At 45.5% G+C, this 65,000-nt stretch overlaps 4 protein-coding genes across 7 annotated transcripts in view; 3 read left to right on the top strand and 1 right to left on the bottom strand.

Moving 5' to 3' along the window:
* The window catches only part of dnah6 (dynein, axonemal, heavy chain 6), a gene marked incomplete at its 5' end in the record, with an annotated part of 137,910 nt that extends 127,587 nt beyond the window's left edge, over positions 1-10,323 (top strand). The window contains 5 exons of the mRNA XM_083649338.1: positions 3,270-3,455; positions 4,306-4,378; positions 6,094-6,242; positions 7,247-7,469; positions 10,131-10,323. Coding sequence (XP_083505464.1) covers positions 3,270-3,455; positions 4,306-4,378; positions 6,094-6,242; positions 7,247-7,469; positions 10,131-10,234 — 735 coding nt within the window. The 3' untranslated portion in view covers positions 10,235-10,323. The remainder of the gene's footprint in view (positions 1-3,269; positions 3,456-4,305; positions 4,379-6,093; positions 6,243-7,246; positions 7,470-10,130) is intronic.
* A 2,867-nt stretch (positions 10,324-13,190) lies between these two features.
* On the bottom strand, positions 13,191-20,693 carry smim22 (small integral membrane protein 22). Of its 3 annotated transcripts, none has more exons than XM_083649028.1 (4): positions 20,646-20,693; positions 18,533-18,704; positions 15,595-15,662; positions 13,191-13,976 (listed from the first exon to the last, which is right to left on the bottom strand). In XM_083649028.1, the coding sequence occupies exons 2-4, from the start codon at positions 18,660-18,662 to the stop codon at positions 13,929-13,931; spliced, it is 246 nt and encodes an 81-aa protein (XP_083505154.1). In that variant the 5' UTR covers positions 18,663-18,704; positions 20,646-20,693; the 3' UTR covers positions 13,191-13,928. The 3 variants fall into 3 exon arrangements, with proteins under 3 accessions (XP_083505154.1, XP_083505156.1, XP_083505155.1); XM_083649030.1 differs by having other exon boundaries at positions 18,533-18,676; positions 20,646-20,685; XM_083649029.1 differs by having other exon boundaries at positions 18,533-18,693; positions 20,646-20,675.
* A 1,021-nt stretch (positions 20,694-21,714) lies between these two features.
* On the top strand, positions 21,715-43,477 carry engase (endo-beta-N-acetylglucosaminidase). Of its 2 annotated transcripts, none has more exons than XM_083648579.1 (15): positions 21,715-21,890; positions 22,499-22,566; positions 24,960-25,161; positions 26,478-26,626; positions 28,924-29,078; positions 30,401-30,549; positions 32,119-32,290; positions 32,584-32,690; positions 35,919-36,030; positions 36,697-36,878; positions 36,997-37,139; positions 37,993-38,092; positions 39,797-39,908; positions 42,080-42,361; positions 43,291-43,477. In XM_083648579.1, the coding sequence occupies exons 1-15, from the start codon at positions 21,802-21,804 to the stop codon at positions 43,417-43,419; spliced, it is 2,151 nt and encodes a 716-aa protein (XP_083504705.1). In that variant the 5' UTR covers positions 21,715-21,801; the 3' UTR covers positions 43,420-43,477. The 2 variants fall into 2 exon arrangements, with proteins under 2 accessions (XP_083504705.1, XP_083504704.1); XM_083648578.1 differs by having other exon boundaries at positions 36,694-36,878.
* A 14,809-nt stretch (positions 43,478-58,286) lies between these two features.
* Positions 58,287-65,000, top strand: part of LOC310787453 (casein kinase I-like) — a 26,144-nt gene continuing 19,430 nt past the window's right edge. The window contains exon 1 of the mRNA XM_083648878.1: positions 58,287-58,752. Coding sequence (XP_083505004.1) covers positions 58,677-58,752 — 76 coding nt within the window. The 5' untranslated portion in view covers positions 58,287-58,676. The remainder of the gene's footprint in view (positions 58,753-65,000) is intronic.

Raw genomic sequence — 65,000 nt, 5'->3', positions numbered from 1 at the left:
ACTGGACAAGGCGGTTCCACAAATGAGCCATTACACCTCTCTGCTTAACACTTTGAGTGCCACGGCCCTTGGGCAAAAGGTGCTGTACTGTGCCACATAGGCCGCAATGCATTTTAAAACAGTCATATAATTTATTTAATAATTACTATGTAAACACTGAACACGCACAAATAACGATGAGACTCTCTTCTATCACCTGCAAAAAAAAGTTTATTGATCCCATTTTCCGTTCTTTAGTTATGAGCCGGAGAAGATAGCTTGATTTGACCAAAAACAGCCCTTTTTTTCTACGAGCTGAGATAATGACCCTTTTGTGAAAGGAAGCATTTCAAGCACATCATTGACTCATTGCTAATATTTTCTGATGTAATGCTGCAGCTGCCTGGGTCTGTTGTATGCTGTAGTGTCCTGCGTGCCCCACCTCCCCCCCTCCTCCTCCCCCCCCCGTTGTGGGAGGAGTATCTCTCTGCTCTGCTCGGCTCTGCTGTGAGTGCGTTTGCTCTGCGTGTGCTCAGCAGTGAAAAGTCCGCTAGATCCAGCTTTTTTACACCCGCGTGTATGTCACCATGCTTCCAGTTGAGAACTCCACGGCTGATCATGCGAATGGGCTGTTGCAGCGGACACGAGGTGCTCAATTGTGACAGCAGATTGGCTGCTGCAGGGGCACAGCTACGTTATGCTTCAATGAAGCAGCTGCATACGGACGGATGCGATGCGATTTCCTTTTCCCCAACGACTTCTTCCGTGTGTTCTATGGTTTTACTCCACTTTCTCTCATCTGGAGTGCGCTGTCGCCACCTAAGGGTTCTGTAAAATAGGTTAGACACATTCAATAGCTCTCATATTGTAAGAGGCGATGTAAGAGGCATAGATCGACACCCCCCCGTCAAAAAAACAATTTCGAGTTATTGACGCCATTTGGCGTCGCTGGCAGCCTACGGTAAATTTCTAATGACGCCATATGGCGTCGCTGGCACTCAATGTGTTAACAAGACATGACTCCCATCCCATATCCCCTTCAACAGCCACCTTCGCAGTGTATTTATGCACTCCAAGAAAGCCTCTCATAGCTCGACTCTGGATAGTATTACAGTCAGGAGCATCCTCAAACCCCCACACTCCTGTCAGACGCATCCTCAAAACCCCACACTCCTCCAACATCAAATCAAATAGAACCAACCATTGAATCATAAAGTTTAGAAAATGTTGAGAAGCCAAGGTCAGGACATGGTTTCATTTTAGTCATCACAGAGCCTAACGCTCTTCCTGCAGACTCTGCCAGTACTTTTCTTCCTTCTGAAAAGCTCATGTTTTCATTAAAAACAAAACCAAGATACTGTATTTACAAGAGGAAGTGTAAAGGCATTGAACCAAACTGAAATACATAATCACTCTGCTGTACACATTTTTTCCTAAAATGTATAGTCTGAGTTTTTTCACTGTTGATGGCAAGTCTCCATTTACTGCACCATGTGCTCATAATATTCAACATTCTTTGTAAATTAACCTCTTTCTCAGCAATCAAAACAATATCGTCTGCGTACAACAAAATACTAAAGTTCATATTGTCAGTATACCTAAGTTGGCCTGCTTGATTTCTTGAGCTAAATCATTAATAAAAAAAGTGAATAAAGTAGGGGAGAGCACGTCTCCTTGCTTCACTCCAAATGGAGTAGGAAACCAGCCAGTTCTAAAATGATTCAACTGCAGACAAGCAACAGGATCATTGTACAATGCTTTGATAGCATTATAAAATGTACCATCAATACCGGCAGAAATTTATTTATATTGCAAAAGATCTCTATGTATCCAATCAAAAGCTTTCTTGAAATCAACAAAACAAACAAATGTGTTTTTACCTTCTTGTAGTCTAGCTCTCACCACAGAGGAGATTGCATAAATATGATCGATACATGCCCTGTTTTTCCTAAAACCATTTTGCTCATCCACCAACATACATTCCCTTTTAAGCTCCAATTCCACGGAGCGATCCAGTCCGGTCAGAAAAGCCAAGCGCTCTGACCTCCCCCCCTCCCTTTCTGTCTCCAATATATTATTCCATACTATTATGCTTCTCAAACCTATCTAACTGCAGTTTAAATACTGCAAGCATGTAAATACGCTACACTATAGCAAGATCAAAGTGAAAAGAATGTTCTAAACGCATTGGCTAGAAAAATATAGCCTATCCCTATGTGGCCTATGTCATGATGAGATTAGATTGGTGAAAGTTTGTCCAGATTAGAATTATATAGTTTTCTCTCGCTACCTTTTCTTCTCCAGTGCTGCAGATGATGCACATAAATATAACCTACATTATGTAAAGTCATTGCATAAATGTGTTTTTATTGTAAAAGTAAATGTGAAGTAAGCCAAGTCTTATTGGAGCAGAGCGGACATCACAGTAGAACCGTGTTACGGCTGTCTCTCATCTAAATCACGTTATATCTGCGAGGGATATATACCACCTGGGTTACATATATGTTTCACATAGGGTTGTGTTTGGATTTCTATGTTTTATTTTGGCCAATATTGAAATGTTCGAGAATTGCATGTTGTGTGAACATAAACATTATTTCTATCTACCACTTTACGCAATTTAGGCTGATTTGGTTGATATTTATTCTCGAAATGTATTAGCCTCAATGCATGCTGGGAGATTTGAGGGAGAGAGGGGGGGAGAACAGCTTTTTTTCTATCTGTCTTTGTGCTGCGCGAGAGAGGGAGTGAGAGAGAGAGAAAGGGGGAGAGAACAGCCTCTGAATGACAGGGGCTCAAAACTACGATATAACAACTTTTTCCATTGGTCTTTGTGCCTGTCTGACGCGAGAGAGAGAGAGAGAGAGAGAGAGAGAGAGAGAGAGAGAGAGAGAGAGAGAGAGAGAGAGAGAGTTTGAGATGGCAGAGGAGATCTCCGCGCAATTACACACAGTAGCCTAATATAACCGGCGCACTGAAAAATATATTTATTTATTTATTGTATTATCTTTATTGTACCCCCTGTAAATTATTTCTCTTACAAGCACATAAGCACCTTATGCGACTGGTAACATGATGTAATACTGAATGTCAATAATGTATGTATGTTTTGTTTGTTTTTTCTTTCTTTTCTTTTCCTATGTCTGAGCCTGTTTGTTCTGTCTTGTTTGTGTGTTATTCAAAAAAAGTTGTAAATAAAATATTGAAAAATAAAAGAATAAAAAGAATAAAAAAAACATACTTAGTTGCTTACTTATGTATTCTCTCCTGGTTGTTGTTGTGTTCCCCAGGTGTCTCTGGGCACTCTGCAGAAAGCTGTAGCAGGTGTGGTGGTGATGTCAGAGGAAATGGAGAGAATCTACAGCAGCTTCCTGAACAACCAGGTGCCCCCCTGCTGGGCCAACCAAGCCTACCCCTCCCTAAAACCCCTGAGCTCCTGGGTCAGAGACCTCCACCTCAGGACTGCTTTCATACAGGTACTTTCAGGCCACACTCACTGAGTCACTTTGTGGTTCCATAAGCTCCAGGATGCCTGCAATGCACCATGTAACATGCGACATGTACAAAACATAAAGAAATTCAGTTACTTAGAAAATATATTTATTTATTTATTGTATTATCTTTATTGTACCCCCTGTAAATTATTTCAGGTGAGGCTATCTGAAAGCCCTAACTGTACTTTATGCCCCCTGGCAACCCCTGGTACCTTTATACACACGCTCTGGGAATGCTTGGCCGTTTCTTTATTTTGGAGAGAAGTTGTCAGAAAGATGTCCGTAGTGCTGGGTTAGGGTTAGGGTTAGGTAGGGTTAGGGTTAGGTAGGGTTAGGGTTAGGGTTAGGTTAGGTTTAGTCACTGGGAGGGTTAGGGTTAGGGTTAGTCACTGGGAGTCACTGTGGGTTAGGGTTAGGGTTAGGGTTAGTCACTGGGAGTCACTGTGGGTTAGGGTTAGGGTTAGGGTTAGTCACTGGGAGTCACTGTGAAAAATGGTAGCTCAGAGATGCAAGGCTCCTCATACTCTGACTTTTGAACAATGGGCATCTTCAGCTGTGGACCTGGCTCTCATGGAGACGTCGGTGGCCCGTATTCAAATTCATGGCACTAAAGTAGAGAATATTATGCTGTGGAATATATCTATTGAAGCCATGTGTCGGCGTCGCCATGATTTGTTTTTTCTGTACTGTGTGGTGGAGTCTGTTCACTTGAGAAGATATTGCAAGCTAATATCTTTGTATATATATATATATATACCGGTATATATATATATATATTTTTTTTAATATATATATATTTATATATTTATATTTCTCTCTCTTTCTCTCTCAGAGTTGGATCACACAAGGACAGCCCAAATCTTTCTGGATCTCGGGGTTCTTCTTCCCTCAAGGCTTTCTTACTGGTATAACATAACAGCATTGTTTATAACATTGTGGTTTTAGTGGAGCAGACTAAAAGAAAAGCCGTTCACGTCTGGAAAGAAACACAAAAATTGGCACAAATACTCCTTGGGTTCTTTTGATGAAAATCTATTAGCCACACAAAAATCCAGCCTGTAAATAGTGTTTTCAAGGCAAATTTGTGTAGGATTATCCAATATGAATGATCTTGCTATCAAACCATACGTATTTATGACCACAGAGACACCAGATTTATTCCACATACATTTTAAAATGGCTGCCATTTTTAAAAATGGCTGCCATTTCAGCCATTTTTACCATCGAATTTCACTGTCCAGGGCGATTTTGATTATTCTGGTGTCAAATGACATGGTTATACATCAGAATTCCTTTTTATATCTCCTACCATTTACTCTGCATATTTTTAGGCTGCCGGCCTAAATCTGGTGTAAGGTCACGTGAAAAATATTTAGCAAAACATTTATTTGAAATTATGTACAGAAAAATTACATTTTATTTGCATTTGGTTACTATTGAATACACATAAGCTAATAAATAAACAAATAAATAAATGAATGATGCTTCTCAAACAGCACTGCTAAGTAAGATACTTGTGATGTCACTCGAACAATTGCGATGTCATCAGTGATGTCACTCAAGTAATTGCGATGTCATGTTGTGTGAGTGATGTTATGATGTTATGTTATGATGTCATAATATCATGTTGTCACAATCTTATGATGTCAATGTCATCATTTTATGATGATGTCATAATGTCCAACAAACACTTCAGTCCCTTCATAAAGCAGCATACACACACATAGTCGTGACAGACCTGAAGGAATGGCTGCTCGACCAGCGCATGACGACACGACAGGCAGCTCTACGATGCCACTGAGGCAGGAGATCTCGACAAACTGAGGACTTTGCTGAAGAAAGACTGCTTCAGAAGGCGGATCAATGAGTGGAGCTTTGTCAGCTCCAACGGCAGACGGAGCACCTCTCTGGGGCTCGCAGCCTGGCAGGGTCATGCTGTCTGTGTGGCCTACCTGATAACCCACGGAGCCAAGGTAGACCTAGCTGATGATCTAAACCTCACGCCTCTCTACCGCGCAGTGTTCTACAGTCACCTGGAATGCGTCCGGATACTCCTGGAAGGTGGGGCCGACCCCAACAGAAGCATACATGGCTCATACACTCCGGTCTACTGTGCTGCCGCCCGCCACCACCTGGACTGCTTCCACCTGCTGCTCCAGGCCGCTGGCGTTGTGACCCGTGACGTGGCTTCTCGCCTGCTGGATGTGGTGCTGAGGCAGAGGTGCAGCGCAGCCTTTGCCCAGCTGCTCCTGGACCACGGCGCTGACACGGCCCTGGTAACCTGGGAGCAGGCACAGCTGGAGGAGAGGGTGGATACCGGGGCACTCAGCGTCTTTCTGGAGGCCAAGAGATGTCCTCTGTCCCACATCTGTCGCGCTGGGCAGACATCACCTGAACCAAGTCCAGTCCCTACCACTAACACAAGTGATGAAGGACTTCGTGCTCTACCAAAACTGACTTGAATTGACTGTCAGTTTATAACTGACAGTCATCGCCGACCCCTCCCATCCTGGTCATCATCTTTTCCAAAGACTTCCACTCGGCAAAAGGTTCTGGTTTATCAGGACCAGACATCTGTATATGTATAATGTTTTTAAAAGTGTGTCCTCCTGGTCTATAGGGGTGCTGCAGAATCATTCCAGACGTTACAATCTGCCCATAGATGAGCTCAGCTTCCACTTCAACATGGTGCGGGCATACAGGGACCAGGCAGCGGTGAGCGAGGCTCTCCGCACACTGCCCCACACCAAGCTGGACATGGACGAGGAGGTACTTGAAGGGCTGGAGGAGTAAAGTTAGCTGTTTTTATTTTTTTTATTTTTCTTGTCTGTTTTTATATGCAGAACTGTTTTTATATGCATTGTAAGGCGACCTTGGGTGTCTTGAAAGGCGCCTCCAAATAAAATGTATTATTATTATTATTATTATTATTATTATTATTATTATTATTATTATATTTATTATTATTATTACTAGTGCAGTGCCCGCTCCCTCCATGTACCACCCCGTGGGCGCTCCGGCTGTAGGGTTGCGCGCATGTAAACTTAAGGGCAAACATATTGTGCGCAACACACACACGCGTGTGTGCGTCAATAGAGCAGGTGAGGCCACGCAGCAGCCGAGCTGTGGGTGAGGCCGCGTAGCGGCCGAGCTCCGTATGCGAGCTGCGAGCTACGCGAAGGACAGACGGACAGAGAGAGAGACAGACACTACTGGAATTATGATTCACATGTAGCATTGCTTCACATACAGTACAACGAGCGAGCAGTGAGCGAGAGAGAAAGAAAGAGAGATGGAAGAGAGGATTGATAACTGCACTGTAAACCATAAAGCTTTTTATTTTATTTTATGTATTTATTTAATTAACAATGCATATTAATGAACATTTTCATGTAAATATGCCAGATTATAGCCAGAGGCTCGTTTCCATCTGTAGTCCCTTGGCAGGTTGATGTTATAAAACAGTGTTCATAAACTTCATAATCACAAAAGCCAACAGTACATACAAGTTACACAACATGAACTTCACAACCATAAAAAAGACAACAGATAACATGTCAAATGACAATATAATTATGTGCAATGTGGCGAGACAAAACCAGGGAATGGGGAGACCACACATTGAAGTGCTTTAGGTGCTAAGTGCTAGGTGTGCTCGTTTTATTGCACCTGGAATTTGATCTAGTTTTGCAAGGTATACAGAATCTGCATGTTTGTTGTTTGAAAGTTCTAATCTTAGCTTGTATGTATCTGTGACTGTCTGGTTGTTGTAGTTACCAGAGCCAGAGAATGGTGTGCTGGTGCACGGCATGTTCATGGAGGCCAGTGGCTGGGATGACGTCAGCATGGTGATGTCAGACGCTTTGCCTCGGGAGATGAACGCCAGGCTGCCCGTGGTGCACTTTGACCCCCAGCTCAACTATGTGCCTGAACCAGAGCTCTACCACGCCCCGCTGTACAAGACCTCAGCCAGGGCAGGCACTCTCTCCACCACCGGTACTGGAGACACACACCAACACGCACACACCTTGAGTTCTTTTTCTTTAGTCTTCTCTGCTAAATCTTATCGCTAAAGATCACAATTTAACCAGAAAAAAGTATTTTGAACTAGATGATTGCATTTTGTGAAATTTGATACACAGTTCGGTTTAACTCAGCAACCGTTTGTGTAGTCACTAGATGTGGTGGTGGCCTAATGGTGAGAAGATTCCCAGTTTGAAATCAGTAGGGATGTCACGATTCTCCAAATTCAATTAGACTTTTGATTTTAAGGGCACGATTTGATTTTCGATTTATGGAGCCTATTGAAAGAGCTCACCGCCCGGAGCTATCCCTATTGAAAGAGCTCACTGCCCGGAGCTATCCCTATTGAAAGGGCTCACCGCAGCGGAAAGCCGATCAGAGTGCCGACAGGCAGCGACCTATTGTGGTGAAGTTCTTGAACTTCAAGGACAGAGAACTGGCTGTTAGGCAGAGAAGAAGAGATCTTCATGGCACAGAGGTGACATCGCTAATCAGTGAGAGTAGTGATGAAGATCAAACTGTTATGCTGCTTATTTATGCTGCTGTGATTGTGCAGATATTCCTTCACCTATCCCATTCTCCCTTGACATTACCGAGTTATCTAATTCCTACCGAATTGCATGCAGCTGCTTTAAACTCCTGCAGGGCAGCTTACACACAATGAGCAGGTTGGGCTCCATTGCTTTACTCAGACAGGATAGGAGCATGGAAATAGAATTATGTTGCTGGATAAACATTGGTTCTTGCAGGGATGGAAGTTTTATAAGTAAGGGATAATCAATGACTAGGTGTGCGTTAATTTTTTTTAATGCACGACGTGGAGGCGAAGAACCACCCGACGCCGCAGGCGCCCTAGACCAGTGGTTCTCAACTGGTGTAGCCTCAGGACCCACTATTTTCCTTGTCATGAAGTCGCGACCCAAATTTCAGATTTTTTTTTAAACCACTCAAATTTATTGCACAAAAAATAGCGCATTAATTTAATACACAATGCCTTCATGCACTGTTATAAACCTCAAATGAAGAAAGAAGTGCAACTAGGGCTAAAAACCAATTGAAATAAGGCAGACTTGAATTACAGGCCTATATGTTTTTAAATTTAAACAAGTCAAACTGGTCATGCTCAGAAAGTCTTATTTGAACTGTATGAAATATGAAATAAAAGGCAGACTTATCTTGAATTACATGCCTATATGTTTTTAAACAAGTTAATAATAATGATAATAATAATAAAACAAGTTAACCTGGTCATGGTAATCCGGTTTCAATAGTCTGAATTTAACTAATATGAAATAAAAAGGAATCACAGGCAGGCTATATGGTTTTTAGTTAAACTGGTCATAAATTGTAATTAAACTGGGGCCATGCTAATCCAGTTTCAATCATCTGAATTGAACTAAAATTAAATATGAAATGAAAAGGCAGGCTTCTCTTGAATTACAGGCAGAGCATATGCTTCAGATTGTTAAACAAGTAAAACTGGTCGGGCTAATCCAGTTTCAATAATCTGAATTTAACTCAAATGAAATATGAAAAAAAAAAAAAAAATTGGCCAATGCCCAATCAAAACGGCCCCGCGACCCACCTTTGGGTCGCGACCCACCAGTTGAGAAACGCTGCCCTAGACGATAGACAGTTCATACAGTAGGTGCCTGTGCGCATGTGGTCATCTCTCAGTCAAGAGACTATTTTAGTCAAAGATCTCTGATGGTCTCTAGAGCATGTGACTTAGCGCATCACACATGAGTTCTCCGTCCATGACTGACTCCTTACCTCCTCATGAACGCACACCAATACTGAACGAACTAGTGTGTGAGTCTGATTGAGATGTGCCTACAGATTGTTGACTGCATTCTACTAGATCCTAACTATAATGGACGCATGTAATAGGAAAATGTTCTCTTAACAGTAGGGGTGTCACGATACACTCAGTTCACGATACGATACGTATCACGATACTGGGTTCACGATAACGATACGATACGATACGATTTTAACAATATTTTTTTAAACTTGAATAATGACAATATATGACTGGAAAAGTAGTATTTTATTTGAAATGCACAAATACAAAACATGCTGTTGTGGGAAATTGTTATTACAATAACAACTAGAAAAAACATGAGATTGGAGATGAGGCTTATCTTGAAATAGAATGAGTTACACCGTCACTTAGATTTACTTTGAACTAAAAGGTTTCTCAGCAGTATAAATTCTCATTATGCATCTTCAGTTTTTCTTCAAACTCAAACAACAAGACTTCTTAATCTATTTTTTATGCATCTTCAGTTTTTCCTGTCAAGTAAACTGTTTTGCCAGAAACTCAATTGAATGGTTTCTCTCCTGTATAACTTCTCATGTGTCTCTTCAGAGACTTGTTCAACTGAACTACTTTCCACACATTGAACTTCAACAAACAAAGACGTTTCTTAGTCTATTTTTTAAAGAAAAAAAAAAAAATTTTTTTTTTTTTTTTTTTTTTTTTTTGGGCGATATGAGATTTCATCTCAACGATACATATCGTGACGTTTTACTATCGCGAAATTTCGTGGGACGATATATTGTGACACCCCTACTTAACAGTCTATCATGTTTTGTCCTTTCTCCTCACCCGTCACTTCTGTCTCCCTCCAGGGCACTCAACTAACTTTGTGGTGACTGTGATGCTTCCATCTAAGCAGCCCTGTGACTACTGGATCTCCAAAGCCTCGGCTCTGCTGTGCCAGCTGAATGAGTAGTAACCTCTCACTTAGGACCAGCCATCCACTATGCACACCACTGTAACACACACCACTATGCACACCACTGTAACACACACCAGCCAGAGTAACACACACCACTATGCACACCACTGTAACACACACCACTATGCACACCACTGTAACACACACCAGTGTAACACTGTAACACACACCAGAGTAACACACACCACTATGCACACCACTGTAACACACACCAGAGTAACACACACCACTATGCACACCACTGTAACACACACCAGAGTAACACACACCACTATGCACACCACTGTAACACACACCAGAGTAACACACACCACTATGCACACCACTGTAACACACACCACTATGCACACCAGTGTAACACACACCAGAGTAACACACACCACTATGCACACCAGTGTAACGCACACCACTGTAACACACACCAGAGTAACACACACCACTATGCACACCACTGTAACACACACCAGAGTAACACACACCACTATGCACACCACTGTAACACACACCAGAGTAACACACACCACTATGCACACCACTGTAACACACACCAGTGTAACACACACCACTATGCACACCACTGTAACACACACCAGAGTAACACACACCACTATGCACACCACTGTAACACACACCAGAGTAACACACACCACTATGCACACCACTGTAACACACACCAGAGTAACACACACCACTATGCACACCACTGTAACACACACCAGTGTAACACACACCACTATGCACACCACTGTAACACACACCAGAGTAACACACACCACTATGCACAGTCAGGAGTTTGATACAAGAGGTACCGGTAGGTTTTTTTAGATGATTGAGATTTATGGTGATAGGCTATTTTTCCCATTGTGGAGATGCACAGTATGTAGATTTAATGGAAAGATTTGCAGACTGAACTTTGATTTGCTTGTTGAGGCACCAAAGTTATTTGTATTTGAATAAAAGTGGAAATGGACATAATCAATGTTGTTGTAGTTTTGATTACACAAATTCACGTAACACCACGGAACTTATACATTTAATTTGATACACTTAATAACAGCTGTTATCCACAAACAACTTGAGTGAGCAGACTGGGGGTGCTCGAGCCCCCCCTCCCCAGGATGTTTTCTGCTACCTTTCTTCCACTATGATTTCCTGTTAGCCTCTATGCCATCACAAGCTGTTAGCCTCTATACCATGGGCCATCACAAGCTGTTAGCCTCTATATACCATAGGCCATCACAAGCTGTTAGCCTCTATATACCATAGGCCATCACAAGCTGTTAGCCTCTATATACCATGGGCCATCACAAGCTGTTAGCCTCTATATACCATGGGCCATCACAAGCTGTTAGCCTCTATATACCATGGGCCATCACAAGCTGTTAGCCTCTATACCATAGGCCATCACAAGCTGTTAGCCTCTATACCATAGGCCATCACAAGCTGTTAGCCTCTATATACCATAGGCCATCACAAGCTGTTAGCCTCTATATACCATAGGCCATCACAAGCTGTTAGCCTCTATATACCATGGGCCATCACAAGCTGTTAGCCTCTATACCATGGGCCATCACAAGCTGTTAGCCTCTATATACCATAGGCCATCACAAGCTGTTAGCCTCTATACCATAGGCCATCACAAGCTGTTAGCCTCTATACCATAGGCCATCACAAGCTGTTAGCCTCTATACCATAGGCCATCACAAGCTGTTAGCCTCTATACCATAGGCCATCACAAGCTGTTAGCCTCTATACCATAGGCCATCACAAGCTGTTAGCCTCTATACCATAGGCCATCACAAGCTGTTAGCCTCTATACCATAGGCCATCACAAGCTGTTAGCCTCTATACCATGGGCCATCACAAGCTGTTAGCCTCTATACCATGGGCCATCACAAGCTGTTAGCTTCTATACCATAGGCCATCACAAGCTGTTAGCCTCTATACCATAGGCCATCACAAGCTGTTAGCCTCTATACCATGGGCCATCACAAGCTGTTAGCCTCTATACCATAGGCCATCACAAGCTGTTAGCCTCTATACCATAGGCCATCACAAGCTGTTAGCCTCTATACCATAGGCCATCACAAGCTGTTAGCCTCTATACCATAGGCCATCACAAGCTGTTAGCCTCTATACCATGGGCCATCACAAGCTGTTAGCCTCTATACCATAGGCCATCACAAGCTGTTAGCCTCTATATACCATAGGCCATCACAAGTGCATTGAGGCCACCTTCAACTCGGTGCCGTTTGGTCACAAAAAAACTTTTTGGGACATGCTTCTGGCAAAATTATGTAAATGAAAATAATAAGGTACTGCAATGGCATAATTGTCATGCGTGCATGAGAGTTTGCAGGAAGTATGCTGGAACATAGGCGAGGTAGCAAAATACGATTCTGGGGCTTGCTACAATTCAATTTTAAAATTTCACAAAAAATAGCCTACTGACCGCTTTACAAATTCTCCTCAAAGATGATTATTTTCCAGCACTTTATGATGACTATTACTTCATGAAGGGAAGGTTTTCTTTAGTGTTGTGGCACAGAGGCTGTCTCGTTACCTACAAAAGAATAGGCTAATTGATACTTCGATGCAAAAGGCTGGAATTCCCGGCTTCTCCGGGTGCTTAGAGCACACCAGCATGATCTGGCACCAAATCCAGTCAGCTAGGCGTGAGAAGAGAGATCTGGTATTCTTGGACCTGGCTAATGCTTTCAGGTCAGTACCACATAGTCTGGGAGGCTTTTGATTTCTTTAGAGTGACAGGTAGCATAAAGAGCTTAGTTAAAGCCTACTTCTTAGATATTCAACTCTGCTTTACCACAGCAGAGTACACTACAGCTTGGCAGGAGCTGGAGATAGGCATTATGGCAGGGTGTACAAAACCTTTTTCATAAGAAAAACACTCAATAAAATTTACATAAGTGAATACATGAGTGCACATAGGCAAGATTTACCTTTTTATTAAAGTAAGCAAAAAATTTACATGTTAAGAAGTTTTCACCAAGACAGAGAAAAGCGATATTAATCAAATTCACAGAGAAATAAAAACAATGCCAAGTTTAAAAGGGTCCAATCAGCCAGTTGAACTGTTTGGTTATCAAACGAAACAAGAGGACATGTATCAGATTTCCGCCAACAGGTGGCAAAAGTGGGTCGGGAAAAAAATAACCCAGGGTGAAAGTGCATTTTTCTGATTCCTTCGAGAGTTGATGACACAAGCGAAGCACTCGCTTTGGCACGTGGATTAAAAGGAGAACTTTGTTCAAAAACAATGCAGATTTATTTTGCACATGATCTCACACATGATCTCACACATATCATGATCTCACACATATCATATATCATATCACACATATCCAAAAACTGTCAACAGTTTTGCAGACATTCATTTAGTTTGACAGTTATTGAGAGTTGAGTTGATTTGAGTGAAGTTGTGGACCAGTGATGTGCATTGCACATCACTGGTCCACAACTTCACTCAAATCCACTGCCAGTAACTGTGAAAGACATTCAGTCAGATAGTTCAGTGAGTTACTAAATGAATGTCAGATAGTTCAGTTAGTTACTAAATGAATGTCTGCTAAACTGTTTACAGTTTTTATTTGTGAGATCATGTGCAAAATAAATGCATTGTTTTTCAGTGAAGTTCCCCTTAAGAGCTGCTTCTTTCAGAGTGATGCTGTCAGGGCTCCAAAGCCATGTTCTCTATCCCCACTTTGTGTCTTCGGGGCTGCAAAGAGGACAGAGGGTGAGGGAGCAGAGGAGACAGAGGACAGAGGGTGAGGGAGCAGAGGAGACAGAGGGTGAGGGAGCAGAGGAGACAGAGGGTGAGGGAGCAGAGGAGACAGAGGACAGAGGGTGAGGGAGCAGAAGAGACAGAGGGTGAGGGAGCAGAGGAGACAGAGGACAGAGGGTGAGGGAACATTGTGGCTGGTAGCTTTTTACAGGCTTCCCACACATTTTGATGGATGAAATTTCAAAACTTTTCCATGACTTTTCAAGGATCCAGTGTTTCCTCTACACATGGTTCAGGCCTGATGTTTCTTTTTTTTTCCACTAATAACATAAATGACTAATACTGTATGAATGAATAATGACATCACAGTCTAATCCTAATGTTACTATGATCCAAATCTGGCTTCAAACGGCCAAAATGTCGGTCTCCAGCGAGCGTCCCCCCCCCCCCCCCCCCCCCCCCCCCCACCCCAGCGAGCTCCCCCTGCAGTCGGTTTAGGTTTTGAAGTCCCTCCAGGCCGGGGAAAAATTCTAGGGGAAACACTGAAGGATCCATCATATCATTTCCATGTGATGTGAGGCGGTGACTCTGAATCAATACCAGAAATAATTACTACACTGGACTCATAGGACACACCTCTTAATTGGATTCTAGTGCTTGAGAGTCACTGCGTCACATTACATGGAAGCTATTGAAATAAAACACACATTTTCCATATAAATATTAATATAAAATACAAGAAGCACTAAAATCAACACATTTATTCTATGTTATGTCAACAGATACAGAAAATAAATGTGCTGTTATGGTACATACATGGAAGGTAATCCACAGATGATTACTGTAACAGTTTCATTAGACACAAAATTCCATTACTTTTCCAAAACTGTCAAGGATTTTCTAATTCCATGAATTTTCCAGGCATGGAAAATGAGATTTTGAAATTCGCCTTTCCAGATTTTCCACAACCGTGGGAAGCCTGTTTGTATTGCTACTCACAAAGCTCTCCAGGCAGGGAGAGCTTTCTCCATGACTAGCCAAGCTTCTCTGCAATGTCACGTTGCTGTAAAGCACAGTATCGGACCCGATCGGTAAGCGGCCAAAATGGGTTTACTCAGGAGGGTGGCTGGCATCTCTCTTAGGGATAAGGTGACATGCTCAGTCATCCTTGAGGGACTCGGAGTAGAGCCGCTGCTCCTTCATGTAGAAAGGAGCCAGTTGAGGTGATTCGGCCACCTGTGTTCCAGGCACGTCCAGCTGGGAGGAGACCTCGGGGCAGACCGAGGGCTACATGTAGGTGGAGAGATTATATCTCCATGCTGGCCTGAGAACGCCTCGGGATCCCCAAGTCAGAGCTGACTAATGTGGCCGGGGAAAGGGAAGTTTAGGGTCCCCTGCTGGAACTGCTAACTCCACGACCCAACCCCGGATAATCAGCTGAAGATGGATAGTTGGAGATTCCACAATTTTAGAGCCGTTATTGTAAAACTAAAAAAAATTGTGCTGTGGATGGACGTCGCTATCTCACAATTATTTTGGAGTGTGTGTGTGTGTGTGTGTGTGCATGAGACAGTGTGTGTGCGCGCGTGCATGTGTGCGTGCGTGTGTTTACCTCCTCATCACAGCAGCAGCAGCAGCAGCAGCGGATGAGGACCAGGACCAGCAGCAGCAGGACCATACCTGACCCAACACAGAGTACACAGAACAGGCATGAGAAACTGTTGAAGTGTGTGACTACTGTTAGGATGATGACATCATTCCTACTTTGATGTCGTCATTCCTACTATGATGTCATGATTCATAAGTGTCTTTCATGCCTTTCGCTGGTGATGTCATAACACAGGTGATGTCATATTCGGATCTATAAGGGCCTGTTCCTGCAGGTCCTCTCCAGTGATTCATAAGCTAAACTTAGATCACGTCAATCTCTGCAAACCGTTCCCAACCTCGAACAAGTGCAGACCTAGCTATCAAGTTCCACAACCTCCCTACTTCTCAAGACTTACCAAGTTTGCCTCGGCCATCAATTACCCGCAAATAGATCCACATGTCTTCCGACACCAACCCTGACAGTATGAATCACTCCAAAATGGATTTAGCGGGCAAATTTCTCCCCCCAATCAAGGAGGAAGGTCCCGAGAGGCCAGCTACCCGGCCGGCCACTTCAGCTGACCCACCAGGCGGTCAGCTGGATATCTCCACTCTTCCTGATATCTCCACTCATCCTATCACGTTCGGAGACTTGCAGGCATTTCAGCGAGACCAGTCCTCTATTCTGCGAGACTTTTTGGTTCTGGTTTCCAAGGCCGATGATCGGTACGACCTCCTGGTTAACATAATCCAGGCTCAGGCTTCCATTGCCGAGGATCGGTGCACCCTCCTGGCTAACCGGCTAGATCGTCTCGACGGACTAAATCCTCCTGAGGGTGTCATTCCACAGTCTTCCGCGGCGGAAGACTGTGGAATGACACCACAGTCACCACAGGAGGGGCGGAAGTTCCGCCCCTCCTGCCCCAGCCTCTGAGCGATCAGTCACCCCAACCCAAACACTGGAGGTTCCCAGTGCAGCCATGCCTCTTGCTCCCGCCGTGCCTGCTTCGCAGCAGCTGGTTGAGCCACAGCACGTGCCCCTGCTGGGTGCTGCTGAGTATGGAGACGATTTCCAGGAGAGGCTCGCAGGTTTCCTGCGGGCCGAGGGCATGACGGTGGAGGACTTCCGAAGGTCATTCCCTACTGCTCCCGTGCCTCCTATTCCTCCTACCCCAGCTTCCGAGTGCACTGTCGTTCCGGAGGTTTCCACCGCGGCCGTTACTGCTAGCCCTGCTTCTCGGCCGCCGCCAGCTCCTAAGCGCATATTCTGGGGGGGAGTTCGCGTCATCCCAGAGCAGGGGCAGCCACATTTGAGTCCCAGCAGCCATCTGTACCGTGATCTGACCGGCAGGGTTCGCATCACACCAGAGGAGAGGCAGCGCCGTTTGGACACCCGGAGCTGCCTGTACTGTGGTCGAGCCGGGCATTACCTCTCCTCCTGCTCCCGGCGTCCAGTAAGTGGTCCCACCGCTCGCCGGCCCGTGGGACTCTCAGTGGATCAAGACTCTACGTGTCCAGCCCCGAAATCTGTACGGTTGGGCAGCGTTCCCTGCAGGACCCAGGAGTGGCAGTGTGTCTCCAAGAGGGTTAAGGAGTTGGAGAGGACTGTCGATCGTCTCATTGAGAAGTTCAATCACTGCCTGCAGATCAGCTCCGTCCCCCCGCAGGGGGCCTCCGAGTCTGCTGGCCCTGAGGCACAACCTGTGGTCCTTCCCCTCGCCGAGTCAGAACCTGTACCTCAGCAGCAGCCAATTCCAGTTCTTGACCCACACGTAGGTTCCAGCTTGATGCTGGGAGGTCCCCGTAGTGTCATCAGCCCTCGGTCAAGAGCAAGAGCAAAGAAGAGGCGTTTAAAGGAGGAGACGGTGGGTGTCCTCCCCAAACTACAGGTCGGGAGGGCAGGCCTCGCTGAGTCATGTCCCCCTGTGGCTCTGCCTTCGGAGACGGCGGCATTTGACCCTTTTGATGGTCTCCAGCCTCCCATGTTTGGATCGTGCCCCAGGGGATGGCCGGCTCCAGAGGATCCACCGGAGCCGGTAGAAGTTCTGTCTACGTATCGGTCTATCTATGGCTTCGATATCCAGTATTAGGGAGGAGCACCTCCACTGTCCTACACCCCCTTTGGGGTCTGACCACCTGCATCTAACCACCTGCTGAAGAGCACCTCACTCTCCTACACCCCCTTTGGGGTCTAACCACCTGCATCTAACCACCTGCTGAAGAGCACCTCACTCTCCTACACCCCCTTTGGGGTCTAACCACCTGCGTCTAACCACCTGCTGAAGAGCACCTCCACCAGAACCTGCGGATTTTCTGTCTCCCAGATGCCATCCTTGATGGCCTCATTGGACGCCAGGTGGCGTCCGTTGAGGGGAGGGTACTGTTAGGATGATGTCATCATTCCTACTTTGATGTCGTCATTCCTACTATGATGTCATCGATCACTGATGATGTCATGATTCATAAGTGTCTTTCATGCCTTTCGCTGGTGATGTCATAACACAGGTGATGTCATATTCGGATCTATAAGGGCCTGTTCCTGCAGGTCCTCTCCAGTGATTCATAAGCTAAACTTAGATCACGTCAATCTCTGCAAACCGTTCCCAACCTCGAACAAGTGCAGACCTAGCTATCAAGTTCCACAACCTCCCTACTTCTCAAGACTTACCAAGTTTGCCTCGGCCATCAATTACCCGCGAATAGATCCACATGTCTTCCGACACCAACCCTGACAACTACCAGAGGTGGAAAGATTATGATGCTATATAAGGACCCCAGAATTTTTTTGGGGAAACACTGCGCATAGTACATTTCACTCAGACCAATCAGACCAAAACAAAACAAAAAAATATAATGCTTCTTTTTTTTTTATCCCTTGGTTCATATGCCTAAACCGGAAGAGGGCGTGACTTTGGCTTCCTATGAGCTGGTGTTGTCCACCTCCATCCACCTTCACTCACCGATGAAGATGAAGAAGACGGCAAAAGAGGCGATGTCCCAGTCTGACTGGAAGAGCTCCTTGGACTGCAGTCTGGAGACCACATCGTTAAACTGCTCCTGAAACTCCTCTCCAAGGTTTCTCTGCTCCATCTCTGATACCAGCTCTATGGGAACAGACACACTGGAGGAGAGCTGCAACCATTATTAGTCCATTCATCAATTTGTCGATCGACAGAAAATTATAACTATTTTTGATAATTGATTAATCATTTTGAGTAATTTTTCAAGACAAAAGTCACAATTCTCTGATTCCAGCTTCTTATGTGAATATGTTCTGGTTTCTTTAGGCCTACTCCTCTCTGGCAGTAAAATTAATATCTTTGGGTTGTGGACAAAACAAGAGATCAGAAGACGTCATTTTAGACTTTAAGAGACACTGAACACATTTTTCATCATTTTCTGACCTTTTATAGACCAAACAACTAATCGATTATTGGAGAAAATAATTGATAGATTAAAGGAAAATGAAATAATCATTAGTTGCAGCCCTACAGTGGAGTATTGTGTGGAGCTCAAGTCAAGTCTCAAGTCTTGAAGCACACGTCTCAAGTCTAAATGTAGAACAGCAAGTCAATTCAGAACAAATCCAGACTATCAATTTAATAAAACTAAAAAACTTAAAAGTATACTATGCAACTATTTCATTAAACTTTTTTAAAATCCTTATAGAAAAGTATTCCCTCAGTTTCCCCTTTTCCCCTTCAGACCCACTAAATACTGTGGCAGTGTGTTTGTGGTCAGACGCTGCCCGCCCCTGCCTGATTTTGGTGTTGTTTACATTTTGTTTTGTTTTTTGTCTGGACGGATTTGTGCCGGTATAGTGACCAGCCAATGACATCACTCACAGCGCAACAGCCCAGCCAATAGCATCGCTAAGATGTTCTGAGAGGGATCCCTCAGCAGAGCGAACTAAAACCAGGAAATTGAGCTTCTTACCAGATCATTTTGCGAGCTGTTTGGAGCTCATACCTTGATGGTTTGGAGGTATGTGCGTGTTTATTTGTGCTTTTATAACAACCACTGTGAAACTATCAGAAAAAACTTTTGATCCATGCGTTTCAACGGTTTACCATCACTCTCTGCCTCGCTCGACCACATAAATACAGAACACGGCAAAACAATGTCCCACCACGAAAATACACAGGACGCAGCATATCTCTACATAAACACACTGCCACACTATTATATGGGCCAGAAGTGATCATTTTGAGGGGACATTTTGTATAATTATGTTTTTTAATTAAACGATTCCTAGGCGGGCTCGCTAGCGGCCTCGCCCACCCTGCAGCTCGCATACGCAACTCGGCTGCTGCGTGGCCTCGCCTGCTCTATTGGCATGCGCAGCGCACATTTGCTCAACTTTGCATCACTGATGATGACATCACTCACTGATGACATCACAATGATGTCACAATGTCTATGACATCATCAGTGATGTCACAATTGCTCGAGTTACATCACTGATGATGTCAAAATGCCTATGACATCATCAGTGCCTATGACATCATCAGTCTTGTCATATTGTTTAGGTCAATAATGATGGCCACTTGCTCTTATGACATCACTGATGATGTCACAACTTCACATCACTGATGACATCACAATTGCTCTTATGACATCACTTCCAGTTGAGTGACATCACTTCCGGGACAAAAATCACAGAGACCCAACATGCTCCCTTTTATAGATATAAAATAGATATAAGCATAGTACCTTTAATTAGAACTTTAACCTTTAATTAGAACTAAATATCTAATATATATATATATATATATATATATATATATATATATATATATATATATATATAATATATATCATGAGTTTGATTTCAATCAAATGAAGTGAACTCCAAATCATATTGACGACGTGGTGACTGATTGAATCTGTAGGCTATCAGTCTGCGAGATAAGCAGCCTTAATTTTCTCACAGAAAAAGACGCCAATTTGACCAAAACGAGAATGATTGTATGTTGCCTAAATCAAACCACAAGCTATCAGTATTATAGGCTATATAAACTATTTCGAATGTATAGGCTATTCATATCTGTCTCACAAAAGCAGGTTGCCTACCTGTAAATGGAGTCGGTGGATTTGATGTTATTTGTTTTTCCTTCCGGGTATTCAGCCCTACCTGGCTCACCTGTTTATCACGCACTAGTCTCTGGAAGCTTGATGACGTCGACGACGTGAGACTCGCGCACTGATATGATTAGTCAATAATCAACCATTTCCTCTTTTAAGTGTCATCTCTGGCTCTGTCCAGCAGGGGCGCATCAGCCCAGCAGCATCACCATGGAGCATTCATGTGTTTTCTTTCATCTCGTGGAAGCATTTTTCAATCCAAGAGGAAATGCAGATATAGTGGTTTAGTGGGACTCATGCCCGCTCCATTAACTTTCTGGTCCCAATGCAAAATTCGAACGCTGCGACGAGAGTGATGACTTCTCCTTGCGCCTTTTAGGGTCAAGAAATAACCTTTGAGTGTACGTTATATTGTTTGCCTGGCCGGGTGAGGCCCTTTGAGAGAGCTCCTATCAGGTGCTATGTTGTCATGATGAGTACGGACATGTGGCATCAGTGTGTACTGGGAAGATAATAAAGTAGGAGATGTGAAGAATGACTATGAAGTAGGCTAGCTAGCTATTGTTATTGAAGGAACAAGTCAGGTTGTTGCATTGTGAGGGGAACCATGATGCGGGATCTGTGGATTGTCCGCGAAGAAAGAAGGACAAGGAGGTAAACAAAATGAGAGAAGAACGGGGGTCGTCATGCTGAGGCTGTTAAGAGGTGGAAATGGGAAAGAAACGAGGGCAGGGTGATCGCCATGGTGATAAAAACGGCGCTGATAGTATGACTGGGAAGACGGAGAGAGGACTGACATGGTAGTTGACGCTGCAGAGACGTTTCTGGATGTGGTGGATGATGGAACAGAGATACAATACTGAGAGGTGCATTTGTGCAAACTCAGGCATCTGCCTCTGAGTGATAGTATGGAAAGTAATTATGAATGGGAGCACTTTGGGTGGATACGGTGTTGCCTTTTAGTTTAGTTATTTTTAGTTCAATTCAGATCAGTTCAGTTTGAATTCAGTAGATGGCGGTAATGCAACATTCTGGATGACAACCGCTGTAAAACCAAACAGAAGAAGAAGGGTCGTAAGAAAAAAAAGTCGTTGACCTTGCAGCCAATCAGAGCGAAGCAGGAAGTATCTGTCCAACTTTTGACATGGCGTTGAATAGCGATGTAAACAAGCCTTTACCAGGGGATGCAGATGACAGTGCTGGAGACAAGATGCTTCAAACAGACACCAGCAGGTACAGTTCCAGTTTCATGTTGTTCAACTAGGAGCTGAACTAACATTACTCAAATGTGGATAACGTTACTGTTATTTGGCATTAGGCGCAACTACCTTCCTTCCCTACACAGGACATCATGTTTTATTGTCACTGTCAGTAATTTAGTTAACCAAACTAGATTGTCTTGTGTGAAGTTTTTGCTGTAACCTAGTTCTAATGTGAAGTAGCTAGCTTGGAAAATTACAACTTTCAAAATAACTGCCAGACTTTGCTCTGTAACTATTGCTTGAGTTGAGGACTAGCCCCATATGTTCCTCTGTGATCCACCCTAGCCTCGACGCGAGGAAAAAAAAAAATATCGCGAGAAAAATATATATATATCAATCCTAACCTCTAAATTAAAATTAAAATGGAAAAAACAGAATTTGGACAAAAATACAAAATATTTCATCTGGCCCTACCTTCTAGTCATATTTTCTGTCTGACCAGTTAAACAAAAATAATAATAATTTGAAAACTTTGCTTTTACAACCTGGACTTGGGTCACAACAATGTACTGTAGCCTACAGTCTCACCCTTCATATTCAAGTATTCTAAATGTTTCTCCATATTCTACTTTTCACCAGGTTGGAGTCTTGTTTGGATTCAAACAGCATCCATGAAGTGATCAGTTATACGGCCTCATCGCTGCCAGGTTAGGAGACTATCTTTTTCTCCTTTCTTTTTTCCTGAGACAGCATGAGAAGTAGGCAGAGTACGGCAACCTTATAGGGCATCCTCCTCCGTCAGAGTATAGGCTGTCATTCCTCAGTCTAAGCGTTGTCAGTTGTCATGTCTCCTAGTAAACCATGTCGAATGTGCTCTGAAACACCTTCAGTCCTCACACGAAAACGCTGTCATTCTTCCTGCATTACTGTTTCACTCCTCACACGTCAGTCATCGCACAATACGGCATCACTCGTCAATCATCAGTCCTCCTCACTCATCAGTCCTCACTCATCAGTCCTCACTCATCAGGCATCACTCCTCACATCTCACACAAAAACGTTGTCATTCCTCCTGCCTCACTTATCACTCAAACTAGCTGTCAGTCATCACTCCTCACGTCTCACACGAAAACGAAAACCATTTTTTACAACTTTAAAAAACTTGCGCTTTTATTTTGAAGGCAAATCATTCAACCGGAAGTGAAGTTGTAAAAAAATTGTTGCTAAATTCACAGAGGCATTCTTGCGGTTTCCCCATCACACACGGAAGAACAACCAAAACAACGAATGACAACGTTTTTGTGTGAGACGTGAGGAGTGATGACTGACGAGTGACACCGTATTGTGCGATGACTGACGCGTGAGGAGTGAAACAGTAATGCAGGAAGAATGACAGCGTTTTCGTGTGAGGACTGAAGGTGTTTCAGAGCACACTCGACATGGTTTAGTAGGAGACATGACAACTGACAACGCTTAGACTGAGGAATGACAGTTAAACCTCTGAATGAGGAGGATGCCCTAAAATGGTTGCCGTAGCAGAGTCTCACATCAAGGCTAGTCAGTGCTGCTGTGTTGAACATCAAGGTTAGTCAGTGCTGCTGTGTTGAACATCAAGGTTAGTCAGTGCTGCTGTGTTGAACATCAAGGCTAGTCAGTGCTGCTGTGTTGAACATCAAGGTTAGTCAGTGCTGCTGTGTTGAACATCAAGGCTAGTCAGTGCTGCTGTGTTGAACATCAAGGTTAGTCAGTGCTGTTGTGTTGAACATCAAGGCTAGTCAGTGCTGCTGTGTTGAACATCAAGGTTAGTCAGTGCTGCTGTGTTGAACATCAAGGCTAGTCAGTGCTGCTGTGTTGAACATCAAGGCTAGTCAGTGCTGCTGTGTTGAACATCAAGGCTAGTCAGTGCTGCTGTGTTGAACATCAAGGCTAGTCGTCAGTGCTGCTGTGTTGAACATCAAGGTTAGTCAGTGCTGCTGTGTTGAACATCAAGGCTAGTCAGTGCTGCTGTGTTGAACATCAAGGTTAGTCAGTGCTGCTGTGTTGAACATCAAGGTTAGTCAGTGCTGCTGTGTTGAACATCAAGGCTAGTCAGTGCTGCTGTGTTGAACATCAAGGCTAGTCAGTGCTGCTGTGTTGAACATCAAGGTTAGTCAGTGCTGCTGTGTTGAACATCAAGGTTAGTCAGTGCTGCTGTGTTGAACATCAAGGTTAGTCAGTGCTGCTGTGTTGAACATCAAGGCTAGTCAGTGCTGCTGTGTTGAACATCAAGGTTAGTCAGTGCTGCTGTGTTGAACATCAAGGCTAGTCAGTGCTGCTGTGTTGAACATCAAGGCTAGTCAGTGCTGCTGTGTTGAACATCAAGGTTAGTCAGTGCTGCTGTGTTGAACATCAAGGCTAGTCAGTGCTGCTGTGTTGAACATCAAGGCTAGTCAGTGCTGCTGTGTTGAACATCAAGGCTAGTCGTCAGTGCTGCTGTGTTGAACATCAAGGTTAGTCAGTGCTGCTGTGTTGAACATCAAGGTTAGTCAGTGATGCTGTGTTGAACATCAAGGCTAGTCAGTGCTGCTGTGTTGAACATCAAGGCTAGTCAGTGCTGCTGTGTTGAACATCAAGGCTAGTCAGTGCTGCTGTGTTGAACATCAAGGTTAGTCAGTGCTGCTGTGTTGAACATCAAGGCTAGTCAGTGCTGCTGTGTTGAACATCAAGGCTAGTCAGTGCTGCTGTGTTGAACATCAAGGTTAGTCAGTGCTGCTGTGTTGAACATCAAGGCTAGTCAGTGCTGCTGTGTTGAACACCAAGGTTAGTCAGTGCTGCTGTGTTGAACATCAAGGTTAGTCAGTGCTGCTGTGTTGAACATCAAGGCTAGTCAGTGCTGCTGTGTTGAACATCAAGGCTAGTCAGTGCTGCTGTGTTGAACATCAAGGCTAGTCAGTGCTGCTGTGTTGAACATCAAGGTTAGTCAGTGCTGCTGTGTTGAACATCAAGGTTAGTCAGTGCTGCTGTGTTGAACATCAAGGCTAGTCAGTGCTGCTGTGTTGAACATCAAGGTTAGTCAGTGCTGCTGTGTTGAACACACACTGTATTTTATTTTCTTTCCCAGCCAAACATTATGACGTTGACACCACTGAACCAATAAGCTGCAGCCTTCAGACTTTGGAGGAGCTGTTGTCGTGGCAACGGAGCAATGCCGATGCCTTCAATGTGGCTGTGGTTCCTCTGGCACCCCGCCAGCCTCCTCTGGCCAGCACGCCATGCCGCACCCTGGTGTCACATGACATGATGGGCGGCTATTTAGACGACAGGTATGACTCACTCCTATTTACAGCAACTAGGAGGGACATGGAAACTGTTAGAGTTGTATGAGAAGGAGGGTCCTCTTGAGGCAGCGCTGGGTGTACAGGTCCTGCAGGTCCGGCAGCCTGTTACGTGCTGGGCCACGCGCCTCACTCTCCTCAGTGCTTTGAGGTCCATCGCGGTGCAGCTCCTGTACCAGGAGGTGAAGCAGCCGGTCAACTGGCTTTCAATGGGGCCTCTGTAGAAGTCTTTGAGTATCTTGGGTCTCAGGTGGAACTACCATCTCCTCCCTGTCTCCTCCCTGTCTCCTCCCTGTACCATCTCCTCCCTGTACCGTCTCCTCCCTGTCTCCTCCCTGTACCGTCTCCTCCCTGTACCGTCTCCTCCCTGTCTCCTCCCTGTACCATCTCCTCCCTGTACCGTCTCCTCCCTGTACCGTCTCCTCCCTGTCTCCTCCCTGTACCATCTCCTCCCTGTACCGTCTCCTCCCTGTCTCCTCCCTGTACCATCTCCTCCCTGTCTCCTCCCTGTACCGTCTCCTCCCTGTCTCCTCCCTGTACCATCTCCTCCCTGTACCGTCTCCTCCCTGTCTCCTCCCTGTACCATCTCCTCCCTGTCTCCTCCCTGTACCGTCTCCTCCCTGTCTCCTCCCTGTACCATCTCCTCCCTGTACCGTCTCCTCCCTGTCTCCTCCCTGTACCATCTCCTCCCTGTACCGTCTCCTCCCTGTACCGTCTCCTCCCTGTCTCCTCCCTGTACCGTCTCCACCCTGTCTCCTCCCTGTACCGTCTCCTCCCTGTCTCCTCCCTGTACCGTCTCCTCCCTGTACCGTCTCCTCCCTGTCTCCTCCCTGTACCGTCTCCTCCCTGTACCATCTCCTCCCTGTCTCCTCCCTGTACCATCTCCTCCCTGTCTCCTCCCTGTACCATCTCCTCCCTGTCTCCTCCCTGTACCATCTCCTCCCTGTCTCCTCCCTGTCTCCTCTCCTCCCTGTACCATCTCCTCCCTGTCTCCTCCCTGTACCATCTCCCCCCTGTCTCCTCCCTGTACCATCTCCTCCCTGTCTCCTCCCTGTCTCATCTCCTCCCTGTACCATCTCCTCCCTGTCTCCTCCCTGTCTCATCTCCTCCCTGTACCATCTCCTCCCTGTCTTCTCCCTGTACCATCTCCTCCCTGTCTCCTCCCTGTACCATCTCCTCCCTGTCTCCTCCCTGTCTCATCTCCTCCCTGTCTCCTCCCTGTACCATCTCCTTCCTGTCTCCTCCCTGTACCATCTCCTCCCTGTCTCCTCCCTGTACCGTTCATGTGTGATTGTTGTGTTAAGGTTTGCCCAGGGGACAGACTCTGAGGCTCCCTATGCCTTCTACCACTGGCAGTACATTGACATTTTCAACTACTTCACACACAACCTGGTGACCGTTCCTCCTGTCGTGTGGACCAACGCCGCACACAAACATGGAGTGGTGGTTCTGGGTGAGTGATAACCTGCATGACAACTTTTAGAAATGTCCTATAGAAACTGGGAAGAACTGGGTGTCCCGGTGCCTCACCTGGTAGAACGCATACCCAAAAGGCTTAGTCCTTCATACCCCAAAGGCTTAGTCCTTCATACCCCAAAGGCTTAGTCCTTCAAAGGCTTAGTCCTTCATACCCCAAAGGCTTAGTCCTTCAAAGGCTTAGTCCTTCATACCCCAAAGGCTTAGTCCTTCAAAGGCTTAGTCCTTCAAAGGCTTAGTCCTTCAAAGGCTTAGTCCTTCATACCCCAAAGGCTTAGTCCTTCGCACGGCCGACCCGGGTTTAAATCCCACAAGTGGTCCTTTGCCACATGTCATCCCCTCTCTCTCTCTCCACACCTTTCCTGTCTGCCTACTGTCCTGTCTAATAAAGGCAAACAACTGGGAGGAACCACACACTTCATGTGTTACACAGTAATGCCTACCCCACACTACAGGATAATTTGCAAGATTATGGCCAAGATTCCCACCTCCCGATTTTCTCGGGGGTGCTCCCAATTTGACGCGCGTCGGGCAGATAATCTTCCCAAATGATCCTGTAGTGTGTGGGGTTCAAAGATTCACAATCGGGAAGACTGCCTCTTCCCGATTGTGAATCGGGCATATCTAACATGTTAGATATTTACAACCCGACAGGCGATTGCATCTTGAGCAGAGAGCCAGTAGTAGCTGCGTTTCCATTACAGTTTTTCGCAAAATAATCTGGTCCACGTCCGCCCGCAGCCCCGCACAGAAACAAAGAACGAGGAAATTGTCATCGAGGTGAAATACCCGTGCGTCTTTGAACGGGACGGAAAACTAATGCTATACTGCAAAGCATGTAGCCTACAACAAGCGCTTAGGTCTTATGCTTCCCGCATCGGCAGTGTCCGCACGGAAAAGTGAGTCAAATCAGCAGACGCGCCCCTCCACAACACAAGGCACCTGTGCAGACGGTTTTCGCCTGGCCGTGCACAGTAGGCCTACACCCCGAATGGACGCGGCTGTCCGCACAAATATTAGTTAAACAAATCCTTTCAGTGCAAATGCATTATAAAAACAAAAAATAATATTTGTTTAGAAAACGAAATGACACAAATGTATTATTATTATTATTATTATTATTATTATTATTATTATTATTATTATTATCATTACTACTACTACACCCGGTGCGCACACTGAATAGGCATTTTAAAAGTTAACGTCGAGCCCTGCTTCCAAGGTGAATCTTCGGCATAATCTTCTAGTGTGTGGGGTTGCGTTTGAACAGACGCGATTGTGTGTGTGTCCCAAGATTGAAATGTTAAAAAATCGGCTCTCTCTGTCCTGTAGTGTGTGGGCTCAAGATTTTTATAATCTTCAAGGATTTGAAAATCCTGTAGTGTGGGGTAGGCATAACTGTAATGTAATCAATGTAACTGAAACCAACCAAGATATCTCATTCATACTTTTTTTTCTCTGCTTTTTTCTCTCAGTTTTTTTTATTATTTTATCATGAGCTTGCAGATAAATATTACACACATCATAGTAGTTTCTGTGCCCTACTGTATGTGTGTGTGTGTGTGTGTGTGTGTGTGTGCGTGTTTGTGTGTGTGTGTGGGGGCTATTTCATGACCGGATATGAAATAGCTTCCCTTTTCCTCTGCTTCCTCTTTCATATCAGTTATGCTGCGATCCTGTACTCTGAAAACCTCCCATCTAGCCTGAGTTTGCCTATATGAACACACGTGACGTGACATCACAGCATCAATCACGTACTTAATCAAACTTGATTTATTTGATATTTTGGTTTTGTCTTATGAAAACCGGTTGTAACAACTTTGTAGTTTGTAGTACTTTGTAGTAACATAATTCAATTGACTTGTGCTTCGTAGATAGAAGTCTTAGCCTGCTAAGGTAACCTAACTAGAGCTGTCAGACAGTTATGACTGTTATGACTTTTGAAGTGATCAGAAAACGCTTCTCAAAAGTCCTAAAAGTGGTCCTCATTTTGTCAAGATGATCCTGCTGCTGAACACAAAGTCCGCACTCCCACAGGCTTGTGTTATGTGTTAACCACAGACGTTCTAAGCATATAACCAAAAACCCATGTTTTCCGGACTCATTCCTTCAGTAATGATGGTTCCAGTGGTACTTTGTGTAACCCACAACATGACCTTTACAGATCGCCCCAAAACCAGGTTATTTACCGGGTATCCTAACCGGATTATGTAATGTACAGGTTATTGGTTGCTGAGTGTGTAAAGCTGACGCTGTGATTGGCTTGCGATCCAGGGACTTTCATCACGGAGTGGACTGATGGGGCCAAGACGTGCGAGGACTTCCTGAAGGGGGAGGAGTCTTACCGCAGGGTGGCTGATAGGTTGGTCCAGATCAGCCACTGTTACGGCTTCGATGGCTGGCTCGTTAACATAGAGAACCCCCTCAGCGTGAGTGAGACCTGCCTTCACTGACTCACTGCACAACACTCAAATCACTTCCATGAATACACTGACTTCTCTGAGTGCCCTGCTGGGCATTGTGAGTATTACAGTCTCTGTTATAATTCAGATGGCTTCTTCAGATCTCATCTTACAGGACGTGGCTTGACAGACCTGTTCTTTTATCAAGTTTTTTCAGATTTTTCCCCATTTTCTGCCCAATTGTACTTGGCCAATTCCCCCTGCTGCCCCGGTCATTGCTCCACCCCCTCTGCCGATCTGGGGAGAGCCGTAGACTAGCACATGCTTCCTTCGATGTGCAGTCACCAGCCACTTCTTTTCACCTGACAGAGAGGGGTTTCACCGGCAGGACATAGTGTAATGGAGGATCACGCTATTCCCCCAGTTCCCCTTCCCCCCGGAACAGGCGCCTCGACCGACCAGAGGAGGCGCTAGACCTGCGACCAGGACACTGCTCTTCCCACCTGCAGACATGGCCAATTGTGTCTATTCACCTTATGTAGCCACGCCCATTTGACCCGGTTGTGTGGCCGTATCAAAACTTCCGGCTAAAAATAAAATAAAATAAAATGGCTGGCTTCTCCAATATCATCTAACTCTGAATTAACTAATAATTTAGCCAATTGTATGTAACATACCAAATAAAAGCAAACGGCAATGTCTAAGAATGCAACGCCATGTAACTGGCTCGTTAAGTCTCGCATTCCAGGGAATTACGTTAACGTCTGCGGGTCTTATTGACGTTAGTGGCTCGAGCGCAACTCTGAGGAGAGAAAACTATCTGAAGCTTTCTTTGTTGGAGTCCAGGTATGTTTTACAAGAAAGTGCTCGTCATTGTCGACGATAACGTTATCTGACCTGGCTAACAGTGGATACTCTGCTTGCTTGCTGTGTACCGGCTCAAAGTAGTAGGCTACGTTTTTTATTTTATCCCCCTGAACTGTCCGCTCCAAAAACAACTCTTATTTTGCGCCGTGACCGCCGAAAGTGTTAAAAGGACCAGGAAGAATTTGGCCCACTGTAAGGTCTGAACATAAGGTGAATAGGAACGTATGACCAAAGCAGAAGTACTGCTGCCGGGAATTGCACCCGGCTCTCCGCAGTGGTAGAAAAGTACTTTTACCTACACTACCCAGACACCCCGGCAGACCTCTTTAAAATTATGTTTCTGACCAACATGTAGAATTTTAAATGGATGTCTCACGAAGCAAGATTAGTTAGCGAGTTGGTTTATCTGCGTACTACTGTATTACTTTATTATTATTATCTGGTAATAATGCTAACCGAGCCTTTGTGCCCTCTGCTGGCAGGAGGTGGCGGTGAAGAACATGCCTCTGTTCCTGCGTTACCTGAGCGAGCAGATGCACGAGCGGGTCCCGGGCAGCCTGGTGCTGTGGTACGACAGCGTGCTGCAGGATGGACGCCTCAGCTGGCAGAACGAACTCAACTCCTCCAACAGGTTGGTACCAACACTGAGCAGACACTAAGAAGGTGGTACCAACACTGAGCAGACACTAAGAAGGTGGTACCAACACTGAGCAGACACTAAGAAGGTGGTACCAACACTGAGCAGACACTAAGAAGGTGGTACCAACACTGAGCAGACACTAAGAAGGTGGTACCAACACTGAGCAGACACTAAGAAGGTGGTACCAACACTGAGCAGACACTAAGAAGGTGGTACCAACACTGAGCAGACACTAAGAAGGTTTGAAGGGAATGGGGCTGTCAGGCAAGCAGATTGACAAGGCAGGGAAAAGGCAGCAAACAGACGATCCTGAACACGAGGGAAAACAGTCAGTATTGAAATTGATTGATTGATTGATTGATTGATTGATTGATTGAAATACTGGAAGAGAAGTCAAGCTGAGTGACAGGATGATAAAACTTCAGTGGAGAGTTGGGGTAGATAAAGCTTTATAAAACGGATAGTACCGCTCCTTGATTATGATTGGCTGAGCTGCGTTCGAAGCCGTTGTAAAATACTCTATAAACACACACCTGTGATGGCATCACTTAGTGCGCCATGTTAGCTAACGTTAGCTAAGCCCACTGCCTGTAACAACGTTCATCAGCCTCAAAACGCCACTGAGGGACCAAAACATTAGCTTGTTAACCATTTCATGCGGCTAACGTTATCCTTACAGCTAAGAGAATACTGTTTCCAGCATAACTTGGTCTGTTTGTGTATCTTCTTGCTATATATTAGCACAGAATTAGATGAACGTTGAACTGACTGGAGGGGCGCTTGAAGGACTACATTGCTTGGCGGAAGAACGATTATTTGTTATCAATATTGCATTTTTTTGTTGCTCAAACCTCACCAGGTCAGGAGTCAGCAGGTCAGGAGTAGTCACATGTAGCAACCGTTTTACAAAAGCAATAAGTCCCTTGAGGGTGTGATTGACAGTCATTTTGAGAACACCTGTAGTAGGCTGCTCAGCTTGGATCCAGTGCCAGAGGAGGCTGGAGAGCCTGTTTCATTGTTGTCATTGAGTCTATTTCTGCAATAATGGCTGTGTTTACTCTACTAACGTTAACGTTACCGCATGTTGCTTCGGGAGACGCCATTACTGTTTTGTCAGCGGTGGCCCTGATTGGCTCAATCACATCATCAACTACGACGCACTCCCTGATTGGCCCGGGTTATGTTGTAATTTACAGGAAATCAGTGGGCGGCTGGAAGTCCAGACTGATCCGTACAGCAAAACAGAATGTGAGGTCATGTGATCAGGATGGTTTTAACCTTGCTCACATCCACCCTGTGCCAATAAGAGTGTCGGCTGTACCGAATATAATGTTTGTAAAGTTTGAATGTTCTATTGAGGTTTTAAAGTCCCCAAAATCGAATAAAGTGATTAATTGGAATAAAAGTTTATTTTTGTGAAACCAACTTTCTGAAGACTGCAAAGACAGTACAGTACGAATCTTTTACTAATGCACTAAGTGACTTAAGTGTTGCACCTAACCGCCACCTAATGGATTGTTATATACCGGTAAGCTACATAGTAATCTCTCTCCATCACAGGGTGTTTTTTGATGCATGCGACGGTTTGTTTACCAACTACAACTGGACTGAGCAGAGCCTGGAGTGGATGAAGGACTACGACGGCCTACAAGGCCGCCAGGCGGACGTCTACGTCGGGGTGGACGTGTTCGGCAGAGGGGAGGTGGTGGGAGGCATGCTGGACACTAATAAGGTGCAGACATACTGTATGTAGGTGTGGGGATGTATGTTAGATCAAATCCTCTCCACACAGAAACAGAAGTGGGCAAAATGTATTTGGATAGTCCGCCTACAGAGAGTCTACAGAGTATTTGTAACATTTCAACAGCTTATTAGTTGACAGTCACTAATTTGACATTCATAACATTTAGACGTGACAAACACCCTGGGGGGATCAAACCACATTGACACGTCTCTTTCATCAGAGATGATCATCCTTTGCAGAGCATCATCTCCAGTAGGCCTTTTCCTTTCTGTTATCCACAGTCCTTGGAAGTCATTCGGAAGCACGCCTTCTCCACCGCAATCTTCGCCCCAGGCTGGGTTTACGAGAGCCACCATGACAAGACAGAGTTCCGCAAGAACCAGGACAAGTGAGATCAATACTTTATACTCACTCACTCACAACTAGAACCACTAATCATAATGGTATATATTACTAAATGGAGCCAGAGATGAATGGACTATAGAGATAGCTCATTCCAGGCGTTGCCAATACAGTAGTATGAAATGCCGTACGCCTCCGGCCTCCTAACTGGGCGTGGTCACCTCTCCCCTGGAGCCTCCGGCCTCCTAACTGGGCGTGGTCACCTCTCCCCTGGAGCCTCCGGCCTCCTAACTGGGCGTGGTCACCTCTCCCCTGGAGCCTCCGGCCTCCTAACTGGGCGTGGTCACCTCTCCCCTGGAGCCTCCGGCCTCCTAACTGGGCGTGGTCACCTCTCCCCTGGAGCCTCCGGCCTCCTAACTGGGCGTGGTCACCTCTCCCCTGGAGCCTCCGGCCTCCTAACTGGGCGTGGTCACCTCTCCCCTGGAGTGTTGTGCTGACCCGAGCTAACTTCCTGTTGCAGTGTTTGCTAATCCAATAGCTGACAGGAAATAAGTGAGGTTTCAAACGGTTCCCTAGCAACACAATTCCGTGAAAACCGTCTATAAACACAAAACCATGTTCGCTCAATCTAGTTGTCACTAAAAAATCCACCGAGAAAAGGGTGAAAAAAATCCACCACACATGTAACTACTACATCTGTGAACTTCACATGTAACTACTACATCTGTGAACTTCACATGTAACTACTACATCTGTGAACTTCACATGTAGATTGAGCTAATTGCTACCTGCTAACATTAGCTCCTGTTGCCAAATCTCACGAGTGTTGTGGTGTGAATACAGATCAGGTGATTCCGTTAGCCGGCAATTGCCGGCTTTTAGCGGGTATTTGTTGCCGTGGGCCGGCAAATTGAAAGGTCACTGGCTCAAGTGGCCGGCTGAAAATACGCCAGATAAATAAATTCCTTATATAAAATAGCCTAATATTGTGTGACCTATAGCCTAGGTGATGTTGCCAATAAGCTACGACTTAAATAGAGACTTACATCATATGTTTTCCGCCCCCTGTATGTTGAGTGTTTGTGAAAAAGAAAAATATAGCAGACGCTTTCGTTACTGTAGAGTGCCGTTTAAAAGCCGCACAAGCAGCATCAGTCCCGCCGGCCAGCGCTGGACCCGCTGTGATGAAACACACAGGAGGAAACTGAAATGTCAAAACAGACATCCCTTGCTAGGCCAGTCCTTTTTTTAATCGAGATCATGCAACAAATAGCCTACTTCAGCCGAGGCCAGCAAGACGGCAGGGAATAAACAGAAGCGTGCCTGCCGCCGTCAAAAGCGAAAGCGACCCGACGTAGGCTGTCAATTTAGCGGAGGTAAAAAGCCTTTTTACCTATGTCGGGCGAATCAATCAATCAATCAATGGCTCGCGCTTGTTGCCCGACGCTCGTATGATGAGATGAATCAAAATGCTTACCACAAATAAAGCCACATGGGAGCCGAGAACGAGTGCAGGAGAGCTGACGCAGGTGCCAGGTGTGGAGTGAGAGAGATTAAGGTGCGTAGCTTATTGCTGGAGATTCAAGTTGTGCGCTGTCTGCACTGACACTGTTGCACTTATTACTTTTAGCTACGTTGTTTTTTCATCAAGGCAATGTCCAGAAGATATGGGTTCATGAGTGTCTGCAAATGCAGATAGATAGGCTACAGTAGGAGCATGCATGTTGTCTGTTTCAATAACGAAAGCGTCCTTACCGAGAACGACGTGCCGACCAATTAAATATTCTTGCTGCGACATCGGCCTCTTAATGACAATAGTGGCCGGTAAATATTCGATATGGCCGGAATTTTGGAATGTTACCGGCTGCACTGGCCGTCTGGGAAAATGTCTAGCGGAATCCCTGGGTGGGACCCGGTCTTGCAATTAAAAAATAATGAGTTAATTCCCTATTAAAAGACACTCTAAAAAGGGGAATCCCTCTGCAGCACACACAGGTGAGAGGACACATGACACACAGGTGAGAGGACACATGACACACAGGTGAGAGGACACGTGACACACAGGTGAGAGGACACGTGACACACAGGTGAGAGGACACGTGACACACAGGTGAGAGGACACGTGACACACAGGTGAGAGGACACAGGTGAGAGGACACGTGACACACAGGTGAGAGGACACGTGACACACAGGTGAGAGGACACGTGACACACAGGTGAGAGGACACGTGACACACAGGTGAGAGGACACATGACACACAGGTGAGAGGACACATGACACACAGGTGAGAGGACACGTGACACACAGGTGAGAGGACACGTGACACACAGGTGAGAGGTCACATGACACACAGGTGAGAGGTCACATGACACACAGATGCTCCTCCTCTGTGGCCTCTCTGTCACTGGTCTGGTTCCTTGACCTAAATAAACTGCAACACGACAGGTCTGGAACAAAGTGAATTGTCTCTTCTGATCGGTGTGTCTGAAAAATGCTATTTTAGTGTCAGAATGTTCAGATGATATGTGGCTTGTGGAAAATGGGTCCAATGTTTACTTTGATGACTATGAAAGAATCTGTCATAATCTGGGACCATGTTCATTTGTCCCATTGTCTCCAAGAGGCTAAGGACCTGCTGCTCGTCTCCTAAAGGGGCGTGGCATCACAGAGACAGGATGTGACTGGAAGTTGAGCTTTCTGTATAGTGTCTCAGATGCGTGATTTCTAACCCCACATAGGATAAGCAATAACCACGCCCTGTGGCGCCCGGATTGGCCAGGAGCAACACTGGAGGGCACGCAGCCCAGCGATTTCATGAACCAACTGAATAGCTCTTGAGAACGGACAGCGATTTCGGAGCGGACATTGAAATTAATTATGGTCACCTACCTTCCTTAGCATAGTAATACTAATAATAAGCATAATAATTGTAATCTACACAATGTACACAATCTACAAAAACATGCAATAATATAAACGGTGTTGTGTTCACGCGTGAACACAATAGCTCATATCATAATATAATGTATCATATCGTTAATTTCAAGCTCAATTCTTACCCAGAGAAAAGGTACAGCACTGAAAATGTAACAAGCAATAGTCTTTTAAACATCTTTATTTTAAAAGATGAAAAACCCCAGGTGCTTTAGTCCCAAGCTTCAATGCTCCTGGCCAATCCCGGCGCCACAGGGCGTGGTTATTGCTTATCCTATGTGGGGTTAGAAATCACGCGTCTCAGATGGAACCCTGTGTGATGTCACATCCTGTTTGCAGGTTCTGGGCTCTGCTGTCGGACTTCCTGTACATCCATCGGCCGACCTCCCCTCTCCCCTTCATCTCCTCCTTCTGCCAGGGCTTTGGGAAGGCCCTCTACTGGAGAGGACAGGTAGCACAGAGGGGGAGTGGAAGAGACAGGGTGTGGTGTACTCTGCCGAGACTAGGAATGGGCATTTTGAATAGATTTCGATAATCGAAATTCGGGAAAATTAACGATCAATTATCAATTTATTTATATATGTATATTTATATTTAAGTGAGTTGGTTCTCAGGGATCTGAGCCTCTCCATCTTTATAACATAGATCATGTCCATCAACCACAGTTGGAAAGAAGGTGAAAAGGGGGACTTCCGTTCTTTCAGAATGAGTTTTTTGGCGTTTCTTTGCACAGCTGCGGGGAAGCCTAGAGAGGTCTCCGAGCAGCCGAAGATGGCGAGTTCTGCCTCCGGCAGAAGAGTTATTTTGTAGCCGGCTTAGAGTAACAAAAATGTCCCCCAAAATGTAGTGTTGACTCACACTTTGCTTTGTGTGTGTGCGTGCGTGTGTGTGCCTGTGTGCGTGTGCGTGTGTGTGTTTGTGTGTGTGTGTGTGCCTGTGTGCGTATGCGTCTGTGTGTGTGCGTCTGTGTGTGTGCCTGTGCCTGTGTGTGTGCCTGTGTGTCTGTGCCTGTGTGTGTGTTTGTGTGCGTGTGTGCGTGCATGTGTGTGTGTGTGTGTGTGTGTGTGTGTGTGTGTGTGCGCGCGTGTGCGTGTGTGTGTGCGCGCGTGTGTAGCAGGAGGTGAAGCAGCGTTGGTTCAACCTGAGCTCCCAGGAGCCTCAGCCTCTGTACTACAGAGAGCAGCTGGAGGGGGGAGGCTGGCTGAGTGCTCGTGGCTGCCCCACAGATGTCTGGAGCGGAGGCTGTTCTCTGCTGCTGGAGGGCCTCCTCCCTGCCAGCCTCCACAAAGTCCCCGCCAGGTGTGTGTGGGTTTTTTCAACTTCCAGGGTATCCGTGGCGTCTTGAAAACCATTCAAAATTGCTAAATCATGCTTGTTGTCTTTCTCTCTGTCTGTTTCTTCTGGGTCTCTGTCTCAGGATCTTCTCGCTCCACCTCCCCCTGGCCTCCAAGACCCTCGTGACCTTCATCTACAAGCCCTCTGCAGGGGTCAGCCTCTCTCTGGAGCTCCAGACCACAGACGCCCAGCTCTGCACCCACAGCGGGGTCCAGGACTTCAGCCGTGAGTTTCTCATTAGAGGGTGACACGGGAGGGCTTTTTCACTCCCCTCCCAATCCCGGGCCAGAGTAAAAAAAAAAAGAATGACTCCGTCCCAATCACGTGATGAATAGTGAAAATGACTCCCATCCCGCGGGAATCGGGACTCCCGAACGGGAGTAATGATGTCACTGATGGTGTCACAATGTCTATGACATCATCAGTGATGTCACTCGAGCACTCGATGATGTCATCAGTGATGGTCACTCGAGCAATTGTGATGTCACTGATGATAGACATTGTGACATCACAATTGCTTGATCATGTCATCATGACTAACCTACGGTATTTATATTCGTGTTCTGTCACTTCCTGCTTCATTCTGATGAAGGTCGCCATGACCGAAGGTAAATCTACAAATCAACTGGAAGTGAAGTCTATACAATGTGTGGACTCTACTTTTCTCTCACTACTGATCACTCACTGACATCATCACTGATGCGAAGTTGAGCAATTGTGCGCTGAGTGATGTCACTCGAGCACTCCATGATGTGATCAGTGATGGTCACTCGAGCAATTGTGATGTCATCAGTGAGTGATGTCATCAGTGATGCGAAGTTGGGCAATTGTGCGCTGCGCATGCCAGTAGAGCAGGCGAGGCCACGCAGCAGCCGAGCTGCGGGCGAGGCCGAGGGGCAGCTGAGCTGTGTATGCTCCAGAGCGGGCGACGAGCCCACTAGGAATCGTTTCTAGTAAAGTAAAAAGTAATTAGAAAAAGTAATTAGTCAAAATGAAATAGTGATGTTGCTGCTCAACTTTGCTTGTTACCCATGCCACTGTGTGTGTGTGTGTGTGTGTGTGTGTGTGTTATCTGCAGCTAGCAGTGTATCTCCTGCAGTCCTGGGTGAGGAGCACCAGTTGGTGAGACAGTTGTCTCAGCTTTGTGGCCAGTGGGATCCAGATGGCTGGACCATCAGGTAAGATACCCATTTCAACCAATCACGACATGGCAGCTGTCAATCAAGCTGAGAATTCACTCTTCGAAATGAAGGAGAGAACGCTGCCTAGTGCCTATAACCTGGCAGAATCTCTAGCCCATAAAATAACTAATAACTTCGCTATACAGTAACAGTAGTATGTAACATACAAAATAAAGCAAACAGTAATGTCTTCATTTAATGTAGAATGCAAAGACATGTAACTGGCTCGTTAAACTCGCATTCCAGGAATAACGTTAACGTATGCGGATCTTACCCCGGCCCCTCAGAGAGTCCAGGCCGGGTCTTACCCCGGCCCCTCAGAGAGTCCAGGCCGGGTCTTACCCAGGCCCCTCAGAGAGTCCAGGCCGGGTCTTACCCAGGCCCCTCAGAGAGTCCAGGCCGGGTCTTACCCCGCCCCCTCAGATTGTCCAGGCCGGGTCTTACCCCGGCCCCTCAGAGAGTCCAGGCCGGGTCTTACCCCGCCCCCTCAGATTGTCCAGGCCGGGTCTTACCCCGGCCCCTCAGATTGTCCAGGCCGGGTCTTACCCCGGCCCCTCAGAGAGTCCAGGCCGGGTCTTACCCCGGCCCCTCCGAGAGTCCAGGCCGGCAGGCAGCACTCATGCCTCGGATTCTCCACTCCGCTCCACGCGGAAGCAGCTGGCTGCCTGGTTCTCTTCTCTGTGGATCCCACTCGCGTAGCGCCACAACACGCTGAATCCCACTCGATTTGGGGGCGGAACCCGCCAGGATTGGCCAATGCCAAATCCAGTCCCCAGAATTGTCAAATCAAAACATCGACATGCTATGGCCCGCCTCTCAACCCTCTCTCATCTCAGGCAAGATTTGTTTTCAGTCTGAAATGTGTCCGACCCTCGCACCACTTGGCTTCAGCTCATCTTTAAGAAAATAAATCCCTTAACAATCTTTCAGTTTTTATTTGTGCAGATATTTGGTTGTTTGCTTGGTTGGTTATATCTAATGTTATATCCTGATGCTCTGCTTAAAAGAAGGGAGATGGGATGTAGTATCTATGTTGAGCCTGAGGGGCGCTGTAGAAGAAGACATTCAGTAAACTGAGACAAGCTAAAAACACAACACGCTCTCCGTCTGTTCATTAAAACACATCTGTATTCCAAACATTATATACATTACAGTCTACAAGTTAAGTTAAGTTATCCTTTATTTATCCCCATGCAGAAATGCATCCTCTGCATTTGACCCATCCTCTACTAGGAACCTTCCTAGAATTAGGAGCAGTGGGCAGCCACAGTGCAGCGCCCGGGGACCAACTCCAGGAGCACCTGGAGAAAACCTACACGAACACGGGGAGAACATGCAAACAAAATATAATACATTTTAATGTAATGTCATTTCACATAACATCATTTATTTTACCATCCAGATATATTTTGGGCCCTTCTTAGGAAAGAATGTGGGCACCTCTGCTATAGAGGGTAAGATCACCTAGCCTGGGTGAACCCAGCCCCCACGTGACCTGCTCTCTGTCTGAGAGCAGGTCACTGGGGGGTGGGTTTACCCAGGCTAAAGATCACTTGGCACTTGGCAACCAACAGCAGGTGGCAATTTCAGTAGCATGCTTTATACCACCAGATGTCAGGCTTAGTACAGATTTGGTTTTGATGTTTAGTTTCTCTAGTTTGAATTGTGCTCTTCCTGTCCTGTTGGTGGCGCTGTGTGCAGGTGTTCTCAGTTGGAGCTGCTTGGCTGCGCTCTGCGGGAGGTGTGTGTCAGCATCCAGAGGGAGGGGCCGCCCCAGGACACACCTTTCAGCTGCAGAGTGGGAGAAATCATGGTGAGACAGTGAGTGCCAATGGACCCTTTTCACAGCAGCAGGTTTGTGTCTCAAAGGCAGGGTAAGCACAGGTGCAACCAGAACATTAATGAGGGACCCGCCACTGGAACATTTAAGTGCAATGGAAGTTGGAAACCATCATTAATGTTTTGGCTACACCTGAGACAGGACCAAGGACCATGTGAAGACACAAATGGCTGCTGTGAGAAGCGTCTATCGTGTTGTTGTGTTATCCGTAGTCTGCCCTAGTGTCCTCTAGAGAGAGAGTGGCGTCAGCGGAGGACAAAAATGCGTGACTCAGTCGCCAATGAACAGCCAGGAATGGGTCTCGCGTTACTTTTGCATGCTAGAATAAAGCTGATAATGTACAATTTGATTCAAGGGGGGAAAAACCCTTTCAGAGTACAACACAAACTGTCTATTTTGCTGCAACTCAACAGTGCTGCTTAATCCAGGACCTTACTTCCTGGAACTCTTGAGAGTAAAAAACTGGTCCATTGGAGAGAATGGAGATGTCGCGACTCTTCCATATACACGGCTCTGCTCTGCCCCATGTAATGTTCAGGTCATGGGTCAACAATGGGTCAACTCTATACAGACTTGAGGAGACAGCTGATGGAGCCTGTGAAACTCTCTTTGACCAGAGCTTATCAGCCTATTTCAACATGTGCAGTATAAACCATTTTATTTATGAATGAATCATTTTAACCCAATCAATCCTCTTCATTCCTCCCTTTGAGACTTAAGGTCTCACGTAAAGTCTCATCAAATTTGGAATTTGGTCATAATATAACTTCTTAAAATTTGGAACTAAAAATCTATGTCAACTTCACTTCACCCAAGCAGCTGTTCCTCCATTCCTTGGCACCTTTAAAACAAAAGAACACATATCAGTGAAACAAGTCTTGCTATGAAACAATTATCTTACATTTCTGAAATAGACACACAGGCTGCAATATTTTTTTCCGGATGATGGCGAAGGCTATGTGAAGGCATAACCCGCCCCTCTCTGCCTCTGATTGGCCTAGCATCAAACTTCCATCCAAACACATTCGCTTGGCTATCCTGCATTACATCTCTTTCTACAGTCTGTGGTCAGACCATCAGACTCAGTGGGTCAGATAGACAGACAGCAGTTACGCTTGCTAGCCTGCATGAAACAGTGTGTTTATGTTTTTAATATAGTCATATATCTATGGTTTATAATGCTGCCGCTACTCTTGGCAGTGCACGTATGTAGCCTATAGACAGAGAATTGATCAAGGGTGATATAAAACAGGGTAATTTACAGGGAACTAATTCAGCTCATTGTAACACAAGAATGACATGTATTTGAATTTAAATATTAATCAGATGAAACAAGGTGATGAAATTTAGAATGACAAGAAAAAATACACATTCATATGCCTGTGTAGGCCTAAATAACTCAGTTACACGGATTGCAATTGTAACGTATATAAAGTAGGATCTCACACAACCTTTTGATTCTATATGTTGCCATCTGCCATCTCATGCTTGTTGATTTAATGATTGTTTTGCACCTGCTGCTCATGTTATGAACACATGCTTAGATGACCCTTATAGCCTCAGCAGGAACTGACTGTATCATCATTTTAATAAAGTATGAATGTTAGCTGTCCAGCAAACACACCACTAAGCCTATCTAGTTATAGTAATAATGCTTGGAAGTAGCCTACTTCCCCCCGCAGCATCGTGACATTGAATGAAAGTATAGGCTATATTAGGCTCGTTTGAGATGACTTCTGGCTCGCCTGGGAAGCAGGCGAGAGCAGCCGAGTGCAGTCAGCCGATCAGAGGCAGAGAGGGGCGGGTCATGCCTTCGCCTAGCCTTCGCCATCATGGGGAAAAAAATATCGCACACAGGCTCTGGGAACACATAGTCAGCCATTTTGAAAGCCTCAAGTTTTAAAGGGATAGTTCTGATTTTTGGAGCCCTAGCCCCAATTGCTGCTTACCAATGATGATGTTGATTGGTCGATTCCATTCTCAGCACAATCCATGCTGTTCCTCCTTCAAGCTCCTGAAGAGCCACAAAGCAACACAAGGTCAGGGGTCACGCTCCTGTCTGTGCAAGCTGACTGAAACATTTCAATGAGCCTCAATGTTTCATCATTCTTGTCTCTCACTTCCTGTCCCTCTCTCTCCTCCAGGTCCTAGATGCAGCCAGTCTCCTGCTGCCCCCGGAGGTCGTCCAGGGCTTGTGCGTTTACGACGTGGTGTGGCTTCGCGGCGCCGGGGGTGTGTCCGTGGAGCGCCCCTCCCCCCGCCTGCACCTCAACGCCACCCTGCGCTGGAGCTACCCGGCCGCGCTCGTGCGCCACTTCAGGGTTCACTGGAGGCGGCTGCGGGGGCCCGACCCCCGGACCCCCCCGGGCCCTCTGCATCTCGTGGCACGGGCGTACTCCACCCTGTTCAGGGTGACGGAGCTGGAGGTCAAGTCTAGTTTGTTTGTATGGCCCTAATTCACAAGCATAGGACTTGACAGAGAAGATGTCTCGCTAAGCACTAACAATAAACAGGATTGAAGAATCTTATATTAGAGAGAGGGAGAGAGAGAATGGGGGGAGGGGTGGGAATGAGGGGGAGGGTGAGAGAATAGGGGAGGTAGAAGGAGAGAACGGGGGAGGGAGGGAGAGAAGAGAGCAGAACTAACAGGGTGTGGCCTACTGGAGCTGGGTGATACGGTGAAACCAATGTCACGATAATCATAAGGGGCATTCTCGATACCAATGTATATCACAATAAGGTTGATGTAAGCAAAGTCACGTTTTAATAATCACATGATCATATATTATAATTACCATATTAATCACATGATCATATATTATAATTACCATATTAATCACATGATCATATATTATAATTACCATATTAACATGATATGATTTAATAATCACATGATCATATATTATAATTACCATATTAATCACATGATCATATATTATAATTACCATATTAATCACATGATCATATATTATAATTACCATATTAATCACATGATCATATATTATAATTACCATATTAATCACATGATCATATATTATAATTACCATATTAACATGATATGATTTAATAATCACATGATCATATATTATAATTACCATATTAATCACATGATCATATATTATAATTACCATATTAATCACATGATCATATATTATAATTACCATATTAATCACATGATCATATATTATAATTACCATATTAATCACATGATCATATATTATAATTACCATATTAATCACATGATCATATATTATAATTACCATATTAATCACATGATCATATATTATAATTACCATATTAATCACATGATCATATATTATAATTACCATATTAACATGATATGATACCACCACAGGTACCCGAGCCACCCGGCCTGCTGGAGCTTGTGGTGGAGCCGGTGAGCAGGGAGGGCTTCCTGCTCCCAGAGAGCCACTGGGGGAGGCGGAGCCTCAGCTACACAGAGGAGACCAATGCATCATCATAACCATAACACACACACACACACACACATATGCACGCGCACACACACACACACACAGACACACACACACACTGGGGGAGACGGAGCCTCATAAAACACTGCTGCTTCCTTCTGTCGAGGTTCCTTTTTCATCTCCAAAGGTGTGTGGGGGGGGGGAGGGGCTTCTGAGACTGTGTGTGTGGGGGGGAGGGGCTTCTGAGACCGTGTGTGGGGGGGGAGGGGCTTCTGAGGCTGCCGTGTGGGGGGGAGGGGCTTCTGAGACTGTGTGGGGGGGAGGGGCTTCTGAGACTGTGGGGGGGGGGGGGGGCTTCTGAGACTGTGTGGGGGGGAGGGGCTTCTGAGACTGTGTGGGGGGAGGGGCTTCTGAGACTGTGTGGGGGGGAAGGGTCTTCTGAGACTGTGTGTGGGGGGGAGGGGCTTATGAGACTGTGTGGGGGGGGAGGGGCTTCTGAGACTGTGTGTGCGGGGGGGGGGGAGGGTCTTCTGAGACTGTGTGTGTGGGGGGGGGGGGAGGGTCTTCTGAGACTGTGTGTGTGTGGGGGGGGGGGGAGGGTCTTCTGAGACTGCTGTGGAGAAATGGCCAGACAGTCAGATCTGTAGTGGAGGCTAAACGCACATAAACGCCGCTCACGCACCTTTTTTTATACAACATAGTGTTTACTCCCCTTTTTAGTATGATGCTTTTTGCACTTGTTATTGCATCTTTCTTTTTGTAACCTTTATATAGAGGTGCCCGTATACAGGTGCCTGAGCTGCTGAGTGCTGCCCTCCGGTGCTCCCAAACCAGCGGCGCATGCACCTTCACTAACATTATCGTTTGGAGCGCAGCTTGAAATCCTCTTGACAAAAAAGAAATCCACTTGAAATCCACTTTAAATTGTAAAAGGTATCGATTGAGGCACCGTTTTAGAAGTATCGTTTTAGCATCCGTATCGAAAAAATACGAAACAATGCCTGTCCCTCGTCACAAGTAGGCAACGCTTCGGTTTAAGGGATCATGAGAAACTCATGTTGCAGTGGTGGCCTAAAAGTTGGTGAAGCGAGCTTGTGCCCGGAAGGTCGTCGGTTCAATCCCCCAGGACCAGCAGGATAAATCTGTGTGGGAAAAGTGAAAAGCAGCACTTGCCCCCTAACCTCATTACCAGCACTGAGGTGCCCTTGAGCAAGGCCCTTAACCTCAACCGCTCCAGTGGAGCTGCTCAGTGGCCAGCAGATCAGACTGTGGTTGTACTGGTCAGCTTCCAGGTGTGAATGTGAACAGGGCGCTCCTGAAAAAGAGACTCTCAGTGAGACTCCTCCCCCTGTATAAATAAAGGTACAAAAACATGTCATTGCACTTGTTTTGAAATCCAAATTGTTCTGTAGAGTTGAAAGGAATGACAGAATTGGGCGGGTTACCATGGTTACCATGGTTACTAGAAACCCAAGGTTGTCAAAGTGGTTGTCAGGCCTCCCCAAGGGGGCGCCAAGCAGTTTGAGGAAAGGCTCAGTGAATGGAAGTGAAAAAATAGTTATTATTGTTATTATTATATGTTATTATCAAAAGGAGATCACACAGAATAGCCTAAATGTGTGTGATTTGGTTAAAGAGATACTTCAGAGATAACGTAGTTTTGCAGAATTTTACTTTGTTCTCACTTTCCCAGAGTCGGAAACAAATAAATGCCTGAGAGAGAGACGTTTCTATGTATTTGGTGCAGTCTGAAGTAGCCTGTCAAACAGCATCAGGCTATTTTGGCTCAATTGTTGAGTGTGTATGGAATCAAATAACATAATCATGATCCCATAGGCATCCAGGAATTGAGTAAGGGGGGGTCTTTTTCCAAGCTTTGTCTGGGGGGAAGCCCAGAAGCTGGCTTTCCATCCAAAGGTATCGCAATTTTTAATCCACTAGCTTTATGCGTAATATCAGGAATGTTGAAGAGGAGGGGCAATTAATTGAGGTGATTAAAACATGGCCAGACGCCAGTCAAACCCTCAAACGAGGGACATTAACCCCGTGTTCTGTGAATAAATGTGAGGTAAAGAGAAAGCATCCTAGCCTGATATTCAGACTGAAGTGGAGGAAATGAAAGGAGGCTTGGTGACGGAGAGAGCGCACTGCTGTCTGCCTCTGCTGAGCTGCTAACGTTACACGTGCGTGTCGTCTCGCTATAACAAACATCACATATTCATTTAACGGTTCTTGATTATACAGAGGTACGTAAAATGTATTGCCAGATTACGCTTCAATTCGGCATATGTATAATCCACTGAGAGGTTACTGTAAGTGAATAAAATGTCAATTCTGGATGTGAGTCGCCTGTTATCCCGCAGTCTTCCTCCATTAAAACTGCATGTTTTTTAATGGAGTTTGGTTACAGATTGGCTTAATCTGTTTCCACTGCATTTATCACATTTTTCTTATATCAATACACAAACCTTTCCACCTCCCTCAAGCGTGAAAACTTTTTTGCGATATTTGGAGTTTTTTTCGAATTTTGCAGCGTTTCCACTCAGGTTTTTAATGCACAAATTGAAAACTAGTCAAAAATTGTTAAAAGGGATGGGATAAGACTAGAGCGAGTTTTGACTGGACTGAAGCCATTAATAGTTGAAGATATGCAATAATTATTCTGTACTTAGATCTTGCTTTTTGTATCCTCATGAATGATCCATTCATGAACATTGTATGTAGGATTATATCTGTCATGTTTGCAATTATGAAAATGAGTCATGTTGTACATGCAAATGTGCTCATAAAATATTTATCCATTCGCATATGATTCATTCATGACTCATCATTTCCAATGTGTAAGCCCAGTTCACACCAATGATTCACAACGCAACAAGCTGAAACTTGCAACTGCTCACAATGCTCTGCAATTCTGGCCACCTTTAATCTATACAAATGATGACACCTTTAATCTATACACACTGTTATGACTTTTGAAGCGGTTTGTGAAAATCGCGATAAAAAAAAAAAACATTTACGCTTTGAAAATCATAAAAGTGTTTATTATTATTATCATTATTTGTGAACATAATCCACATGGACCTGGATTTGAACCCAGGGTGCTGTGGGAGGGACTGAGCCATACATGGTATGCAGCACTATGCACTCTACTGGGTGAGCCACCGAGGGACACCCCCCCCCCCCCCCCCCCCCCCCCCCCCGCGTGCCAAAAGGGGCGTGGCAATCGCAAAAGGGCACCTAACTTCCAAACGGATACACCGAACACCCTGAAACCTTGTAGAAAGGTTGGGCATGTGCCAAGGATGAACTGGAAAAAAATAGATTTTTTTTTACTTTTTTTTTTCCCCCCACACCCACTGACCCTAACCCTAACACACCCACTGCCCAAAAGGAGGCATGGCAATGTGCCAATCACAAAAAGGTGCCTAAGTTCCAAACGGTTAGTAACACCACGCCATGGCGGAGGTATCACTCGACTGCAGGGGTGGGCAATTATTATTCCTGGGGGGCCACATGAGAAACCCAGATTGTTGCCGTCATCTCATTAGATTTTTCTAGCTTCATAAGTAAAATGGTGGTTTTTTGTCTTAGACCTCCTGGGCCAGGCAGAACCATCAGGAGGGCCGGGTCTGGCCCCCGGGCCAGGCAGAACCATCAGGAGGGCCGGGTCTGGCAGAACCATCAGGAGGGCCGGGTCTGGCCCCCGGGCTGCATAATGCCCGGGTCTGCTTTACTGAGTGCCCTCTAGTTACTGCTATTATTCCATGAGGTTTACCAGTCTACAGAGCCTTTCAGTTTGTTAGTTTGGGCTGCATCCTCAGACAGTCTTGATGCTGGTGTGGCAAAACAGCCAGGCAGGAGGGAGGTGTTGACATTCAAAACAGTCAGGCAGGAGGGAGGTGTTGACATTCAAAACAGGCAGGAGGGAGGTGTTGACATTCAAAACAGCCAGGCAGGAGGGAGGTGTTGACATTCAAAACAGCCAGGCAGGAGGGAGGTGTTGATATTCAAAACAGTCAGGCAGGAGGGAGGTGTTGACATTCAAAACAGCCAGGCAGGAGGGATGTGTTGATATTCAAAACAGTCAGGCAGGAGGGAGGTGTTGACATTCAAAACAGCCAGGCAGGAGGGAGGTGTTGACATTCAAAACAGCCAGGCAGGAGGGAGGTGTTGATATTCAAAACAGTCAGGCAGGAGGGAGGTGTTGATATTCAAAACAGCCAGGCAGGAGGGATGTGTTGATATTCAAAACAGGCAGGCAGGAGGGAGGTGTTGATATTCAAAACAGGCAGGCAGGAGGGATGTGTTGATATTCAAAACAGTCAGGCAGGAGGGAGGTGTTGACATTCAAAACAGCCAGGCAGGAGGGAGGTGTTGACATTCAAAACAGCCAGGCAGGAGGGAGGTGTTGATATTCAAAACAGTCAGGCAGGAGGGAGGTGTTGACATTCAAAACAGCCAGGCAGGAGGGAGGTGTTGACATTCAAAACAGTCAGGCAGGAGGGAGGTGTTGACATTCAAAACAGTCAGGCAGGAGGGAGGTGTTGACATTCAAAACAGTCAGGCAGGAGGGAGGTGTTGATATTCAAAACAGGCAGGAGGGAGGAGTTAATATTCAAAACAGTCAGGCAGGAGGGAGGTGTTGATATTCAAAACAGTCAGGCAGGAGGGATGTGTTGATATTCAAAACAGTCAGGCAGGAGGGATGTGTTGATATTCAAAACAGCCAGGCAGGATGGAGGTGTTGATATTCAAAACAGTCAGGCAGGAGGGAGGTGTTGATATTCAAAACAGGCAGGAGGGAGGTGTTAATATTCTAAACAGTCAGGCAGGAGGGAGGTGTTGATATTCAAAACAGTCAGGCAGGAGGGATGTGTTGATATTCAAAACAGTCAGGCAGGAGGGATGTGTTGATATTCAAAACAGTCAGGCAGGAGGGATGTGTTGATATTCAAAACAGTCAGGCAGGAGGGAGGTGTTGATATTCAAAACAGGCAGGCAGGAGGGAGGTGTTGATATTCAAAACAGTCAGGCAGGAGGGAGGTGTTGATATTCAAAACAGGCAGGCAGGAGGGAGGTGTTGATATTCAAAACAGTCAGGCAGGAGGGAGGTGTTGATATTCAAAACAGTCAGGCAGGAGGGATGTGTTGATATTCAAAACAGCCAGGCAGGAGGGATGTGTTGATATTCAAAACAGGCAGGCAGGAGGGAGGTGTTGATATTCAAAACAGGCAGGCAGGAGGGAGGTGTTGATATTCAAAACAGTCAGGCAGGAGGGAGGTGTTGATATTCAAAACAGTCAGGCAGGGGGGAGGTGTTGATATTCAAAACAGTCAGGCAGGAGGGATGTGTTGATATTCAAAACAGCCAGGCAGGAGGGATGTGTTGATATTCAAAACAGTCAGGCAGGAGGGAGGTGTTGATATTCAAAACAGTCAGGCAGGGGGGAGGTGTTGATATTCAAAACAGTCAGGAGGGATGTGTTGATATTCAAAACAGTCAGGCAGGAGGGAGGTGTTGATATTCAAAACAGTCAGGCAGGGGGGAGGTGTTGATATTCAAAACAGGCAGGAGGGATGTGTTGATATTCAAAACAGCCAGGCAGGAGGGATGTGTTGATATTCAAAACAGTCAGGCAGGAGGGAGGTGTTGATATTCAAAACAGTCAGGCAGGAGGGATGTGTTGATATTCAAAACAGGCAGGCAGGAGGGAGGTGTTGACATTCAAAACAGTCAGGCAGGAGGGAGGTGTTGATATTCAAAACAGACAGGCAGGAGGGATGTGTAGATATTCAAAACAGGCAGGCAGGAGGGAGGTGTTGATATTCAAAACAGGCAGGCAGGAGGGAGGTGTTGATATTCAAAACAGTCAGGCAGGAGGGAGGTGTTGATATTCAAAACAGTCAGGCAGGGGGGAGGTGTTGATATTCAAAACAGTCAGGCAGGGGGGAGGTGTTGATATTCAAAACAGTCAGGCAGGGGGGAGGTGTTGATATTCAAAGCAGGCAGGAGGGAGGTGTTGATATTCAAAACAGTCAGGCAGGAGGGATGTGTTGATATTCAAAACAGGCAGGAGGGATGTGTTGTTATTCAAAACAGTCAGGCAGGATGGAGGTGTTGACATTCAAAACAGTCAGGCAGGAGGGAGGTGTTGATATTCAAAACAGTCAGGCAGGGAGGAGGTGTTGATATTCAAAGCAGGCAGGAGGGAGGTGTTGATATTCAAAACAGGCAGGAGAGAGGTGTTGATATTCAAAACAGGCAGGAAGGATGTGTTGATATTCAAAACAGTCAGGAGGGATGTGTTGATATTCAAAACAGTCAGGCAGGATGGAGGTGTTGACATTCAAAACAGTCAGGCAGGAGGGAGGTGTTGATATTCAAAACAGTCAGGCAGGGGGGAGGTGTTGATATTCAAAGCAGGCAGGAGGGAGGTGTTGATATTCAAAACAGGCAGGAGAGAGGTGTTGATATTCAAAACAGGCAGGAAGGATGTGTTGATATTCAAAACAGTCAGGAGGGAGGTGTTGATATTCAAAACAGGCAGGAGGGAGGTGTTGATATTCAAAGCAGGCAGGGGGGAGGTGTTGATATTCAAAACAGGCAGGAGGGAGGTGTTGATATTCAAAACAGTCAGGCAGGAGGGATGTGTTGATATTCAAAACAGGCAGGAGGGATGTGTTGTTATTCAAAACAGTCAGGCAGGATGGAGGTGTTGACATTCAAAACAGTCAGGCAGGAGGGAGGTGTTGATATTCAAAACAGTCAGGCAGGGGGGAGGTGTTGATATTCAAAACAGGCAGGCAGGAGGGAGGTGTTGATATTCAAAACAGTCAGGCAGGAGGGAGGTGTTGATATTCAAAACAGTCAGGCAGGGGGGAGGTGTTGATATTCAAAACAGTCAGGCAGGAGGGATGTGTTGATATTCAAAACAGCCAGGCAGGAGGGAGGTGTTGATATTCAAAACAGCCAGGCAGGAGGGATGTGTTGATATTCAAAACAGTCAGGCAGGAGGGAGGTGTTGATATTCAAAACAGGCAGGAGGGAGGTGTTAATATTCAAAACAGTCAGGCAGGAGGGAGGTGTTGATATTCAAAACAGTCAGGCAGGAGGGATGTGTTGATATTCAAAACAGTCAGGCAGGAGGGATGTGTTGATATTCAAAACAGTCAGGCAGGAGGGATGTGTTGATATTCAAAACAGTCAGGCAGGAGGGAGGTGTTGATATTCAAAACAGGCAGGCAGGAGGGAGGTGTTGATATTCAAAACAGTCAGGCAGGAGGGAGGTGTTGATATTCAAAACAGTCAGGCAGGAGGGAGGTGTTGATATTCAAAACAGGCAGGCAGGAGGGAGGTGTTGATATTCAAAACAGTCAGGCAGGAGGGAGGTGTTGATATTCAAAACAGTCAGGCAGGAGGGATGTGTTGATATTCAAAACAGCCAGGCAGGAGGGATGTGTTGATATTCAAAACAGGCAGGCAGGAGGGAGGTGTTGATATTCAAAACAGGCAGGCAGGAGGGAGGTGTTGATATTCAAAACAGTCAGGCAGGAGGGAGGTGTTGATATTCAAAACAGTCAGGCAGGGGGGAGGTGTTGATATTCAAAACAGTCAGGCAGGAGGGATGTGTTGATATTCAAAACAGCCAGGCAGGAGGGATGTGTTGATATTCAAAACAGTCAGGCAGGAGGGAGGTGTTGATATTCAAAACAGTCAGGCAGGGGGGAGGTGTTGATATTCAAAACAGTCAGGAGGGATGTGTTGATATTCAAAACAGTCAGGCAGGAGGGAGGTGTTGATATTCAAAACAGTCAGGCAGGGGGGAGGTGTTGATATTCAAAACAGGCAGGAGGGATGTGTTGATATTCAAAACAGCCAGGCAGGAGGGATGTGTTGATATTCAAAACAGTCAGGCAGGAGGGAGGTGTTGATATTCAAAACAGTCAGGCAGGAGGGATGTGTTGATATTCAAAACAGGCAGGCAGGAGGGAGGTGTTGACATTCAAAACAGTCAGGCAGGAGGGAGGTGTTGATATTCAAAACAGACAGGCAGGAGGGATGTGTAGATATTCAAAACAGGCAGGCAGGAGGGAGGTGTTGATATTCAAAACAGGCAGGCAGGAGGGAGGTGTTGATATTCAAAACAGTCAGGCAGGAGGGAGGTGTTGATATTCAAAACAGTCAGGCAGGGGGGAGGTGTTGATATTCAAAACAGTCAGGCAGGGGGGAGGTGTTGATATTCAAAACAGTCAGGCAGGGGGGAGGTGTTGATATTCAAAGCAGGCAGGAGGGAGGTGTTGATATTCAAAACAGTCAGGCAGGGGGGAGGTGTTGATATTCAAAACAGTCAGGAGGGATGTGTTGATATTCAAAACAGTCAGGCAGGAGGGAGGTGTTGATATTCAAAACAGTCAGGCAGGGGGGAGGTGTTGATATTCAAAACAGTCAGGAGGGATGTGTTGATATTCAAAACAGTCAGGCAGGAGGGAGGTGTTGATATTCAAAACAGTCAGGCAGGGGGGAGGTGTTGATATTCAAAACAGGCAGGAGGGATGTGTTGATATTCAAAACAGCCAGGCAGGAGGGATGTGTTGATATTCAAAACAGTCAGGCAGGAGGGAGGTGTTGATATTCAAAACAGTCAGGCAGGAGGGATGTGTTGATATTCAAAACAGGCAGGCAGGAGGGAGGTGTTGACATTCAAAACAGTCAGGCAGGAGGGAGGTGTTGATATTCAAAACAGACAGGCAGGAGGGATGTGTAGATATTCAAAACAGGCAGGCAGGAGGGAGGTGTTGATATTCAAAACAGGCAGGCAGGAGGGAGGTGTTGATATTCAAAACAGTCAGGCAGGAGGGAGGTGTTGATATTCAAAACAGTCAGGCAGGGGGGAGGTGTTGATATTCAAAACAGTCAGGCAGGGGGGAGGTGTTGATATTCAAAACAGTCAGGCAGGGGGGAGGTGTTGATATTCAAAGCAGGCAGGAGGGAGGTGTTGATATTCAAAACAGTCAGGCAGGAGGGATGTGTTGATATTCAAAACAGGCAGGAGGGATGTGTTGTTATTCAAAACAGTCAGGCAGGATGGAGGTGTTGACATTCAAAACAGTCAGGCAGGAGGGAGGTGTTGATATTCAAAACAGTCAGGCAGGGGGGAGGTGTTGATATTCAAAGCAGGCAGGAGGGAGGTGTTGATATTCAAAACAGGCAGGAGAGAGGTGTTGATATTCAAAACAGGCAGGAAGGATGTGTTGATATTCAAAACAGTCAGGAGGGATGTGTTGATATTCAAAACAGTCAGGCAGGATGGAGGTGTTGACATTCAAAACAGTCAGGCAGGAGGGAGGTGTTGATATTCAAAACAGTCAGGCAGGGGGGAGGTGTTGATATTCAAAGCAGGCAGGAGGGAGGTGTTGATATTCAAAACAGGCAGGAGAGAGGTGTTGATATTCAAAACAGGCAGGAAGGATGTGTTGATATTCAAAACAGTCAGGAGGGAGGTGTTGATATTCAAAACAGGCAGGAGGGAGGTGTTGATATTCAAAGCAGGCAGGGGGGAGGTGTTGATATTCAAAACAGGCAGGAGGGAGGTGTTGATATTCAAAACAGTCAGGCAGGAGGGATGTGTTGATATTCAAAACAGGCAGGAGGGATGTGTTGTTATTCAAAACAGTCAGGCAGGATGGAGGTGTTGACATTCAAAACAGTCAGGCAGGAGGGAGGTGTTGATATTCAAAACAGTCAGGCAGGGGGGAGGTGTTGATATTCAAAGCAGGCAGGAGGGAGGTGTTGATATTCAAAACAGGCAGGAGAGAGGTGTTGATATTCAAAACAGGCAGGAAGGATGTGTTGATATTCAAAACAGGCAGGAAGGATGTGTTGATATTCAAAACAGGCAGGCAGGAGGGAGGTGTTGATATTCAAAACAGGCAGGAGAGAGGTGTTGATATTCAAAACAGGCAGGAGGGAGGTGTTGATATTCAAAACAGGCAGGAGAGAGGTGTTGATATTCAAAACAGGCAGGAGGGAGGTGTTGATATTCAAAACAGGCAGGAAGGATGTGTTGATATTCAAAACAGGCAGGCAGGAAGGATGTGTTGATATTCAAAACAGTCAGGCAGGAGGTGTTGATATTCAAAACAGGCAGGAGAGAGGTGTTGATATTCAAAACAGGCAGGAGGGAGGTGTTGATATTCAAAACAGGCAGGAGAGAGGTGTTGATATTCAAAACAGGCAGGAGGGAGGTGTTGATATTCAAAACAGGCAGGAAGGATGTGTTGATATTCAAAACAGGCAGGCAGGAAGGATGTGTTGATATTCAAAACAGGCAGGCAGGAAGGATGTGTTGATATTCAAAACAGGCAGGCAGGAAGGATGTGTTGATATTCAAAACAGGCAGGAGGGATGTGTTGATATTCAAAACAGGCAGGAGGGATGTGTTGATATTCAAAACAGACAGGAAGGATGTGTTGATATTCAAAACAGGCAGGCAGGAAGGATGTGTTGATATTCAAAACAGGCAGGCAGGAAGGATGTGTTGATATTCAAAACAGGCAGGCAGGAAGGATGTGTTGATATTCAAAACAGGCAGGCAGGAAGGATGTGTTGATATTCAAAACAGACAGGAAGGAGGTGTTGATATTCAAAACAGTCAGGAAGGAGGTGTTGATATTCAAAACAGACAGGAAGGAGGTGTTGATATTCAAAACAGTCAGGAGGGAGGTGTTGATATTCAAAACAGGCAGGCAGGAAGGATGTGTTGATATTCAAAACAGACAGGAAGGAGGTGTTGATATTCAAAACAGTCAGGAAGGAGGTGTTGATATTCAAAACAGACAGGAAGGAGGTGTTGATATTCAAAACAGTCAGGAGGGAGGTGTTGATATTCAAAACAGACAGGAAGGAGGTGTTGATATTCAAAACAGACAGGAAGGAGGTGTTGATATTCAAAACAGACAGGAAGGAGGTGTTGATATTCAAAACAGTCAGGAGGGAGGTGTTGATATTCAAAACAGGCAGGAAGGAGGTGTTGATATTCAAAACAGGCAGGCAGGAAGGATGTGTTGATATTCAAAACAGACAGGAAGGAGGTGTTGATATTCAAAACAGTCAGGAAGGAGGTGTTGATATTCAAAACAGACAGGAAGGAGGTGTTGATATTCAAAACAGTCAGGAGGGAGGTGTTGATATTCAAAACAGACAGGAAGGAGGTGTTGATATTCAAAACAGTCAGGAGGGAGGTGTTGATATTCAAAACAGACAGGAAGGAGGTGTTGATATTCAAAACAGACAGGAAGGAGGTGTTGATATTCAAAACAGACAGGAAGGAGGTGTTGATATTCAAAACAGTCAGGAGGGAGGTGTTGATATTCAAAACAGGCAGGAAGGAGGTGTTGATATTCAAAACAGGCAGGCAGGAAGGATGTGTTGATATTCAAAACAGACAGGAAGGAGGTGTTGATATTCAAAACAGTCAGGAAGGAGGTGTTGATATTCAAAACAGACAGGAAGGAGGTGTTGATATTCAAAACAGTCAGGAGGGAGGTGTTGATATTCAAAACAGACAGGAAGGAGGTGTTGATATTCAAAACAGACAGGAAGGAGGTGTTGATATTCAAAACAGACAGGAAGGAGGTGTTGATATTCAAAACAGTCAGGAGGGAGGTGTTGATATTCAAAACAGGCAGGCAGGAAGGATGTGTTGATATTCAAAACAGACAGGAAGGAGGTGTTGATATTCAAAACAGTCAGGAGGGAGGTGTTGATATTCAAAACAGACAGGAAGGAGGTGTTGATATTCAAAACAGGCAGGAGGGATGTGTTGATATTCAAAACAGTCAGGAAGGAGGTGTTGATATTCAAAACAGGCAGGAAGGAGGTGTTGATATTCAAAACAGGCAGGAAGGATGTGTTGATATTCAAAACAGTCAGGAGGGAGGTGTTGATATTCAAAACAGGCAGGAGGGAGGTGTTGATATTCAAAACAGTCAGGAGGGAGGTGTTGATATTCAAAACAGGCAGGAAGGATGTGTTGATATTCAAAACAGGCAGGCAGGAGGGAGGTGTTAATATTCAAAACAGCCAGGCAGGAGGGAGGTGTTGACATTCAGGGCTTGGTAGCTTTTCCCACAGAATAAGCCGGAGGTGCAATCTAGGTCAGTGTGCAAAACCAAAGAATCAATATTTAGTGAGATGACTTTGCACTGCCACTGAGGACAGCATTTCAAACACTGAGCCAACCTACTGTAGCATCTGGAGTCTGCATGGAAGACAGTCAACCTATTTTAATGTAAAAAAAGAAATGCCTATTGCAGCTGTAAAAAACAAGCTGAGGCTTCCATTCAGCCAACCAGCATAGATGGGAAGAAACTAAGTACAAATGTTCACGTACCTGTGCTTTACACAGTATTTATTTTTCTGTCAACATTTTACTTTTACTCCCTACATTTTAACACAAACATCTGTACTTTCTACTCCTTACATTTTCAAAACGGGCTAGTTACTTTAGTTGTAATGCACAACAGACAAAAACCATGTAGGCGAGAGGAGGGGAGAAGAGGAGGGGAGAGGAGAGGAGAGGAGGGGAGAGGGTAAGCTGACTATCAGTACGTTATTGCACGCATAGGCCTATCTTTACATTTAAACGTTTACATAGCTAAAATAAAAGAAATAGAAGTAGGCTATGTCAGTGTTTTACCCTGAATAGCTGAGAAAGTGGACACTGTCAATAGTTCACACTGTGAAGCTGATACAATTCAGGTGGTGGTGGTAATGCAACATTTAAGGATGCCAACCGCCATAAAACACAGAAGAAGAAGCTGAGAAAAAGGAAGTGCTGTGGGGTTGCAGCTGGTGAAAACCTTCTATAGTCTTTATACATCTTAAAACAAAAATATGTTTGGAGGGGATCTTTTACACTTAATAGTCTTCAAATGATATGAATGTGATTTGAGTTTGAGTTAGAAACAGCTGGTAGAAATACTTTTGTATTTTTTTTTTTTTTTTTTTTACTTTTACTTGAGTAAACAAGTTGAATCAGTACTTCTACTTTTACCAGAGTATTTCTTTACACACACAAGTAATGTGTGTAGCCTACTTTTCCCATCTCTGCCAACCAGCAGGCTATATTGGTTTGCCATATGGCTTGGTAACCAGCAGGCTATTTGTTTATTGGTTTATTTTAAAGGATCCCCATTAGCTGCCGCCAGCACGACCACTAGTCTTCCTGGGGTCCAGACACATGACACAATATCATATAACATCACAATGCAAAACAGAGTAAAATGCAGTAGTAAATAATATAGTAAATGTTATATGGCTATATAAATGGCTATATTGGTTTGCCATATGGCTAGTTGATAACTGGTCTTCTGTCTAAATGTGCAAAGTACCTTGGAAACCTCCACATGTATTACTGTCCTCAGCACAGGCCAGCTCTGTGTAGGAACAGCTGATGGACGCTAAGCGCCTGGAGGTAGCATTAGCCTACTGAGTAATCTGACCCCCTCACATAGCTGGGCCTGGGATGTCCTGTTCCTGTTAACCCTCGCAAAGGGGACCGTTTGGTATGGACAGGTCCATATGGAGGGATAGGGTTAGCTCCTCCAGGGTAGAAGCAGGCTGCTCCAGACTCAATTTCAATTCGTTTATTTGTTCGATAGGGGACAGGTGTACATTAATGAACATTTCAAAAAAATGTAAATGCACGACAATTACAGTCACAGGACTGGTTTCCATTGTTAGTCCCCCTGCCAGATGATACAGGCTTAGAATCCTGGTAGGGGTAAAAAGTAACATAGTGCAACAAAAATATATTCGAAATGTAAACACAATACAAAGTGCAAGTATGCAAAGAATGGTCCTGATAGGGGGAAAAGTAACTTAGTGCAGCGAAACATTTAAAATGTGAACACAATGCAAAGTGCAAATGTCCAAGGAAAAATAAATGAAGTGGGCATGACTTTGGCTATCTATTTGTTTATATTTGATTTTTTAATTTTTCTGAACAATGCACAGACAAGACAAACGAACACGCTCAGACACAGGAAAAGAAAACATACATAATTGACATTTGATATTACAACGTAATTACCAGCCGCATTTATTGCTTATGTGCTTGTGAGAGATATTGTGCCTCCGTGAGAAACCAGCCAGGCAGGCGAGTCACCCATCACCTGTAACCTCGTCGAGGGAGGCTAGAAACGGGTCCCAAATGGTTGAATTGGTCCTCAGGAACCTCTCTCCATGCGTATAACAGAGGTCATGTCCGTCAACCACAGTTGGAAAGAAGGTGAAGAGGAGGACTTCCATTCCTTCAAAAGGAGTTTTTTTTGCATGACTTTGGCTCTCTAAGGCAGTGGTTCTCAAATGGGGGTCCGGGGACCCCCAGGGGTTCTTGAGGGGGTTTCAGGGGGTCCCCAGCCAAAAGGGGGGTCATTTATTTTCGCTATAATTCCATTCATCTTCCATTCACTGTTTTGGTCATGGGTTTTATACACTTTCTGTAATAAAACATCTAAAAGCATCGATCTTATTATCATATGGGGGACCGTGGGACAAAATCCTAATGGGGGTCCGTAGTGGTCTAATCTTTGTCAGTGTAGGGGTCCCTCATGTGACATTTTTTTAGAACCACTAATATCTAATAAGGCCTGTCGCTCTTTCCTGAAAGGCTCTTTGGCAAGGCTAGAGTCCCGCCCCCCGCCGTGGTCATCCCCCAACCAACCCATCTCTCTCCCGTTTTATGCTAGAACCCCGCCTCTGACCCTATCTCCAACCAATCATCATCCCCCAATGTCCCCATGCTTAAACCCAGCCAATCATAAATCCCCATGTCCCTCCGGGCGATCCATCGTAGCATCACCGACACCCATCTCTCCCCTGCCAGGCCAGCAGATCAGACCGTCGGCTGTGTGAGAAGCAGGCAGAGGGAGAGGAGTTCAGAGCTAAACCTTCAATGAGAACTACAAATCCATCTTCATCCTTGGAGAATTAAAGCGTAGCGACATCACAATTAACGAGAGCATAAAATACACACTTTACCCTTTTTAACACGCGCCGTATTATCCCGGCAGAAGATTCGGAGGATTTTAAAACGAGTGGTGAAAGATTGAGATCGGGGCGGCTGACTACATCCGGAGGCAACATTAGCTAGAAGAGAGCCTTCGGGAGCTTTTCTGTGTCCATGTTTTTGCACTCTTCGGTTGAAGCAGGCTTTGGGCTTTTCCCCCACACTATTTTTCGCGTGTGTATTTGGGAGCTAGTGAGATAGCTTGCTAGCTAACGTCAATCACAGCTTTGGATATGGAGCTGCGAGTGGGAAACCGCTACAGACTGGGCAGGAAGATTGGAAGTGGATCATTTGGAGACATTTACCTCGGTAAGTATCACAAACAAACAGAGTCTTGTTGTGTTTCTAGTTGAAGCAAACCGCTAACTTTATGTCGACAACACCGTCAACGTCACGTTTAGCTTTGCCTGTTGTCTTTTTGCTGCTGGGGTTCGCGCAGGCAAGCTGATTGTCAGTCAGCTGTTGTTCAGTGACTCAGTTTACCGCTATCTCCACTTGCTTGGTTCCTATATGGTGCTAGGCTAGCCATGGCTAAGTTAGTAACGCCTTCTCATAAACCTAGCTTGTCATATATGTGTACAGAACGCTCTGTGCATGCAGATGCCTGAGAGGAAGTAATGATCTGTTTACGAAAACATCCAGCCTACTACTGTGACTGCCTGGTGACGTCACGCGAGGTGAACTGTGTTTCTGCTTTCTACATCATTCTATTGAGTTTAGCTGGAAACAGCTCCCAGCTAAAGGAGATAGATGACCTTTTTAGTCTCTCAACTGGCATGACTGACATGTAGACCTGCTGCAACCTCTCCACACAGCAGGCCTAGCCCCTTTCGGACTCTTCCGGGTCATTGTCACGTGATCGTCTACCCTACAAGAGTCCCTTCATATCCGTACATAGACTCGCCTGCGACTCTCGCTCTCAAGCTGTCTAAATCAATGATACACACGTTTTTACAAGTGTCACAGAAACATTTCAAAGCCACCTACTAGAGCAGAAGGGTTCATTGCTTCTCGACGGACGGGGTTGAAAGTTCAATGCTGCTCATAAATGCCTCTTTTTATCAGAATTCGGTGCTGGTGATATTATTATTTTTGACATTTATGAGCAGCATTTAGCTTTCAAACCTGTCCATCGAGAAGCAATGAACCCTTCTGCTCTAGTAGGTGGCTTTGAAATGTTTCTGTGACACTTGTAAATACGTGCGTATGGCTGATTTAGACAGCTTGAGAGAGATTTCAGATTTATTTTATTTCACACACGCTTGAAAAATATACATCTTGAAAAGGAGAGAGTCGCAGGGACGTCTATGTACGGATAAGGGACTGTTATACGGCAGATGATGAAATCATATAGAGTATAGTCAGACAAACTGCAGCCATGTTAAGAGCCTCCATTCACCCAGACACAATCCTTTAGGGAATCTGTGTCGCCATTAAACTCACCTTATTTCTGCTGTTTGAAGTCACAGGCAGGAGGAGCAGCTTCATTATATCAGAAGTCACAGACAGGAGGAGCAGCTTCATTATATCAGAAGTCACAGACAGGAGGAGCAGCTTCATTATATCAGAAGTCACAGACAGGAGGAGCAGCTTCATTATATCAGAAGTCACAGACAGGAGGAGCAGCTTCATTATATCAGAAGTCACAGGCAGGAGGAGCAGCTTCATTATATCAGAAGCCTAGTTGCTCCAGAAAGTGAGCGGTTATTCTTTTAAAAGACAGTTTGACGAGCATCGGCCAGTTGTCCGGAAAGAGTAGACCAGACGCATGCACAGTGCACACTACATACTACTACTCCATACACCACTGACCCAGACCTGCTGTGCTCGCCTCACACCACTGACCCAGACCTGCTGGGCTCACACCACTGACACAGACCTGCTGTGCTCACACCACTGACACAGACCTGCTGTGCTCACACCACTGACACAGACCTGCTGTGCTCACAGCACTGACACAGACCTGCTGTGCTCACACCACTGACACAGACCTGCTGTGCTCACAGCACTGACCCAGACCTGCTGGGCTCACACCACTGACACAGACCTGCTGTGCTCACACCACTGACACAGACCTGCTGTGCTCACAGCACTGACACAGACCTGCTGTGCTCACACCACTGACACAGACCTGCTGTGCTCACAGCACTGACACAGACCTGCTGTGCTCACACCACTGACCCAGACCTGCTGGGCTCACACCACTGACCCAGACCTGCTGGGCTCACAGCACTGACACAGACCTACTGGGCTCACACCACTGACACAGACCTGCTGTGCTCACACCACTGACCCAGACCTGCTGGGCTCACACCACTGACCCAGACCTGCTGTGCTCACAGCACTGACACAGACCTGCTGTGCTCACACCACTGACACAGACCTGCTGTGCTCACAGCACTGACACAGACCTGCTGTGCTCACAGCACTGACACAGACCTGCTGTGCTCACACCACTGACCCAGACCTGCTGTGCTCACACCACTGACACAGACCTGCTGTGCTCACACCACTGACACAGACCTGCTGTGCTCACACCACTGACACCAGCTTCCTCAATGACATGACCTGCTGACTCAGTGGTTTTGTGTCCTGTGAGAAGCCTGTGACTAACTTCAGTACTATCAGGCTCAGACTTAGAGGAATAGAGAAGCAGCTGATAGCAGCTTTATTGCTTAGCAGCACTGATGTGTTCTGAGTTGATACGTCTCCCTTCTTGACTGAATAAATGGCAGTGACATCCAGGAAGCACACAATGTCTTTTATATCAAAACTTAACAGAAATGTGTGAAAAAAAAGGTTTCTCGCGTTGGCAAAAACTTTTTACATCAAAAGTCCCACTAATACACGTTCTGTTGTTACCCAGGAAAGCAGCAGGGGGCAGCAGCAGCTTTTAAACTTTGATATTGCGCATTGACGCAACCCCGTAAGTTTCAGCACGTCTGCGGGGTGTGCACAGGGCCAGCGTCAGGCCAGCCAAAACAAACTGGAAACTTCCAGTTAAAACTTAGAAAAATAATGTAATTTAAACAAGTAAATAGCATTACTACTGATGCATGTTGGAGGAGAAAAAGGTGTTTCAACGAACGAAGCCGCAAACAATGTATCAAAATACAACACAAGAAATAGTTTTCTCTTCTCCTTCTGATGGCGTTTCTGCTCCCCTCTCAGCCATGAGTCTAGCATACGGTGTAGGTTACAGATCATAAACAGTGTTACAGCATGGCCTGAGTCAGTTACAGATCATAAACAGTGTTACAGCATGGCCTGAGTCAGTTACAGATCATAAACAGTGTTACAGCATGGCCTGAGTCAGTTACAGATCATAAACAGTGTTACAGCATGGCCTGTAGAGTTCTGACTAAACAGCGTCATGTAACAGCACAAAGTGTTGCTGCTGCTGCCTGTTTAGTTTGACTGACTTCAGGACTTTGGTCAAACACACTTGAAGCTTGCCACACCTGGGAGAGTGCCTCCACACCTGGGAGAGTGCCTCCACACCTGGGAGAGTGCCTCCACACCTGGGAGAGTGCCTCCACACCTGGGAGAGTGCCTCCACACCTGGGAGAGTGCCTCCACACCTGGGAGAGTGCCTCCAGCTATATGCTAACTGGGATGGGTCCAGACACTTCTACTGTATGCAAACTGAAAACAGGCTGAGACTTTATGTAGCCTCATGGAATAGTAAGGCCATACGATTTCCTCAATGCAGAAAAAACGGACGGAATCATGGAATTTGGTGATAAAAGTAGAATCAACTGTAAAACATGGAATATTGCAGAATTTTTGATAATTTGGCTGAAATTGATCAAACGTAGGCTTAATGATCAAAATCAAAGGTAGACCTAATTATTGTAGTAACCAAATTATTTAATAATTGTAAAATAGGCCTAGAGAAATAATTCTGTTTTGGATTGGGGTAGTGTTTGGTTGGTTTTCACTGAGAAACATCAAAACAACACAAAACATATCGACCCTAATCTACGTTATAGTTGATTGAGTTCATCAGGAGGTTTGGGGTTTCATCAAGCCTGGTGTGCTCGGACTAAGGATGCGATATATCGGCCGTATATCGGTATCGGCTGATATTGGCCTTGTTGATGCAATCGGCTATCTGCAAAAAAGATGCCGTTCACCGATTGCAGTGGCCGATATTTAGCTATTCAGTTGGGTCACATAATTTGTTGTTTGTTTGTCTCATAATTACTTACGATTAATTACAGTATGGTTGAATTTGTGCTCATTCAAAGACAGTGTGATGAAGGGCTCAGAACACTTTAAAACAGGTCAGCTATTTGTTTATAATGATTATGATTTTAATTGTTTCCCTGTTATTTTGAACATCGGTATCGGCCCAGAATTTTGCAATCGGTGTATCCCTAGCTCAGTCTTATCTATATTTAGTTGGAGTCACAGCCAGACTCCTGCTACCCTTAGCCTTAGATTTCCTCACAGTGCTGTAGAGTTCCTGTTTGGATATACAGTACCAGTCTTTATCCCTACAATTAATAATAGCACAATTTCTTCTTTATAAATTCCCTGTGAAACTATGGCTCATTATGGCTCAGTGTAGCTTAGAGTCAGACTTGGATGAACATGTTTGTACATTGTAATATGACTCTTGGAAATGTTGGTTTGTTGTGGCCAAGCTGTTGACTCGGGAGATAGTTGTCTTTCTGGTTTGGTGATTTTCAGTTTCTGATGATACTTCACTTGGGGAGATGAAAGATTGTAGCGCCAGAAATGGCTGTGAGATGATGCTATAGTCATGGGCGTTGTTAGACCTGAGCATTGGGGGGCTATAGCTTTCTGAATAGCCCCCAATCTTTTTATTTTATTATTTATTTTTGAAAAATAGCCCCGGCTGAAAGATGTAATCATCTGTGATTCATGCTTTAAACGGATACGCCAACATTTTAGGAGATTCTCCTATTTGCCATATTGCCGACAGTAAATGGAGAATGTGGATGTCTTTATCGTCACTGTGTATTCCCTTCAAACAGAGGTACAGCCCTCACTGCTACAATGCTGCCTACTCCCGTTCAGTCGCCCAAAGTACACATTCCAACACTCACATGTACATGTTGTGACTCTTGTACTGCGGCAGAAACACTCACATGTACATGTTGTGACTCTTGTACTGTGGCAGAAACACTCACATGTACATGTTGTGACTCTTGTACTGCGGCAGAAACACTCACATGTACATGTTGTGACTCTTGTACTGCGGCAGAAACACTCACATGTACATGTTGTGACTCTTGTACCTGCTCACCACACGATTAAATAATAATCCAAAGTTACTGGAAACGGCAATTTTCGAAGTAAATCCACACCACCAAGATGAACCAAACTAACCAAGAGTAACTGAAGTTACTTCCTCATTTGCCATGAGGCACTGTACACAGAGCATGCGCCTGTATGCTATGATATCTACCTCATTATGTAGCTTTATTCTACGTGTGGAATTTAGAACCACTTTGTACACTTTACCAGATTGAACACTCAAAACCAGGGACAGAATTATCCCTGTGCAGTAGAGATGCACGGATGAGCTTTTATGCCATCCTAATCTGCGTGTATGCATGAACCATCCGCCCGCCATAAATCCGCGCAAATTATTTCATACTATTTATAGATCCGCGCCCGCCATGCACCCGACATTTCACAACGCTATAAAAGGAGTGAACTTACGGTTTCTGCTGCCGTTGGTGCGATCGCTGCAGTCTAAGACTCCAAAAGTGGAGCCTAGCGACCTAGCACATGGCTATTGTTTTGTTTACGGCCGTGGGTCCTTTGGGGGATCTACAATAGGCGACTAAGAATGTGCCGGACGAAAAATGTAGCTTAAAATACGTTCATAGACTAGAGAATGTAAATATTATTTTTCCTCATTAACACTTTGAGTGCCACGGCCCTTGGGCAAAAGGTGCTGTACTGTGCCACATAGGCCGCAATGCATTTTAAAACAGTCATATAATTTCTTTAATAATTACTATGTAAACACTGAACACGCACAAATAACGATGAGACTCTCTTCTATCACCTGCAAAAAAAAGTTTATTGATCCCATTTTCCGTTCTTTAGTTATGAGCCGGAGAAGATAGCTTGATTTGACCAAAAACAGCCCTTTTTTTCTACGAGCTGAGATAATGACCCTTTTGTGAAAGGAAGCATTTCAAGCACATCATTGACTCATTGCTAATATTTTCTGATGTAATGCTGCAGCTGCCTGGGTCTGTTGTATGCTGTAGTGTCCTGCGTGCCCCACCTCCCCCCCCCCCCCCCCCCCCCCCCCCCCCGTTGTGGGAGGAGTGTCTCTCTGCTCTGCTCGGCTCTGCTGTGAGTGCGTTTGCTCTCCGTGTGCTCAGCACTGAAAAGTCCGCTAGATCCAGCTTTTTTACAGCCGCGTGTATGTCACCAGCTTCCAGTTGAGAACTCCACGGCTGATCATGCGAATGGGCTGTTGCAGCAGACACGAGGTGCTCAATTGTGACAGCAGATTGGCTGCTGCAGGGGCACAGCTACGTTATGCTTCAATGAAGCAGCTGCATACG

This window comes from Poromitra crassiceps, assembly GCF_964638095.1.
Source record: "Poromitra crassiceps genome assembly, chromosome: 13".
Taxonomy (NCBI): domain Eukaryota; kingdom Metazoa; phylum Chordata; class Actinopteri; order Beryciformes; family Melamphaidae; genus Poromitra; species Poromitra crassiceps.
Note: the sequence above shows the minus strand (reverse complement) of the source record. Positions and strands in the feature narration are given on the sequence as shown.

Bases quoted from the DNA above. Each gene is read 5' to 3' on its own strand.
- engase (XM_083648578.1), top strand. From the start codon at position 21,802: ATGGCGTTGAATAGCGATGTAAACAAGCCTTTACCAGGGGATGCAGAT. The intron at 25,162-26,477 runs GTATGACTCACT...TGTTGTGTTAAG, and splicing joins GGCGGCTATTTAGACGACAG to GTTTGCCCAGGGGACAGACT. The intron at 42,362-43,290 runs GTCAAGTCTAGT...ATACCACCACAG, and splicing joins TCAGGGTGACGGAGCTGGAG to GTACCCGAGCCACCCGGCCT.
- smim22 (XM_083649028.1), bottom strand. From the start codon at position 18,662: ATGGAGCAGAGAAACCTTGGAGAGGAGTTTCAGGAGCAGTTTAACGAT. The intron at 15,663-18,532 runs GTGAGTGAAGGT...GTGTTGGGTCAG, and splicing joins CGTCTTCTTCATCTTCATCG to GTATGGTCCTGCTGCTGCTG. The intron at 13,977-15,594 runs GTAAACACACGC...TCCTCTTTGCAG, and splicing joins GCTGCTGCTGTGATGAGGAG to CCCCGAAGACACAAAGTGGG.